The sequence below is a fragment of the Cyrtonyx montezumae genome, unplaced genomic scaffold (genome assembly GCF_038088225.1).
Source record: "Cyrtonyx montezumae isolate F1298 unplaced genomic scaffold, pur_monq_1.0 scaffold_3, whole genome shotgun sequence".
NCBI lineage: Eukaryota > Metazoa > Chordata > Aves > Galliformes > Odontophoridae > Cyrtonyx > Cyrtonyx montezumae.
In genome coordinates, this window is record NW_027072034.1 from 85,820,208 (window position 1) to 85,890,662 (window position 70,455).

Sequence of the window (70,455 nt, forward strand, 5' to 3'; positions counted from 1 at the left end):
TTCTCAGACAGCCAAACTCAGAAACGTACACATTGCATGCGGCATGGCCAGCCGCCTTCTTTATTGCTAAATTATTTGATAAGATCCATTAAAAGATTGGCTTTTCAGTTATTTATAATTTTGTCAAAATATTTGAGCTAAAATTTCCTCTGCTGGAGGTGGTATATTTATAAAATGTTCCAGGTAAAAATAGTTCAGCTATTTTCAGAATGAAGCTACAAGAGAAGATGATGTTTTCCTGTGTTCTTTCTGTGTCTGGGGGCACGCTTTAGCTTCAGCAGGTGAGCAGCCTCCTTCAGAGGAGAGCATTGGCCACCTGATAGTTTACTCATACATGGTAAACTCGAAGGTTCTGAGCGATCTCTGTTCAGCCTAGCTCTGGGGAGCACAGTGCCTCTGTAAGGAGGCCAGCTGCAGAAGGATGCCAGGAGGTGCTGCACAAGAATGGCCTTATCACTGTGGGCTTGCCTTGCACTCACTGGCCTGAGGCTGACCCTGGTGACTGCTCCAGGCCTGATGCCAGTGCTGACTCACTGACTTCTCAGGATGACCTTGGATCTGCCTTGTCACCAGGGCAGGTCTGCAATCTGTATCCTTTGCTGAGCACAGCTGCTGTCACCATACCCACCCCGATTGCCCTGTTTGGGTGCAGTGTGCTCCTGTGCCTGGTTCTTGGCTGCCCTTCGCTAGGGAGCAGCTAGCCCTTGCTGTCCCATCTCCTGCTGGGTGGGCGAGAGGAAGGGGGACATATACTGCTCTAGCACAAATGAATCAGATTAGGTCTGCCAGAGTATGAGCGCACAGATGTGCATCCTCTCCATTTTCACTGTGGCACGTGTGATTCATATTTGCACGACAAACCCTTGATTTTCAAACCAAAAGTACCTGCTGCCCCCGTAGCCCTCCTCCACTGCACCTCTCAGACTCCATTAAACGTCCTTCACCTGTAGGTGTATTTCAGGGCTGGTGATGCATATGCTGAGAGGAGATGTGTAGCCAACTGGCCCATTTTACGTTGCTCCCAGCTCAGTCTGTAGAACAAGTATCCCTTGGAGAGGGTCAGCATCTATATCTGCTGCTACAGGATCAGTTGCAACAGGGTAGGTGGGTCTTCAAGGGAGACTGGCAAGGTCTCTGTGCATTCTAAAGTGTAGTGTAATTCAAAATCATGATGCATGTCAATACCTTTTTATCCTCCAGGAGTCACAAGCCAGGGACTTGAAACGTGGTTCAGATAGCTAATTCAGAAGGTGGCCTAAGAATATGGACTTAACTGTGAACAACACTTCTCACCAGCCTCCCCAATAATTCCTTTAACTCTTTAAAACAACAGCAACAACAACAAAACCCTAACTCCATATATACAGCAACAAACCAGCTCTGGGATGATCTGAGCTCTGCTGGAAGCCAAAGAGAGGCTCAGCTGCAGTGCAGGTGGGAAGGCACTTCAGAAATGCCAGCAGTATTGGTATTTTCCTTTTTTTGGAGCCATTGTGAATGCTGACTGTATTCTCAAGTGTGCTAGTGTTCCCCAAGCTCTTTTGCTTGAGATAAATTTGTAGCCACTGTGCTGCATCTGTGTGCACAAAGCTACACAATCACATTTGATGAACCTACTAAACATTGCTTTGCTAAGGTCTGTGACTTACTGTGCAGTTAGGGATCTACTTTCTGCAAGAGCAGTAAATACTCAGCTATTCTCCTTGACCTCAAGAGTTAATAAAATCTTCAAGTCTGTTGGAATATTTGACACTTATTTAGGTGCCCTAAACTAGACTTAAGACTTAAATTGAGGCATCAAGTTAAACAACAAGAGTAACAAAAACCCACCAGAGTTTCTCTCAGTCTTTACTATTAAATTAACTCTGTTAGCAAAGGGTATCATACCTGTGTTCTGAGTATTCCTCAAACCTTTTTATATTGAAGTGCACCAAGGAAGATCAAAGATCAAGTAAAGATCAACTTGCCATAGGAGCCTATGCTGACCAGACCTAGACACAATATGCTTGTTTCAAGCACTTGTTCCCCACCATGTTTCCTGTATTGAAAGAGTCAAGCTGGGGCCATGTCATCAGTGTACCTGTGTTTATTGAAAACAACTTTTCATCCTTCAGCTTTGTATCATCACATTCACCCACGTACAGCCTGCCATGCTTGCTCAGTTTGCTAAGTAACCCTGAGCTGTTTTTCACAGCCTTGATGTAATTATTGAATGGGCCACTCTGAAACTCAGCAATGCTGGGAGCTTTCTGTGGTTAAATTTCTGAGTCCTCAATAGGACCATTCAAAAATATTGCAGTAGGAAGTGCTGGCACAGATTCACTGGGACAGGGAAAGTTTTCAGATGGTAACTGCTTTGCTGCTGAAGCAGCACGATTTCGGGTTGACTTTTGTTCCGCAACCTGACTCCTAATCATCCCTGTATCTGAGTGCCAGGTTTGTCCACGCCGCATTTTCTTAAAGGTGTTACGGAAACCTTCAGTGCTGAAGTAGTAGATCAGGGGGTCCAGTGTGCAGTTCATACTGGCCAACATCATTGTCACAATTAGCACCTCACGCACGGAGGCCTGCATTTGCTTCTCAACATCAATCACCCTGGCCTTTATCAAACCATATACAGCCAGGGTAGTGTTGTAGGGCACAAAGAATATGACAAAGATGACCAGATTGACCGAGAGGAGACGAACTGTCTTCTGCTGCCGTAGTGTCTTTGGCTGTCTGGCCTTACAGAGCTCCCGAAAGATCTGAATGGAGCAGTATGTCACAGAGCTCAGAGGTAGGAGAAAACCCAGGATTTCAGCCAGGACAACTAGAGGGAAGAGGTTTTTCTGCCACATGTCATCACTAAAGCTTTCAAAGCACAGATAAGTAGTCTGGTTCTGTGACTCACAGTGGTTTTGTTTGTGGACTATAGCTGTGGGGATGGAGCCCATGAGGATTGCAACCCAGACCACCAGGCAAAGGAGCCTGGCCACCTTGGGACGCCGCAGGTGTCGCCAGCGAAGTGGGTGCACAATGGCAATGTAGCGATCCAGGTTGATGCACATGAGAAAGATGCAGCTACCATACATGTTGATCTGAAAGACAGAGCCAGAGACCTGGCACAGGGTGTTGCCAAAGGGCCACTCATGGTTGAAGTAGTAGTAGAGTCGCAGTGGCAGAGGGAGAGTGAAGGTGAGGTCACTCACAGCCAGATTGAACATGTAGATCATTACCACTGATTTCAGGCGCAGGTAGCGAATAAATATCCACAGGGCCATCACATTCAGCATCAAGCCTGTGATGAATATCAGAACGTAGCCAGGCAGGAGAAGTTTGTGGTAGAAGCTGTAATCCTTGCATGGCTGAGACACATTGGCAGTTGACATACCCAACAGGGATGAAGAGAGATCTCAGTGGGATGGCTGAGGCAGCTGGAGAGCTAAGGAGGCCCAAAGAAAGGCATTGAGAGAAGTCATTCCTCTCAAGGAGGCTACAGACAGGTTGCTCTCTTCATCTGCAGAAAGAAAAGTTTAAGTTGGAAGGAGAAATCTTCTTTAAGATCAAAATCTAACCACGTTGTCTTCTGTTGCAATAACTCATAAAGAAACAAAAAGACTAAGAAAATGAACAGTAGAAAAGCAAGTGATTAAATGGTAGAATACAGAAAACAGACAACAGATTCTGTTGTACAGAATCATGCACATGCCTCAGAAAATGCACATTGATTTGATTACTGATGTGAGGGGGAAGGGAAGGGGGAAGGGGGAGGGTAAGGGGGAAGGGGGAGGGTAAGAGGGAGGGTAAGAGGGAGGGTAAGGGGGAAGGGAAGGGAAGGGAAGGGAAGGGAAGGGAAGGGAAGGGAAGGGAAGGGAAGGGAAGGGAAGGGAAGGGAAGGGAAGGGAAGGGAAGGGAAGGGAAGGGAAGGGAAGGGAAGGGAAGGGAAGGGAAGGGAAGGGAAGGGAAGGGAAGGGAAGGGAAGGGAAGGGAAGGGAAGGGAAGGGAAGGGAAGGGAAGGGAAGGGAAGGGAAGGGAAGGGAAGGGAAGGGAAGGGAAGGGAAGGGAAGGAAAGGAAAGGAAAGGAAAGGAAAGGAAAGGAAAGGAAAGGAAAGGAAAGGAAAGGAAAGGAAAGGAAAGGAAAGGAAAGGAAAGGAAAGGAAAGGAAAGGAAAGGAAAGGAAAGGAAAGGAAAGGAAAGGAAAGGAAAGGAAAGGAAAGGAAAGGAAAGGAAAGGAAAAGAAAGGAAAAGAAAGGAAAAGAAAGGAAAAGAAAGGAAAAGAAAGGAAAGGAAAGGAAGAGAGCAAACACTGAGGGAAAAATGCTGGTGATCTGGAACTTAGAAGGTAATAAAAACTTCACAGTAATTTTGCATCAGAAAAACAGGACTTTGTACATCCATTGCAGATAAAAAGAATGACACTGCTATTAGACTTGACTCCACCCTAGTTCGCTTATGTGAAATAACCCATGTAAATCTGAATCCCAGCTAAGGGCTTGACCAAAATGAATGTACAGTAATGGATAGATGCAGAGGGCCAGGAAAATCTAGAAATACAACTCATTTTTTCTAGGAACATGAGTGCAAATGGAACTAGGACATTCATCTCAGTTCCTTCCTCAGAGTTGTCATCACAGAATAACACAACATTGGCAACAGTTCTTAAAGATCTCTGCAGCTCCTTTGGTGTGCTCTCCTGCATGGTACCAGCAGTGTCTACTACAAGAGCTAATGTAGAGAGTATTTTATCTCAAAAGGAAATGTAGAATTTATTTGATCTAGAGGAAAAATTTGCATAAGTATTACTGTGAGACGAAGCTACTCAGAACCTTGACAGTCATGTCAGATATTCTGAATGGCATAGTGAGATTATGCTAGAGGGAGGATCTATTAAAAATAGAAGAAGCATGTGCAGGTCTCATAGGCAGGAACTTAATTGCCAGACTCATTCTGGTGCCTATATGTTAGACAATTGAAACACTAACATGAATGAGCACAAGAATAGTTATCAATTTGCTTGACATCCTTTTGTGTCATTGCACAGGTCCACCACCAAGCCAGATTTCTTAGAGGAACTTCTACTGGATTGTTAAGATACACTGAATGGCTTTCACCTTTCTTTAAAAATGATTGAGAGTTTTATGTGAAGACTTGCTGAAGTTTGGAGTATAAAATGATCCAACAAGAAAAGGCAAATACGCTAGAATTATTGGTTTTCAGTAAAATTATTAGATGCCTCAAAAACTCAAACTTGAGGAAGACATGCCAGCTTTTGCTAGAGCGAAACCTATGATGATTGCAGACTGAATAGGTTGGAGAGTGTCTTTGTCCTGATTGAGACAGACCGAGTGAGACTGAGGCTCTTTGAGAAAACATACCCTGCTCCAGTACCTGTGCCCAGACCAGCCAGCCATATGAAGGCAACTTGTCTGCATAGACAAACCATTTTTGTCAGCTGTTCTTCAAGAAACACCTCTAGACAATGCAATATATGAGTATAGTCCACAGTATGTGAGATCAGAGGCCTATCTACAATGACTATTCTGTCTCAAATAATGGATGATGGAGTAATGTAAGAATGGTGCAGTCACATAGTGATACTCCCTCAAAGTTTTCTTCTTGTTTCCAACAAACTTTAGCCCAGTGATTTCCTGAGCCAGAGGTGAAATGTTTGTATTCTATAGCTCATATTCATTATTTTCTCCAGTTGTTTTTTGAAACCATATACAATTTATAATCAACAACATCTAGTGACAGGAGTGCCAAGGATTTCCACAGCTTAATTACATCGCATATGGAGAACCACCTTCTTGTACCGATTTTGAATCCCACCAGTTAGATTCTGTTCCTAGTTTAAGTACTAGAAGAAGTGAAAAAATATATCCTCAGTCACTTCCACCTTATCACTGATGATTTTGTAAACCACCATACTTCCTCTCAGTGACCTTTTCTTGAGATTAAAAGGTCCTAGCTTTCTTAGTTGTTCCTCACAGACAAGTCATTCTGTACATTTTAATGTCCTTCTTTCCCTACTCAGAGCCTTTCCTCTTCTGTTACAGACCTCATAAGGCTTGCGGTGAGTAGCTCAAACTGTGCTCACATAAAGTTCAAGATGTCCATGACCTGAGCTGGGTAAGAACAGACCTCACACACAAGGAACAATGGTCAGTTTAGATAGCTTTTTCTCATCACTCAGCTAGATGAAATTTCACCTGTTAAAAATTTTAGGCCAGTCACTCTTTTTCTAATCTCTGCAGTTCCTCTCAGCCACACTCATGTTTTCTAACTGTATAATTTTACGCCTTCAACAGATTTGTTATTTCATTATTTACCTTTCATGAATAAATCAAACAGCCCAAGCCCCATCACAGGTGTTTTAAAACTCCACTGCAAAAACTGATCATCTACCCTCATTTTCCATTCTGTGTTTTCAGCAAATTTCGTCTACCTTGAAACATTTTCTCAAGCACCATTCATGAGATTCATTCATCCTTTTGGATATCCACTGTCCCTGTTCTTGCCATCTCAAACTACTCCATTAGGACCACGAGGCACAGCATCTCCTTACAAAAGTGTTGACTCATCCTCCATAATTAGTTATAACTGAATGCCTATTAATATTTTGCCCCCTTTGTTACAACTTCTACTAATTTTGTTCAGTTCAGATATCAGACTGCCTGGTCTAAAGTGCCTCAAAAGCCTTTTCTCAAGTTGTGTCTGCTAGTGACTCTCTAAAAGCAATTTTAACCAGGAGTTTCTGCACCACAGTTAGTCAGCTCTTTTACCCTTCAGTTGTTTTTGGACCACTAGGGTAAGAGGCATATGGTTTCAGAGATTTAATAAATGCTTATTTCATTTTACTGCATTATAATCCTTAACAGCATTTTGCTCACAGACAGTCCTTTGATAGATTTCACCTCAAGGAACATTTCAGCCATGGAAATCTCCCAGATTTTCCTGTCATGAACACTAGTGCAATAAATCTGTTTGGTTTTCTACTTGCCATCACCTTTTCCTTTTTCTGAGTGGTCTTTCTTTATGTATTAGCCCTTAAGCCTTTGAAATACCAGATAGCAGAGTTCTGAACCAGTAGCATGAAAAACAGATTTCTTTTAGTTTTTTTTCCTTTTCTTTCCTGTGGGTGGGTGGAAGCACAGCAGCAAGAATCCATGAACTGAGCTTTACTAGAGACTAATGCTGATGTTATTAAAGATAAGGTGATAGTCTCAAATTTGACGTAATAGATACTGTAATCAGTGTCAGAGCCCCAACACAAGATGCAATTTCCCTTTGGAAAAGAGGAAGCTGTGGGAGCAGTTTCTCTGCACCCAGAGCTCTGGAGGTATTGTTTTGACTGCTCATCACTGAAGAGGAAATCTCCTGATATAGGATGCTGGTGGTAGGGAGGCAGAAGCACTGGAACTGGTTCAATTGTTGGTTAAAGTTTCAAAAGCCACATTAACTGTGGATATCTCTAAAAGAGCCTCAGGTACTCATTGCAATACATAAAAGTTGCTGAGTGGACTCAAGTCATCAGCTGTGCATTGAGGCAATGGTTTCACAACATAAACAAGCAATAGAAGAAAAGCAACCAAAGAGATCCTTTGGCTCCGGTGTTCTGCTACAGAAATCATCCACGTGATAAGATGCTCAAAATCCTGAAGGAATTTCCTACTTGGCATCTGACCTTAGGTGTCCTTTGAGATGGAGGAAGCATCTTTTTACCTCACAGTGCAAATTGGTGTGGACCCTGAAGGCCGCCGACAGCCTTTCACCCAGTAGAAACAGAAAAGAGTGATTCAAACTGCAGAGACACCTCTTCCTGTCACACTCAGGCAGAAACTGAATTAATTGCTCATGTTCTTGCTCTAGTAGGGGGCAGGGGAAATGACGTGGACATGCAAGCAAGCATGCACATGCAGTAAGAAAATTCTGCAAGGGAGGAGGAGCTGAAGAAGCTAGTAGGAAAGAAGAACACTGGTGAGGGAGGATGAGCTGCAGGTAGAGGTGTGAGATAAGGGCAATGCTGTGTGAAGGGAGGGGAGAACATGATGATGAAGGGCTGTTAAACAAGCTGGAAACCAGTTAAAGGGAATGTGTTGCAACCCCCTTCCATATACACCTTCCTGTGAACACCCCACAGGGACCACAGTCAGCCATGTGCCTCCTCTGAGTGTTCAGGAGCTGCTCAGGGCCCTGGTTGGTGTCAGGTGCTCCCAATGGCTTTGGGACAGGCTGCTCTGTGTTGTCTGCTGGGCACCAGCAGAAGATGAGCCACAAGTCAGTCCCAAGGCAGGCACCTCTTGTCAGAGTCTATTCCTATCACTAGCTATGTAAGAGAAGAGGCTGTCCTCCACCTCACCACAGTATTCTTTCATGCAGTTGTAGAGAGCGGTAAGGCCAACCCTGAAACTCCTCTTCTCCAGAATGAACAGTCTCAGCTCTCTCAGCCACTCCCCATTAGACTCTGCGCCATCTTCATTGCCCTTCTCTAGACACACACCATGGCTTCAATGTCTTGTGGTGAGGGGCCCAAATCTGAACACAGTCCTCAAGGTGAGGCCTCACTAGAGCTCAGTACAGAGGTATGATCACTTCCGCAGTCCTTCTGGCTACATTGCTTCTGGTACCAGCCAGGATGTGGTTTGCCTTCTTAGCCTCCTTGGCACACTGCTAGCTCATGTTCAGCCAGCTGTCAACTAGCACTTGCAAGTTCTATTCCTCTACACTGGTCTTCCAGCCATTCTGCCTCAAGCCTGTAGTGTTTCCTGGGGTTGTTGTGGCCAAAGTACAGGACCCAGTACTTGGTCTTGTTGAACTTCATCCCTTTGGCCTCAGCCTATCGATCCAGCCTGTCCAGATCCCTCTGTAGGGCTTTCCTACCCCCAGGCAGATTGGCATGTCCTTCCAACTTGGTATCATCTGCAAACTTACTGAGGGTACACTCAGTCCCCTCATCCAAATCATCAATAAAGGTGTTAAACAGGTTGGGTCCCAGTACCAACACCCAAGGAACACTACTCATGACCAGTTACCAGCTGGATTTAACTCATTTCACCACTATTCTTTGGGCCCAGCCATCCAATCAGTTCTTTACCTTTTCCGTACCTGTCCAAACCACAGGCTATGAGCTTTGCCAATAACTTTTACCCCAGCCTTTCTTCACAGAAGAGGCACTCCAGCCCTTTGGTCATCTTTGTGGCCCTCTTCTGGACCTGGCTCAACAGCTCTGCATCTTTATTGTCCTGAGGGACCAAGGTTGGATGAAGTAATCCATAGTCATGAGAGCAGAATAGAGTTATGTGTGGGGCAGGAAGATGAGGTGAAAGAAGAGAAGTAGAAAAGTCTCACCAGGCATGCCACAAGGTTAAAGTTTATGGGAGTGATTTGTCATGTAATCCCTCGGGCACCCTGGAGTTGCCTGTGGATACAGGCAAAGAACACAACATTGAGTGGCAAAAGAGTAGAGTGGTGCAGATGAGAACACAAATTACACAAGCTGGTTTTGTAGATCTGCTGCCAAGAGGAAATAAAAAGGAATGTGCTTGACTTCAAAAAATAACCCACATAATTTTGCATTAGAAATTGAAGTATGCTTTTTGTAAATGATTATGAATATTTATGAATGATTTTGACTTGCTCTGGGTGCTATCTAAGCCTTAATTTTCACCTTTTTTTTTTTTCTAAATATGAAATTAGATTATTGTGGTGATTAGTCATGGAGGCTAGGATTCAAGATTGAACTCACACCTATGTATACAACCCATGAGATTGGGTCGTGCTGGCACTGCAGCTCTCCAGAGGTATCATCCATCCTCTCCTCCTAAGGGTCTGTGGAAGAGGACTTCCAATGCAGGCAACATGACAAGCAAGCTCTGTAGACTCCCCACACTCTTTGCATTGCAAGACCCCAAGGAAGCCTGTGTTTCAATGAACGCTGGGATTTGCCTCTTGATTCACCATGTGACTGTAGAGGTGTAGAGGACTCCCTGATGCCCTGTGGTCACCTGTGTCAGCATTATCTCATGTCCCGAGATCTGTTCCATCCAGCTCACAAGATGCCTCTGTCCCACTTACCTCTCTGTAGAAGAAAAGCCGAGGGTGTGTGTGGGCTTGGTGTCTGATCATTTCTGCCACAGCAAAGGTTTTTGGTTCATTTGGGCATCAGGAAAGCAGCTTGAATCACAATAGGAGCGGGCAGGCTCTTGAGGCACTTGCTTATCCAAATCACGACTGTCCCTGCTGCACCACAGCTGGCTCTACGTCTGCAAGCTGCAGCTCATCTCTCTCACTTCCTGACACACTTCATTCCGGCCACAAAGCGTGAACTTTGAAGCATGGTCCTATGACAGCAAACGCAATTGTGAAAGAGCAACACCCAGGTGCACTCACAGCTGAGGAGGCATGTGCTTGCTCAGAATGCCAGATGCTTGTTCTTCTTTGCTCTTATGCTAACACGGCCACATCCACAACTGACAGGGAAAAAGCAAAACATCCCCTTCCCTACAGTATTGCTGGACGGAAGTTTGAAGTGAAATATGAGAAGTGAGAGCCTGAGCATTCATACAAAGCTGTGAGTGGCAGGGACCCAAAATAACCCAGCTCTGCAGGGGTGTCAGCATCTGCAGAAGGCAGACTATGAGCATCCCTGTCCTCAGAAGGTGCAGGAGGCACGGTGCTAGCAGAGCATGAAGATTGGAGTAGCAGGACACTGGGAACTCTGTACTGCCCAGCACAGCTGCTTCCTGGTGACCTGCTTTTGCTTTGCAAGTCCTAGCACACCTGGAAGAGAATGGAAGTGGTGGGACACTCCCCACCCACCACGTCCCTCCCCAGGACAGCTGCTGCCTGCTATCCCGAGACAAGGAGCCGTGCCCATGGGCTCACAGCTCATCCGCCTGTGGGCTGTCACAGCCTGTGTTTGACTTTCTCATACCCTGTGCCCCTTGTTCTGCCCCATTTAGGGAGCGGCGCAATGAGGGACATATATCTTTCTGCTGCTTGTAAACTCTCAGAGGGTACACTGGCACCCAAAATGCTGATCTCACCCTGCTTTAGCGACTCTCTCTTTCAAGCAGACCCCTTTCTCACTTTCTTGTTGCTGGGATTTTTGTTCTCATGGCTGTTTGCTCTTTGCAGTTCCTGCCAAGGCTCTGGTACCAAGAAAGGCTTGCAAATAACTGGGGTGAGGGCTTCCCCCTTTTAAAAAGTCCCTACTGCTGTCTGCAGGGCCTATCCCCTCCCTTATTCCCCTCACTGCTTGCACATGCACGTCTGAGCTTGATAGCCCAGGCTTTACCACGTGTGTCAGAAGAGGCCTCACCCTGTGGGCCTGTGCACCCCCACAGCATCCCCCACCCCACAGGGACCACTCACCTCAGTGGCTCTCACATGCTGTGAACACCTTGCTTCTGTGCCCAGCTGCCTCTTGGGGGCTCGGCTTACAGGGGAAAGAGGGTACCCCGTCTTTCCCCATTGCAGCCCAGCTGACAGCAGGTAGGACCAGATTTCCGGGACATGCGTTGGGAGGCTACACCCTGGTGCTGCAGATCCCAACATGCCTGACACTCTGCCACACTGGCTCCAGAAGGCAGGTGCAGGGACCAAAGTGAAGCTGGAAGGACAAGCAGAGAAATGGAAAGCTTCATTGCAGCTGCTTGGTTTTGAGGGGATGGCAGAGCACAAATGCTCTTCAGACCTCACTGTGCCAACCACATACTAGGTGGTATCAGAAGTAGTGCACTCAGCAGGAACAGGGAGGTGATTGCTCCCCTGTACTGAGCTCTGGTGAGGCCTCACCTTGAGGACTGTGTTCAGTTTTGGGCCCCTCACTAGAAGGAAAATATTGAGGGCATGGAGTGTGTCCAGTGAAGGGCAATGAAGCTGGTGAGGGGTCTGGAGCACAAGTCTTATTGGGAATGGCTGAGGGAGCTGGGATTGTTCAGACTGGAGAAGAGGATGCTCAGGGGTGACCTTATTGCTCTCTACAACTGCATGAAAGCACATTGTGGTGAGGTGGAGGATAGCTTCTTCTCCTACCTAACTAGTGATAGGAATAGAGGGAATGGCCCCAAGTTGTGCCAGGAGAAGTTCAGCTTGGATATTAGGAAAATTTCTTCTCTGAAAGGGTTGTCAGGCATTGGAACAGGCTTCCCAGGGACTCAACCATCCCTTGGGGCTTTCAGAGAAAGGGACAATGTTGCACTGGGTGATATAGTTTAGTGTATGGTGGTGGTGGGTGGATGGTTGGAATAGATGATCATAGTGGTCTTTCCAACCTTTATGGTTCTATGTGGGCACAGAGAGGAGGTGGAAGAAGCAAAAAAAGGCCAGATCCACAGTCTCACTTTCTGAATGATTCTGAGAGGAAAAGCAGAAATCTGGGCATGCGTGATAATTTTTACATTCCTGAGCCACCAGCACAGCTGGAACTGGCCTGGTGAGGTAACAGCAGTCTTTGCCCCATGGTAGCACAACCCACACATCCTACTGAAAAGAGGAGCAGCCATCACACTATGCCTCGCTGGGAGAAGGGCAGAGAACCTGTCTTGCTGCTGTGAGGGGCTTGAAGGGAGACCTGTCAGAGTTAAGAAAGCAAATGGGCTGAGTATGTTTGCTATGAGGGCTGCAGGATACAGAAGAGTGTCCGGCCTGGAGGAGTCAGATGAGGGAGTGTCAGCAAGGACAGCAGTGGTGCTGAGGGCGGCAGTAGGTCTTCCTGATTCTGCCCCCAGGGAATGACACAGCTGGGAGACGGTGGCTACCAGGAGGCTGGGTGAAAACGTTTCAATGAGCTGGTGTCTTTAGCATCAGCTGCCTGATGCTGCCTGGTTTCTCTTGTATGTAAATCTTCTTCTGCTTGCTGCCGCCAAAGTGACTTGTCTACAGAGAAAGATGACCAGATCACCTGCCTGTAGAATATTAGAGACTAGAACTCAGGCACTGACACCACCCCAGCCATGTGAGCTCCTCAGGAAGGATACTCACTCCAGAGCCCCAGCTCAGAGCTCTCCCATAGCTCTACCATTACTGTAGGGGACAGTACTGTGTCAGCACACTCAATCCAGCAGCTTTCTGTGGGCCACTTGGTCTCTGATGCTGGTAGGCACAGCAGGGCAAGCTACAGTCATCACCTGGGACAGGGGCTACCCAGTCTGTGCAGTGCTGTGAAGGATGAGATTCAGGCTGCTTCTTGGTGGCCGAAGGCAGAGTTTGGCCAGGGCCAGGATGGAGTTGGTTTGGCTATGTGTGATGCTGATTCCAGTGAAACATGTCCTTGCTGTGACCTGGTTGTAAGTACACTTTGCACTCATACTATCTGGATTGAAAAGTCACCTGGGGAGGTGCTGTCTGCAAAGAAACAGGCAGATATGTAAAAAAAGGGTGGGAGAAGAAACCTAGGCAACACAAATGCAATGTGTGACAGGGAGAATCTCTGGGAGGATGAAGGGAGAGGGGCAGTGACACCAAAGAGTTACAGATAGGGGAGCAGGAATATCCAGTTTGGCACAGAGGAGGGTGCACATCCCCCTTCTGCTCATTTTTGTTCTGAAGTAAGGCTGTAGAAGACTAATCCTCTGCCATCCTGCCCCACAAGTACCACACCAAGCAGATGTCCCTGCAGGGGTCCCTCTGGGACCGTGGTGACTCCACAGCTTTGGCAGTGTGGATGGAGAAGCAGGTCTGAGTCTGCTGGCAGCAGGTGGAATCCATGGAGGTGGTGAAGTGAGGAACTAAGCTGGCTGCTGAGGAATGTCAGCATCAGTTTCACCAGTGGAACTGTTCCATTCTGCAGGGGCTGCAAGCCTTTGACAACACTGCTATCCAAGCTCAGCAGGACTGACCAGTGGGTACCAGTGGGGCTGTCATGAGATCCATTAAAAGAACAAGCATGTCTCATTGATGCACATGGAGTGCCTTTTTCCACATGATAACAGAGTTGCTAACACAGCAAACATTAAACGGTAAGCATGTGCTACTACAAGTATATATATATATATATATATATATTTTTTTTTTTTTCTAAACTTCATCAATTGCCCAGGCTTGGATCTTAGGTTCTGTCTGGACTACTCTGATGTCAGCTCTGCATACTGGCAGAGCTTGCCTCCACCCCTGCCACCAGCCCAGCCCAGCCCCGCCCCCCAAGCTCCACTGTCAGATACTTAACTTCTCAATAGCATATGGGTCCCAGGAGCTGAGGGTGCCACAGGCTGAGCCAAAAACACATGGAGAGCAGTCTTTTTTTCTGGCTCTAGACCTTGAGGACCATGGCACTGGGTGAACACCCTGATGCCGATTTCTCCTGAGCAGACTCCATCTGAATGCATCCATCATGCATGTAGTAACAGTCTCTCCTGCTGCATCCCACCAATGCCTTCCCCCTCTCCACAACCAAGTGCAGAGCTCAGCAGCTTGGTGTCTTTACTCACTTTGTTTCAGGCAGGTGGGAGGCTGCCTTCATTCATGTCATCTCCTCAGTGGGCGTTGCCTTTGCTGTGACTCATGCCTGCTGCCATGGGGAGCTGGAGAAATTGTGGCTGCGACCACAAGATCCAAGGACTCAATCCTGAATGTGATGGAGGAGTCCAGAGGCAGAGAGTGGGTGGGAGAGGACAAGGTCCATGGGAGAGGATCGCCAGGGGAAGAGAGGCAACATTTTGCTTCTGGCATTCCTCCCAGGGCTTTTCACCCTTCCTCTTATGGCTACTTGCTCCCAGCAGGTTCCCAGTAGCTAGGCTGCTCTGATCACTTCTCTTATGGGATTGCTTTTTCCCTTTGTGGACAACCCTGAGAGGAGACATGGTGTCTCCTCGAGTCATGCCCTCATGAATCTGGACAATTTACCTTCCTCCCTACCTCATTAGGCAGGGAGGAAGGTAAAGGCAGGAACAAGAGCTTGGAAGCAAGCCCAGCTTCTGGAGCTTCAATTTGGCTGGGCAGAGCTTTGTCAGTCCCTTATCCAGAGTAGCAATCTGGGGAATCCATGAGCTCACAGAGCAGGTTTGTGTCCCTTCCCTTCCCTTCCCTTCCCTTCCCTTCCCTTCCCTTCCCTCTCCTCTCCTCCCTTTTTCCCATCCCCTCCCCTTTTGTTTAGTCTCACTCTCCAGCTCCTGATGTCCCCATTCTGGCCTCGTGGGAAGGCCGTAGGGGAGCAGCTGTTGCTTGGAGCCCACAGTAACAGGTGCCCCACAGGTTGTCCCAGGCAGCTGGCTTCTGCTCCCCAGTCCTCCTGGTCCACATGAAGGTGGAGTGCAAGTGCTGTGGCATGTCCTGCAGGTATGCACTTGCTGAAAGGTCATACTCCCTTCAGCAAGGTGGGCAGTGTCCTGAACAGGAGAAGTTTGAGGGGGCAGTAGAGGTTCACCCCCCAATGAGTCCATTCCTGCAAGCTGCTGGTGCCCAAGAGCAATCATTTCAAGCCCTACACAGCTCATGAGCTGGTTTACCTGTTGGTCAGCCCATACTTTTGCAACTGGGAGCTCTGCTGTGGGGTCTTTGCACTTCTGGCCACCAGTGCAAATGGACATCTGCAGCCATGGATGACTGAGAGCTTCTGTGCTGTGGCAGGGGATTCCACACTGCCCAGGCTGAGGTGGTGGAGCAGTGCAGCTGCAAGTTTTGCCGGTGCCGCTCAGCCAAGTGCAAGCAGTGCTGGCACCTGGTGGAGGTGCACAGCTGCTGCAGGTGGGGTGGTGATGCTGGATGGAGTCCATGAAGACGACAGCCCAGAGAGACCCACTGGGTGCGGGGAAACAGGGAAAGGTGTAGGGGAAGCCTGCTCCCTGTTTGACACTCTGTCTCTGGCCTCCTTGGGCTTCTTGTGGTTTTGTTTTCCATACAGAGAGTTGGAGGACATGGGCCCCAGAAACCTTTAAACCTTTGAAATAAAGCAGCTGAGAAAGAAAGCAAAGTGTCTACATGAACCCCTTCCTCACAAACTGTGTTCAGGACCTGCAGGGCACCTGGCTTTTTTCCTTCTGGAGTTGGCAAGGTGTGAGGAGGCCTCATCCTCAGAATCTCATCACCCACGCCATGTGTGCTGCAGTGAGAGCCACGAGTGATGTGCATGGGCAGGTGGAGAGCCACCTCGGACATGAGGGGTCGCTGTGGATGCAACAGTGACAGAAGCAGAGAGAAAGGAGCAAATTAGGTTTGTGGGCTTTTTATAAAATATGATTCAGCATTAGTGATTGATATGAGCCTGCAGGGCCAGGAAGGCTAAGTGTTGCTGGGGATTTCATGCAGGTGGCTATAAGTCCATCTCCTGGGGCCAACACCTTCCCCAGGTTCCTTCATCTGTAGAAAACTTTTTTCAAGAGGAGTTTCTGTGGGCAGCAGAGTGAAATGCTGTTGGATGCAGCTCCCCTCCTGATGTGCGGCTGTCAAGTAGGTGCTCAGGTGATGAGATCTGGCTATGGGGAGCTGACTGGCCAGCATGGAGCCTGAGAAGAGCTGTACGGGTTCTCTGTGCTGCCGCAGTTCCACACAGCCTGCTCTAAGTCTGTAAGAGCCCTTACCCCTTGTATATTGCCCACCACTGCACCTCACCCTTCAGTGAGGCTGAAGAACCTCTGTTGCCAGCGTCTTACTTCCTCCTTTCCCTCCTCTTCACTCAGAATGTGGTAGGTCTGGTTTTTGAAGCAGCTGTTGCGAATCACCTGAAAGAAGAGCTTGAGTTTCATAGAGTTGGTACTTTCTAAGAGATGGGATAGTCCTCTGTCTGGCTCTGGGTTTCTGGGCTTTGTACCAGCTAGGAATTTGGTGTATGATGGCAATCCTCCTTTGCAATAGGATATACAAGGACAACCTAATGGACAGAAGGCTTCCCAAGGCACACCGTCTTGACACTCTGTAGTCATGTACTAATGCTACTGCAAATCCCACTTCTCAGTGGGATGACAGCAGGCCTTCTGTGCTGTTGGCACCCAATTCTGCACACCCAATTCTGTCCTACTGCAAGGAAAAGCACTGACAGGTGAAGCCCTGCAGGGACTTGGGTCTGCTGGGCCCAGTGAGGTTGTGGACACCCTGTTGTTTAAGATGTTTAAGGCCAGGCTGGATGGGGCTTTGAGCAACCTGGTTTACAGATAGGTGTCACTGCCTATAGTGGGGGGTTGGAACTAGGTGATCTTAAAGGTCCCTTCCAATCTAGGCCATTCTATGATTTTATGCCAAGCCATGGAGAAGAAGGTAAGGGCTAAGTTAGGGAAGGCACAGGCTGCTTCTTACCTTCTGGTTGTAGAGGCTGTGCTGCAAGCATTGGTGGCTTTTGAAGGCGCAGTAAGTGGGGTACTGAACTCCATCTGAGTCACAGATCTGGGGAGATGGGAATGAAAACCAGAGACGAGAGAGGAGAAGGAGAGGTGGGGTACCCTCCCAGCACCCACCTGACTTGGGGCATCCCCCGCTAGGAAGGTTGCATGTTCTGCCTGCAGCCAGAGCATCACACGAGGGTCATCACAGCCCTGGATGGCTATCAGGCTGCACCAGTACTCTGGTCGCATGCCTCCAGAAACCTGTATGCCTAAGAACTCCGAGGTCTTTGAGAAGCTGGTCTGCAAAGGGGTGGGGCAAAGAGAACTGTGAATTTCTCCCTCCTTCCCCACCACTGCAACCATCACCCTCTTCCCAGGCCAGAAGGAGATGCAGCATGCTCAGTACCTTGTTGCCTGCAGACTGGTGCTGGGTTGAGATCTGGGGGTTGATGTATGCAGTGAAGTTGCCTGTCTCACAGTGAACACGCCTCAGGTTGTAGATGTTCTGGCACTGCTCCATTTTCAGTGAGCAGAAAGCACAGGCAGGGCATAGGTCAATGTGCTGCCGCCCAAGGCTGTCACAAACCTAGGGAGATGCGATGGTGTGGTCAGGGGGAGAGATGGGGAGCCCTGGATCCCTGGTGTGAGTTTGCCTTGCTGGCTCAGCCAGGTTGGCTTCTCCCAGGGGTGGCACCTGTAATGACAGTGGCTACAAGCACTGCAGTCAGTACTACAGGGAGCCCTGCACACAGTGGGGTCGACGGTGGATGTCAGCATCTTTACCGAATCTCCGAAACCAAGGATTTTTGACTCCAGCTCCTTCCATGCCTGGGTGAGAACTGAAGAGATACAGATTCCTTCCAGCACTGCATAGCACAGGATCATCACTGCTTCCTTACTCTTCAGGGCAAGAAGACTGGCAGAGAAATGAACAAAGAAAGTCAGGTCTCTTCCTTTGTCATGAGCTAGGACAGACCCTTAGATAAAAACAGAAGGGAAGGAAAACAGACCCAACACCAAATGAAAAAGCTTTCCCCCAGGAGTCTTGGTCAACCTGCACAATGGGTGTGCCAGCACAATTTGCCTGTGCCTGTGTAACATGGAGGGGGTGCTTTCAGGAACCTGGCAGAGGGACTGGAGGAGGAGCACAGCTTCAGGGATTTTCCCAGTATCACCAAAGCATCTGCTGCGCAGTTTTATCTGTCCAATGGCACAGCAAGATCTCTGTTAGAGTCTGCTGAGGTATGATTATGAGACAGTCCTGCTGGGGTCTGGGAAGTACTATGTCTCTCTTCTGCCCGAGCCAACATTTTTGATGGAAAGAGGAATAAATTGGTAATGATAGTGGTGAATTAGCTGTTCATCTAAACTCATGTGGGAAGTCACAGGTAGAAAACAGGACAGTAGTATAACAACAGTTTTGTGTCTTACAAACAGCAGAAATTGTAGATTATTTTACAGAAATCATGTGAATTATCAGCAATGATGCAGAAGATATAAAAACACTCATTAAATATTTATTTCCTGTGTCCAGGGAAAAATCCCAGTTAAAATGTTCTTGAAATCCATTTATACTAATGTGTATGGAGGAGTTTCCCTGAGACTGGCTGAGACCTCAGAAAAGAGATAGATGGAGAAACTGGAGGGAGGTGATGAGATGAGATTTCCCAACTCCTGGAAAACATTTACAGAGAGAGTGAAACTCAAGGAGCTGGATGTAGCTGAGTGAAGGCACTGCTGAGTGGGCAGTTGATCAGTCTGCACTTCTACCTGTTCCTGAAATGAAGGGAGCAGCTCACGGGATGGTTTCTCCATGTCTTGGAGGTTTGATTAAGATAGTCCAAATTTCAATTAGGAGTGGGGCTATAGGTCAGAAGCAATTATCCAGCACCCCAACAGCTCACAGTGAGCATCACCAAGCAAGCATGTAAAGATCTCTGAAGTGCCTCTGAACTGCACTCACTTAGATATTACAAGAGAACCTGGAAAATATTGGTCACAAAAAATATCACGAATGTCTCTATGGTATATTTTTTTAAAGATTTTATGGTCAGAATTATTTTACCAGAGTTCTGTGTGAGTCTGCATCAAGACACGAGAAGGTGTTCCTTCAACACACAGTGCTGTGCTGAACTCTAGACAGGCTGCAAATAGGGTTCTAGGGATATAGACACATGAACAAATTATAGTGGTGCCAACCTACTGCACATCAACAACATCTACTGAAAAAATGAGGGCAAATCAAAAGCTAGAAATTGATATATTGCAAGACTGTGCATCTCTTTCTCCAATACACCACAGTACAACCAACCTTGATGGATGTTTGAGGTGGGAAGATCAGAGCTCAGAAGGAACAAATTGGCAGTCACATGAAGTCCATGTGACTGGAAAAAAGTCAACATCACACCCATTTTAAAAAAGGGTAGAAAGGATGACCCAGAGAACTACCAACCTGTCAGCCTCATCTGTGCCAGGGTATGTCATGGAGCAGATCCTCCTGAAAGCTACACTAAGGCACGTGGAAGAGAGGAAGGTGATACAGGATAACCAGCATGGCTTAACAAAGGGTAGGTCCTGTCTGACCAACCTTCTTGTTTTTTATTATGGCATAACTGCGTCAGTGGACAAGGAAAAAAACTCTGATGTCATCGATCTGGACTTCAGTGAGGCCTTTGATATCCTCCCTCATAACATCCTTCTCTTCAGATTGGAAAGTGGTGGGTGGACTGTTCAATGGATGAGTAACTGATATGAGATCTTATCCAGTAGTGGTCAGTGGCTCAATGTTTGGATGGAGATCAGTGGCAGGTGATGTCTCTCAGGGGTCAGTACAGAGACCAATGCCCTTTAATACCTTCATCAGTGACACTGACTGTGGAATCAAGTGCACCCACTGCAAGTTTGCAGATGATGCCAAGCTGTGTGGTGCGGTCAACATGGCCAATAGACAGAATGACATCCAGAGAGACTAAGACAGGTTTGAGCAGTGGGCCCAGGTGAACATCATGAGGTTCAATAAATCTAAATGCAAGATCTTGCACTCAGTTTGTGGCAAACCCTGCTATCAGTACAAACTGGGGGATGTAAGGATGGAGTACAGTCCTGACAAAAAGGACTTGGGGGTACTGGTGGATGGCAAGCTGGACATGAGCCAACCATGTGCCCTCACAGCCCAGAAAGCCAACCATATCCTGGGCTGCATCAGAAGAAGCGTGGACAGCAGATTGAGGGAGGTGATTCTGCCCCTCTATTCTGCGTTGGTGAGGCCACACCTAGAGTGCTGTGTCCAGATGTGGAGTCCTCAGCACAGGAGAGACATGGACCTCTTGAAGCACATCCAGTGGAGGGCCACAAAAACAATCCAAGGGATGGGACACCTCTCCTACGAGGACAGGCTGAGAGAGCTGGGGCTGCTCAGCACAGAGGAAGCATGGCTCAGGGGAGACCTGAGGGTGGCCTTTCAGTATCTAAAAAGGGACTATAAGGAAGAAGGGGTGAGGATCTTTAGAAGGGTCTGCTGTGATGGGATATGGGGAAATGGTTTCAAACTAACAGAGGAGAGATTTAGATTGGACATAAGGAAGATGTTTGTAAGATAAGAGTAATGAGGCACTGAAACATGTTGCCCAGAGCTGTGGTGGAAGCCCTGTCCTTGGAGATATTCAAGGTCAGCTTGACAGGGCTCTGAGCAACCTGATCTAGCTGTAGATGTCTCTGTTCATTGCAGGTGAGTTGGACTAGATGACCTGTAGTGGTCCCTTCCAACTCAAAAATTCAACGATTCTATTAAAAGAATGCAAACTGAGGAGAGCGGTGACAGGTACCAGTTCAGACAAAACTGGAAAGAAGGAAAATGTGCCAGCACAAAGAGAAACAAAGTCCATTTACTCTGGAGAGAGCAGTTCCAAAACCCGTAAGATCCTTTCTGTCTATTCCAAAATCCACGAGTCCTTATAATCTTTTTTGTTCTTTTTTAAATGCTCACAGGAAAGCTTTTGAAATTTAAGCAAAGAGTCCCTCTGGTCTGTGCTGATCCCAGATGAGGATGCTGCCTGTGGCTGTTTAATACAGCCTCTTCAGCATTTCACTGACTGAGTGCTGGGTTTCCCTGGGAGAGGAATCAGGGGCAGCCCCTGGGTGCAAATAGTACTACTCATCTGCAGAGAAGTGCTCTTTGAGTGGGAATTACGTAACACGGTTTTTCTCTAGAGCAATTGCTGCAGAGCAGCCCAGGAGAGCTAGATTTCTGTGATTTCTGCCCATGACAGCTGAGGTGGTCTCTGCCAGCATTCAGAGCCTGACTGCTCTGCTACAGCTGGATCTTTGGCTTTAAACACTGTCAAGCTACCTGGGTTAGCTTGGTGGGACTCATACTCTTTGATTAATGATTCTGACATTATTCTCCAAAATTACCTGAAACAATTTACCCACCCATATATCACTGTTGTTTTGCTACTCGTTTGCTATTCTAGTGGCATGTTTTGATTTTATTACTTCTTTATCATAATGACCATGACCAAACCATTAAAGCGAGAGGGACATTAACAGTCATTAAACATGATATGAATAGCTCTAATGTTTGCATCATCAAGGTAGAAAAATAGTCTTGCTTGCTATGCTTTAAAAAAGAAGAAAAAAAAAGACCTGAAGCTTAGAATGTGTTTGCTACTAAATAGTTTTAATAGCCTTTGCTTTCTCCTGCATAGCACTAGTGCAACAAGTGCTGCTCAAGGCAGATGCAAACAGAGAACTACAGGGAGAAGGGTAGTGAAAGAGAACTCAGCTGCCACCTTCTCTAAAAAAGAATGCTTCCATAAGCAGCTCATAAGCAGTAATAGAATCATAGAATCATAGAATCATAGGGGTTGGAAGGGACCTCTAGAGATCATCGAGTCCAGCCCCCCTGCCAAAGCAGTTCCCTATACCAGGTCACACAGGTAGGCATCCAGGTGAGTCTTGAATAATATCTCCAGAGAAGGAGACTCCACAACCCCCCTGTGCAGCCTGTGCCAGTGCTCCGTCACCCTCACCATAAAGAAGTTCTTGTGCACATTCGTGTGGAGCCTCCTGTGCTGCAGTTTCTGTCCATTCCCCCTTGTCCTGTCTCCACACACTCTGAAGAGAGTCTGGCCTCTGCTGAATGTAGATGACCTACTTGCTCAGAGCAGATTCAAAGTCAGGAGTGGGCATGAGCCTGTGCTGCATGACGAACTTCAGATTCATAGATTGTACTCGGTATGATGTACCTATGCAGATCAGAAAGCCTACTGACCACTACTCATTGATGCTTTGCTGTTGACCATATATGTAGAAGCACAAAACTGTGCTATAGTATCCTCTCAGCCTCCAGGAAATAGAGTCATGCCATCAGCCTGAGGCTAACAGGAAATTCTGTTGCTCTTGCTTTCACATCTATTTTCAGCTCTATCTCTGTTCTACATCTGTGCTCTGATGCTGGCTGGCCTCATGGTTTCAAGTTGGGTTGGTTTACCAGCCCTGTTTTACCAGTGCTGGGTGCATCTGTGCCACTGCTGTTTTCCTTCCCAGTTGGTAATGGGAAGACCACAGTTGGTAATGCAATGATCAGAGATGTTCCCTGCCACTACTCATAGCAACACTGAGTCTCTTGGTCTGGTCACAGAGATACTGCAGCAATGGTGAAGACCCAGTTCAGCCTAACAGCACTGCTGCCTGAGTGTTCAGTGTACTGCTGAGCATGGAGAAGGCTGATGACAGGTGTGCAGAATATTCAAGGATCAGGAAACCTTGAAGACCTGTCATGGGAATAATATCCCAGTTTAGCACCTCAGCACCATAACGTCGTAACTGCTGTCCTGGAAAAAGCTTAACAGATATTTACAGGCGATGTTTCAAAGGGGAGGTGAAAAAAACACAATTGAGAAGATTCTGTCATCCAAGATCAGTAATTCCTCTGTGACAAAAAGAGAAAACTCTGGGTAAAAGCCCATCTTGCTTTAGTGACTCAAGACATGGAGCAACACATCTCAGCCTACTTCACTTCCTTGGTGTCTGTGAGGAGGGCTGGTTGACAACATCCACCTCTTCCTCAATGTAATGAGAAGGATTTGGGCCATTACCATGTGGCTGCTGAACCTCCCTGATATCAACATGAGACAAACAGAAGAGAAGATAAGGAGCAAACAGCGGCTTTGTGACTTCTGACTTGTGGGGATTGCTATGGGAAACCAAAACCTTTAAGGGAAAGTAACAGATTCAGAAAGAAAAGGAGATCTTTTTTTTTTCCTCTTAAAGCATATCCCAAGTAAGACATGGCATAGTTATAAAGTGTTGAAGGGTTTGTTGACATGTCACGTCACTCAGAATAATAAATATCTTCCAGACCATTCATAACAGGAGATGTTTAACAATATATATTAGGAATAAATCTTTTTGGGTCAGTGAGAGTGAGAAACCTCTCTCAAATTCTTAGCACACTAGCTGAGGGGATCTCCTGCCACCTGACATCACCTCCGAGTGTCAGAGATGTCTCAGCAGCCTGTGTGTGCCCTGAGGCCAGTGAGGGGCCAACTGGCAAGTACTGGGTGCAGGAGTCACTGGGAGCATGGGGCATTACGCCACGTTGGTCCATGCACCAGGGGTCTGGCTCGAGTCTTGGGATGCTGGATGAGATGCAGGGGTCATACAGGACAAACACTGCAACAGGAAGCTCTGGGAAAAAGGGCAGGGACATTTCCTGTGCTGACATCCTCGAGTGTACTGAACTGCTGAAATCCATTGCTGAGTGGTGTGCATAGGCCTGGTGCGTGTGGTTGTCTGAAAGGGATGCTGAAATTTGCTACAGAAATGAGAGCTGCAAGGCTGTATCATGTGAACTACAGAGCTCTGCTTAGATTATTCCAGGATTGAAGCAGGGCATATAGGCAACTTTGAGGAGAAGAAATACAAGAAGGTAAGAAGGTCTTTATAATCATGGGGCAGGAAGCACAATAAGGACCAAAAAATGAAAACAGATACAATAAGATGCATCTTTTTTTTTTTTCTCCATAATGAATCACTGCTAACAGAAACAGTATGTAAGTGTGCTTTGAGTTCTCAGCCTTGTTATTTTGCTGTCATTGCCTTCTGTCCCTCAAGGACACCACCAGCCTCATTGAGTAGCACAGAGCAGCTGCCACAGGCAGGGCCGAGTGAGGAAGGATGGGAGTCCCTCTGGACACAAGCTTGCAGGGCAGATGTGCAGACTGGGTCCATCATCCAGGTCACAGCTACACATACCCAGTGTTAAACCCAGTGCTGAGCAGCACCCTGCGTACCAGTCAGTTCTACCCATTACTGCAGGAATGGAAATACCTCAAAGCACTTTGTCCCTGTTTCAGGTCATGCTTTGAAGTCCCTTGGAGGAGCAGGCAAGATGTGGCGAGTGGTAAAGCTGACAGGCGCAGCCTAGCTCGCCTTTTTATCTCGCTCGAGTTTAAGCTTTGCTTAGCATGATTGATGGCACTCGGCTGTCAGGTTGCAGACACAGTCAGCATTAGCGTCTTTGAGGAACTCTGCAACAGAATAACGAGTGTCATCTGCAATCACAGCAGTCCTTCTGTAATCCCAATATAACTAAATCAGAGCAAGGCTCAATTTCAGAGGCAGGGAAAACAAATGTATCTTCAGTGAAGCATAATTTCACCTTAGACTACATATACCAGGAAATGTTTGCTGGGCAGTAAAAGCCTCCTGCAGTGTTAGGAAGGAGGATGACATAAGTTACAACCTTGTAAGAGAGCAGTTACAGTTTTAAGAATTTGATGCAATTATGTGGAATGGGATCTCAGGCTCAACTCTGGCAGCATGTGGTTTTCAGAAGACACCACATGTGCAGTCATGCATAAACCAGTGCACTTACAGGAAAGTCACTGCCCCAAGACAAAGAGAAGCTGAAATGACGTGTCCATGAAAATCACATCCTCTGTAGCAAAGTATGAAAGCAAATATGAAGGTAAGCAAATGATGCTTTGCAGAACGTTTCTGTTTGGGTTCAGCAGCCCCACCTGCCTGAACAGTGACGTGAATGGATCCTGTCAGATCATAACTAGGACAGAGGAACTGAGAAAATGAAATGATTGCAGCAAGCTGGACAGACACAGGACCAGTGTAGGCTTGGTGTGGGAGCAGCCTTTCTCTTTGAAGTGTTAAAATGCAGATGCTCTCAAAGCCAGAACTACAAATAACCTAGGGAGAGCAGTGACCAAATCCAGAGTGCAAAGACATGCATGTGTTTGAAGAGCAGCAGTACAGGTCCGGCCAAGGCAGGAGCAAGGCTCTGTGCTCCCTGGCCCTGGGCTGAGTGAGAACAGAGCAACCCTCAGAACTCTTCTCAAACCAGGCTGCATGAAGAAATGCCTGCTTAATACTGCAGGGTAGCTCAGGGAGACAGTGGTGTCTTCCAGAAACCCAAGGCACTGTGAGCGCAAGGAAGCACCTCCTGCAGGTCACCCAGTCTGCCAATAACTGGGAGTTGGGAGGAGGGTGAGCACAGTGTGGGGATGTGTACAGGGCAAAGCCCTTCCTGCATACAGCTCAGGCCCAGACAATATGTGATTTTACTGTCACCAGAACAGTAACACTTTCACTTGTTAGCAATGCTCACTCTGTGCTCAAGCAAGGGACTGCCCATGTGTACACCTGCTCTGGATGAGGCTAGTTCCTGAGTGCTCACTCCCGCAGTGGCCACGCTGCTACCAACCACCGCACATGAGGAACAAGCTGTGTGCATGGCATGTGGCACTCAGCACTGCACCAAGTGTGGAGCTGGGTCTGCCTCACCTGCCAAGGGGGGCCTTTTCCTGAATCCTGTCCTCTGCACTGCTGGTCGTGCTCCCCAGTTCTGAAGTGGTGGCAGAGACCTCTGTGCCAGACAGGGTCTCCAGGGAGAGGGCCGTACTGATGAGCTGCCAGACACCATGATGCAGGCGGTGCTCCCAAGTGTGCTCTGCCCGGGCGTGGGATGATGAGGAGGAAGGGGTGGGTGGGACTGGCTGGGTAGATGGTGGCACAGGCAGGCCCCTGTCCTGCAGTGGTCTGGGTGCCTCTGGCATGGCTGCTGTGATCTTCTGCACCAGTGGCTCCTGACTTGAATGTGCGTAGGAGTCCTTCAGGGGCATGTCCACGTTGGAGTGCAGGTCGGCAGGAGAAGGAGATGGCTTCTCGGATACTGGGAAGAGAGCAGGACAGGAGGGTTGTGGCTAGAGCCACTCCAGCAGTTGCTCTCCAGGAGCATGGAGGGCACCTTTCTGAGGTCAGCCAGTTAGCTGCCTCCCCTCTTAGCAGAGCTGGGACCATTCTGCACAGGTGCTTCCTGCTGGACTGGGACTGGAGATGTTTTTGCCAGTCTCACAATCCTTCACAAAACCACAGCGTGGCTGAGGCTGGCAGGGCCCTCTGGGTCCATCTGGCCCAAACCCTGCTCCAGCAGGGACACCCACAGCAGGGTGCCCAGGCCCACATCCAGGTGACTTCTGGAGATCTCCAAGGAGGAGACCCCATGGCTCCATCACCCACACAGCACAGAGGTGCTTCCTGATGTTCAGAGGGAACATCCTGTGCTCCAGTTTGTGCTCATTGTCTATTGCTCTTTCACAGTCACAATGTCATTCTGGAGGCCAGGAAGAGAAAAAGGGGATTCCCTAAGCAGTGTGCTGACGTGTCAACACCTGCATGTCTACCACAGCATAGACCCAAATTTCACACCCAGTTTTTCTGGAGGGAAGGGTGGCTATGGGTGATCATCAGGCAAGCAGAGGCACCCAGAGCCATTCAGTGCATCTGTACCTGCTTCTGTAGGAGAGCTTTCATCTTTTGCCCAGAAGTCCACATCATAAGGTTGCTTCTCTGGTTGAATGAGGCCTTTTGGAGGAAAACTTGGACATGGGATTCGCTGAGTAGAAAAGAAAGAAACAAGAGTCCCACTGAATCTTTTTCCCTTCCTTTCCCTTTCCCTTTCCCTTTCCCTTTCCCTTTCCCTTTCCCTTTCCCTTTCCCTTTCCCTTTCCCTTTCCCTTTCCCTTTCCCTTTCCTTTTCCCTTTCCCTTCCCTTTCCACTTCCCCTTTCCACTTCCCCTTTTACACTTCCCACTTCCCCTACCCTCTTCCCTCTTCCTTCCCCCTTCCTTTCCCCTTCCCCCTTTCCTCCTCCCCCTTTCCCTTTCCCCTTTCCCCCTTCCCCTTTCCTCCTCACCCCGACAGGGATTCTTTTTCTAAATCTGGCCACTTCCCAGGTGACACTTCTCCCTCATGGCCCCAGTCCCACTGCTCACCTTGACGTAGAATTTGCGTTTGGAGCAGCGATACTGGGCGAACTGGCAGAAGGTCTGAAACCATGGTGCCTCAGGGAAGTCAGAGCAGACAGGTCCTAGGGATGGGTGAGAGAGAGACGGGAAGCAAGGGCAGGGTGCAGTCTCAGCCAGAGTGTGACTGGAGACCAGCACCTCTCTGCTGATTTTTCAGAGCATGCTTGTGACGAATGGAGAGTTAAAGAGGTCTGCCCCCAGGTGGAGATCACAGCTTAGTACTGCGAAAACTCGAGGCATTTGGTGCTGCATGTTTCCCTATACACTCCCCAGTGGTTCATTTCACCCATCTGCCCTTACTTCCTCCCTCTTTACAGAAAACCAAACCTCCTGTTTGCAGGACATAATAAGGATTCTTATTGTTCACTAAATCACAGAATTGTTTAGATTGAAAAGGATATCTGGATGTCACCTAGTCCAATGCCTTGCTCAAACAAGGCCACCTAGAACACCGTCCCTGAAGGGTGAAAACAAAAAAGGCAAGTAGCTGTGTGGTGGGTTAAGAGATGACGTCCAGATCTGGGGTCACCAGGGGAGATAAACTCTATGGAATAAAATACATAGGTCACTCTGAAAGTAATGCTCCCTATTTATTTCTACGGAAACTATGTTATTAACAGACACAAAGAGCACAATATCACTATTTGATAAACTCTTCTACAAAACACTGTTTTTTCAACATAGACACTGCCATTAGCTAAGCATTTTCATCAGCAATGGACAAGAGCCTGCATGCCATGCTTGAAAATGTCTGCACCAGCAGAGATGACCTTCTGTTCCACAGCTGCTATGACAGCATCATTGCTAGGAAAATATTGCTTATGCAGATCACCTTTCAGCAGCTCAAACAGATGGAAGTCAGAAATCACCAAATCTGAACTATCAAAAGTCACCAAATCTGATCTGTGTGTGTGGTAGGACAGTCCAGCCAAGACTGACAACATGCTCCAAGGTCTTCCAACTGGTGTGGGGCCTGGTATTATTGTGTTGTAAGAGAAAAGTTATCTTCTTCTCTAAGTTCAAGCAATGTAGTGTCAATGGCAATGTAGTGTCAGAGTTGATGTTTTGTCTGAGTTCCAGAAAATGCAGAAGGCTCACCCCTTTCCTATCTTAAAAGGAAGTGCATATCACTCACTGAAGAATGTGTTTTAAACTTCTTCTTTGAGCAGGAATTCACTATGGATTGCTGTTTTGATTCCAGCTCATAGTGATGGCTCAACTGGTCCTGATGAACTTGCATACGATGTTCTTTCCACTCCCGTGTGAGCATTCAGGGGACCCACCTGGCAAAAACTTTGCGATATTCCAATGCTGTCACCATCATTTCCAATGCATCGGAGCTGATATTCAGCTTTGTACACAGTTCCCTGATTGTGATCCACTGATTCACATGGATGAGCTGATTGAGATGCTCTTCATTTCATGATGTGACAGCTGAGCACAGATGTATGGAATGTGCATTGTCTTTTACATTACTGTCAGCTCTGCTGAAATGCACTACCCACTGCCTCACTGTGCTCACATCCGCTGTTTGGTCTCCATGAATGTTTGGCAAGCATTAGTGCTCACCATTTTGGTCCATCTCCTGCCTCCAGATCTGTACCAAAGCTACTCCAGCCATACTGCTCACTCCTGCAGCATGTTATGAGCCCACAGAGAGTTGAGGAGCAGCTCGTTGGCCACCTGGCTCCTCTGGAGCCTGAAGAACCCTTTGTGGTCCCAGCAAAGTGCAATGGCTTCATCCCAGCTACATGTAAACAAGCAGGGAAAATTTTAGAGAGAAGGGTGCCTTAGGGAACCCTCAAAAAGTAACACAGTGATTGCAGGACTGAGCACTGCTGGCCTACTAGGGAGAATCAAACACTGATGGAGGTGGTGGAGATGGTTTTTTTTTCAGCATTCACTGTGCAGAGACTGGAGCATCCCATTCTGCTACATTATTAGCTTGGAGTTGAATTTGGCTGTTAATTTTGGCAAAAGCAATGGGCAAACCAAGAGCTACAAACACGAAAATGGTCAGAAGTCAGTGAGGACAAACTGTTACACCGTACAGGGGCAGTTATAGGCAAAATGCTGAGCGAGTCAGCAGTTGTCAGAGGAAGTGAGGAAGGTGTAAGGTTCTACATGTAAAAAACATGCAGAAAACACTACAGGTGTTACCTGCACCTGGGGCTGATTATTTGAGAAATCATGCTGTGCTGTGCAGTAAGCAGGAGGCCATACCCCTGTATAACTGGTACTCTTCCTTGTGCTTAGCATACAGATTCACCAGCAAAAATAGAATTTCAGCTGTCCATCAGGATCCCAGCCCAGAAAAACTCCCAACTTGATAGGAATGAGCCAGACATCTCCCTGCCCTTTGCCTTTTCTCTGAATCCTCTGATGTTCCTGCCAAGAGGAGCCCTTCCAGCACTGTTAATTTAATCCATAAAATCTTTTACTTAGTTCCTGTGCTCATCCTGCCCATTTGCTTGCTGAAAACAGCGACAGCTTCTGTTGGCTGTCAGGAGGCCATCTCTCTGGGTTTTGTGGACAACTCCATGTGCAGGAGCTCCAAGCACTGGAGGGTTTCCAAGTTCTGAGTAATTATTTTACAATTACATCTTCACTGAAAGATGGAGCCAGCTGAGATACTTTCACACCTTTGTTAGGAAAAGTTCATCCTGACTCAGTTCATCTACATAAAAGAGTGCTAGGAGGTTACGTATACTCCATAGAATCACAGAACAGCTTAGGCAGGAAGGGACCTCAAGGTTACATCCCTGCCACAGGAAAGAGCTGCCACCCTGGGCCCTGTTGCCCAGGGCCCATACAACCTGGTCTTGAACATCTCCAGGGATGGGGCACCTGCAACCTCTCTGAGAAGCCTGTGCCAGTGCCTCACCTCCCTCTGAGCAAATAATTTCTTCCTAATATCCCACCTAAATTTCTTCTCTTAGTTTAAATCCATTCCCCCTTGTCCTATCACTATCTGTCCACGTAAAAAGCTGGTCTTCCTCCTGCGTATGAAGGCCTTTCAAGTACTGGAAGGCCACAGCATGGTCTCCCCAGAGCCTTCTCTTCTCCAGGCTGGACAAGTGCAGCTCCCCCAGCCTTTCTTCATAGAAGTGGTGCTCCAGACCTCTGATCACCTCCACGGCACAACATAACTGCTTTTCTGAGCACCACATGTGGAGGAGCATGGTCAACACACATGTATGCCACGACTGCACAAGTCTCTGCAGGCAATGGCTAAACTGCCTGCGTGGCTTCAGTGGTGGGTTCCTGCTGTGAGGGAGATGCAGAAGGCTTCAGAGTGAGATAGATGGGGACCAAAGAGATTCATCTATAGACACCAACCCCTGCAGCCATCAGGGTACTGGGAAGTGAGGGGCCCAGAGCAGAGCATCAGTGGGAGTGTCTCCAACCACTGCCATGGTGGCTTGGTGGCCCACAGTGCTGGGCAGTCTGTATGGGAACAAGCAGCAGCCATGGCTGCACCTAGCTTCTCAGTGTCATGGGCTGCAGGTGCTAGCAAGTGAGGCACGGAGCCCAGGACCTCTCCCTGGGTCTGTTGCTGCAGGATGGAAACCATTGCCCTGGCACAGCTGCAGAAACAAGCAAGAAATAGTTGCCCTCAAGCTGCAGTCCAAATAAGCACAGACATTTGGATAATCATTCATTTCATTGACGTTCACAGCTAAATATAAAGACATATTTTTTATGAGAAAATTGCTCCTATTTTTTTTTCTCAGAAGAAAAATACAACAGAAGTAGTCCCAAGTTTTTCAGCTGCAGAGATATAATTATGCCACTTAAATTCTCTGATGCAGGGGTGCAGGGAAAGTGTGATTGCAGAGATTTAAAGGGTGCTGTTGCTATGGCACTTTCTGAACTGGGATGTTTCTTGGCTGCAGAAACGTTAAACACTTTAAAAAGCAGCTTATCAGCTCAAGGTTTCTTAAAGGCCTATGAGAGCCTTCTATATTAAACCCTAGATCAAGCTGGAAAGAGCTGTTCATTTCAGCAAGGGTGACCTGGGAGGAATACAGAGACACTGCAGAAGCATCCAAGGATGAAGTTAGGAAAGCCTGGATAGAACTGAATCAAGCCAGAGATGTCAAGGACAATGAGAAGGGCTTCTATAAGTAAATAGGTAACAACAAAAAAAAAAGATCAGGGATAATGTGGGCCCATTCCTGAAGAAGACAGGGGACCTAGTTATGCAGAACATGGAAGGAGCTGAGGTACTGGATGCCTTCTTTGCCCCAGTCTTTACTAGCAAGAATAACCTTCAGGAATCTGTGGTCCCAGAAAACAAAGGAAAAACTGAGGTTGTATTCTTGGTGGAAGACGATAAGATCATGGAATACTAAAGTGAACTGGATCTATGCTTCTCAATGGGATGAACCCTCAAGATGGCAGATGGTATCGCTAGACTACTTTTGTGAATTCCTGATCAGTCATGCAAACTAGGAGAAGTACCCAGAGACTAGAGGAGAACCAAATGTCACTGCCGTTCTCAAGAAGGGGGTGAACCTTGGCTAGTCAGGCTCAACTTGATCCTTGGGGAAGTGCTGGAGGTACAATGCAGGAAACTATTTCCAGACATGTGAACAAAATCATCAGGAGTCATGCTACATCAACAAGTTAAGGCTCTACAATGAAATGGCTGCCCTGGTAGATGAGGGGAGTGTGGTGGATATTGTCTACCTGTACTTCAGTTAGGCCTTTGAGGCTTTGAATCTGATTTGGGACTACAGACACACAAAAGACCCATTCCACCATCATTACCACAGTCAAGAGGCTTAAAATGCCTTACTAGCTGCTTCCTCTGGAGGTGAGGTGATCATAGCTGCGGTATTAACAATGTCCTACCTTCAGGGACATGGCCATGGTTCTCCTGCTGGTCCAGGCGCAGGACTTCAGGGCTGAGGCAGCCGAGGGTCTGTCGTAGGAGGCAGGATGCGTGGGCCTTCCAGGTGGGCTTCAGGCTGGAGAAGAAGAACTGGTACTCACTTTCGGACAGGGGGCTGCCCATAGGAGGCACTGGTGGTGCAGCAGAGAATGTTAGCATCATCAGCAGTCCTGGGGAGACAGCAGGATGTACTTACTCTTTTGCCTTCGGCTGGGGCACCTCTACTCTCCTGCATCCCCTGTGCCACCTTCCATTCCACATCCTATCTTACGGCCCCCAGATCCCCCCTTGGTTGAGCAGAACTGAGAGGACAGAAGCAGGGACTTCTACACCCCCCTCCTTCCCCCCCCCCCGACAGCCTAGTCACGGTGTCCCAAGGCCCTGCTGTGTCCCCTGGCATGCTGTAAAGCAGCTCAGGGAGTCACTCACCAAACAGGGGGAGCAACCTCAACATTTCTACCCTTTACCCTGGCACTCCCATCCTGCCTGTTTGATGGCCATGGCAGCAGTGAACTACTGTTTGGTGGCCATGGCAGCAGTGGAATGAGAAGGGGATGACATCACAGCTGGGAGCTGGAGGGACACAAGACCCGCTAGTACCAGTGAGGTGGGAAAGGCTGATGGGAGGACACAGGGACATGAAGTGGGAAGGGCTGGCAGGCAGACACAGGAATACCAACACCGCTGGTACTGACTGGATGAGAAGGGCTGGTGGGTACTGGGGTGACCAGTGTAGGAGGAACAGGCTAATGATGTGGGGCTGTGAAGGGGCTTTGGCATGGCCATACCACAAGGGATGAAGGAGCTGAGGCAGAGAGCAGCTTGCTGGGGACAAGGCGCCAAGGAAAGAACAAGGATCAGGAGCCAGATGTGTTCCTTATACCTTTAAATCATGCTGTGCTCTTCTGCTGAAGCAAGGATACAAAAACGATTCATTTTCCACTTGCAGAGACTGAAGCCCACCTTATGCCTCCACAGGGAGTGTCCTAGCAGCAGCTTGCCTCAAAAATCATTAGGAAATCAGTGCCATCTCTCCTGGGTGGCTGTGCCGCTTTCTGGATGTTTGGAGTCAATGGAGCATCCTCCAGAGGGAGTGCCCCAGGAAGCAGGGAACAGAGCTGTGCTCTGGACATCAGCACCTCTCTAAGAAAAGGAGGGAATTTGTCTGTGGAGTTGGCAGAGCAGTGCTGGTACAGCCTCCAAGCATGGAGAGGCCTAAGGGCACACAGTTACCAAGGCTGAACCCCAGGGAGCAGACACAGTGACCCATGAGCACACTGAGTGGTTGAAGGCCATAAGCACTTGGAAGAGCCTCCTCTGGCTGGGTGCCTTCTGATGTGACAGGGAATAACCACAGTCATCATGGGCAAGGATCTCTATGTGTGGCTGCAAAGCAGTGGGTGGCACAGCAGCACCAGGAACTGCATCCATAAGCAAAAACCAGGGTGGCATAGCAGCTTTCGGTACCCACTGCGGTGCCACACAGCCTAATGTGATCTGAGAGCTGCAGGCAAAACAGTGTTGGACAGCTCAAACAGCAGGAAACCCTGAAGAAGTGGCTTCCAATGCAGATAGCAGGAGATACAAGCAGCTCTGCTTTGTGCAGCAGCTACAGAAAGAACTGCAGCTGTGCCAGCTGCCCTTGCAGGGCATCAGCTGCCAGTGAACAAAGTGGTCACACAAGCTGCCAGGGAGAAAACTCAAACCACTGCAGCCAGGCACTACAAAGGCATCTGGCAGCAGCACAGAGCTCTGTGTCTCCCTGCAGGAGACAAGCTACAGTTTGCTCCAAGAGGTCTGGTTTACAGGCAACACTTCCAAGAAGCTTGAAGGTCAACCATTCAACAGCACTGAGTTTTACGATGCTTTTATGGCATCTTTCAAACACGGTGAGCAAGAGACTTTTTCTAGCTGTTCCTTGCCACTCCAATTAAAACTGGCAATATAGCTGCATCTCTCAGGGTTTTTCTATTTATTTCTTTGTTTTGTTTTGTTTTGTTTTGTTTTTTCCCATTGCAGAGTTTGAGATGCATTTTAGACATCTTTAGGGTCTTCAGCTCCCCAGCCTCATGAATCACTTCTGCTCTGCAGTGACAGCAGAGCCCAGGCTGGGCTCTGCCATCACTGTGCATCTCCCTGGTGGAATGTAATGCTGACCTCAGTGGCTGATGTGAATTCATGAGTGAGGAAAGTACACAGGGTTATCACAAGAGCTCCTATTTGGAGCTCCTGTCTGTGGCATGTGGAAGAAGGAAACAAGAATGAGTGGGCCAAAATCCTTGAATGTACACTGGGAACTCAAACATGAGGAATATGATGAAGGAGCTGACAAATCATCTTTGGCTGATGTTCTAGTAGTAGATCCTAGGGAGAGCTTCTGTGTATTTAGAAAAATTATGCTTAGTGATGTGAGGACAGGTCGGCTGTTTTGTGCTTCCCACATACCTAGAGGCTTGCTGAGGCTGAGTCTATCCTGCCTCTGTGAGCCACCCTGGGTTTGGTTCAGCTTGTCAGAAATCCTTCAGGGAACTCCTACGGTCCACAAGTGCACAAAAAAGTGTTGTGGAGCATATACCAGGCAGGGAGATGGTGAGCACAGGGGAAATTATTTGGCTATGGCTGTGCCAGCTGGCTCTGTGACACTTATATTGTATATTTCTGCAAATAACGTTTCATCTTCAGGGCAAAGATGAGGACAGGATAAACACTTTGGACAGGAGTGTGACAGCACAGTGAACTGTGGGGACTGCTCCCTGTGGTGGGTTCAGGAACCGCAGCGGCCTGCAAAGTACAGCACAAGACTGAGGTTAATACCAGCATTTCCTGATATCTGAGGGCTATCTTGGCACCAGTAAAGTTGCACCTCTGATGCACACTACAAGCTCTATCATTCACACCCTGAAGCATATTTGCAGACCTGTTTTCAGAAGTCTGTGTTTCCTGCTGGTATGTTCCTGCACTCATTTGAGCAGAGCAGGCTGTAACCCCCAGGTCTACAGTATATCCTGCAGCCAGTACCAATAGCAGGACAACACCACACTGCTGATGATGGGAAAAGATCTCTTCTTTTCCATGTCACTGTCTGGTTGCTGTATCCTAGTCACTGCTGACAGCAGCAATGCCTGAAACCAAGGAGCAGAGCTCACAGGCCCTTCCTTCTCTGCTACCAGGGAACAGTGCCCCTTCCTTGACCACGCTGATGGAAAACATCACAGGATGGAGGTGAACACATAGAAATGTGGTGGACAAGATGTGCTGATGAAGCCTGAGCAACCTCTGCTGTCCTGTGATGGTTCTGTGAGGTGCTGATGGTGTGGTGCCAAACTAGGCTCTATCTCTGCTGGGCAAAGGAGACCCGAGGGGAAAAGGGGAGCACAGAGCCAGGTCAGAAGTGGGGATGTTGGCATCAGCCCACTGTGAGCAGGGCTGGCATCTCCAGCAACAACAGCATGAGGTAGTGTGGTGAATTAAACCGCAGTGATACAAACTGATGAGCTTAATAACAGGTTACCTAATCTTTGCTCTGAGTCGCACTTTGTTTTTGTAGGTTTACTGTCTCTGACTGAGAGCTATTTGAATGTGTTGGTAAATGTAGCCTTTACATTAAGATTAGCACTCATTTTAACTTGGTGGATGCGTTAATCTATTCACACTTATGTGAGCACTGTACAGTTATAATGTGCACTAATTCTGATACCTAATTTACATTTTATTTTGTTAGGAAATAATGGAGTATTTTTTTACTCAGTGTTTAGAAAATTGAATATTTAATTGATTTTAAAAGCAGCATTTAAAAATGGTTTCTTGAATTAATAAAATCACCTAAAATGAGGTGGATCCTTGCAAGCATGCTTGAATGAACTGCTCCAGCCTTTTAGGCAGGCTGGCTTAGGTCAGAACAGCCTGAGGACAACAGCCCAATGTGAGCAGGGGGCTGGGCAACTGAGCTCCAGAGGTCCTTCCCCACCTAAACCTTTCTGTGGCATCTAAACAGCATCATTCAGGCTTTCAGAGCAAGGAAATCTCACGGTCTCACACTTTTTCTGAATGCTTGTCATCGATGTGTAAAAACTAATTCCAGCCTTTTCTCCTCCCAGCCTTATTTTCTGCTTTGAACAAGTTATCCCCTCAATGGCAGTGACCCAATGCACTGAAATTAAATTGTACAGAAACCAAATTGTGCAGAAAGCAGATCTGCAAAACCGTCTGAAGTGGACAATGTACAGAACATTTTCAAACTTGGCTGTGGCGGCTTAGTGTTTATCACAGGTTTGCCTGTCCTTAAGACACAGGCAAAAACACCCTTTTTAAACTAACTTTTTTTTTTTTAATGCATTCAGAGGAACAAACATAAATTAACATATATTAATCAAAATGATTGACTATTTTTATAAATGAAATTTTATTTGATAAAAACAGTAGTACATCTCCCGATACTGCAACTACTAGGCAACAGAGTTGGAGGAACTTCCTCAGTTGTATTTGGAAAGAAAGGCACTACACTGTTTTCTGTCTCAGTTTTGTTAGACTTTAACTATGTTAATGCATTACTCAAGAAAAGTTAAGCACTACAGCTCATTTTGCAGGAGTATGTTACCTCCCCATTGGAAATCCACCATGGGAAAGGTAAGAAACTCAAATCACTCAGCCAAAAGGAGTGTGTGTGCTCACTGCTTATCAATGGACTTGGAAATCAGCCCTACTGGTTCCTTCCAACCTGGAGCTCTGTCCTTTTTGTGCATAGCAGGTCCACATGTAGCCACAGAGCCACTTGGAAAATTGTCTTCTGGAGATAACAGAGCCCTTTGATTTCTCAGAGGTGGAAGTAATGTGGGAGACCTTGGTCCTGGACTTTTGGAGGGAGAGGAAAAATACGTATAATTAACAGTGTTATTAACCTCAGAAACACAAGATCCACTTTCTGCCTGGGCATTATAGTAAAACCCTTTGCACACATTTTATGCAAGCTAGGCCTTCTGCAAGATCCTTAACAAGAAATCTAAACTATCACTGACAAGACTAAGGACTTATTTAAAGCATTGCAGAAATGAGATTGGTGCAGAGTACTGGGAGTCAATAAGGAAGCAATCTGAATCAGCTGACTAATCATACCCAGATCTGGTACACTGGAAATTAGGACAGGACAGAATCCAACAAAGCCTGTTTGGCACAAAGCTTGCACCGAAGCATCACACTACTTCACATCAGAATTCTGTGCTTCAATGTTTGCTTGTCCCTTGTGACCATCCGTAGCACTTCTGAAAGCACCAAGTTCAACACCAGATCAAGGTGGTCCTTCTCAGTGGTGCCCAGTGCCAGGACATGAGGCAGTGAGCACAATCTGGGGCACAGGAGGTTCCCTCTGCACACCAGGGAACACCTCTGTGCTGTGTGGGTGATGGAGCACTGGCACAAATTGCCCAGAGAAGCCATGGGGTCTCCTCCTCAGAGATCTCCAGAAGTCACCTGGATGTGGGCCTGAACACCCTGCTGTGGGTGTCCCTGCTGGAGCAGAGCTTGGGCCAGTTGGACCCAGAGGATCCTGCCAGCCTCAGCCATGCTGTAACCCTGATACAGCATTAAAACATACAAACACCTCTGAAATTTTGCAATTCATCCCAGGGCCTAATCCTTCTTGTGCCGTTGCTACAAGGTGGGGATCTCCCTATCAGAGTTCTGCCTCAACTTCATTAGAAAACGGCATCTCCACTGAGGCAAGCTTTTAGCCATACACTTGTAGTGTTCCTAGAAGGCACACAGCCCTTTGCAGCGTTTTCTGCTGGAGACACTCATTGCTCTTCCTTAGCTCTGACCCCAACAACTCTTCTGGCCAGATGAATTACCTTTAGACTCTTTTCTTGGAGCTACCTGTCCACTTGAGAAGGAAAGAAATCCGGACCAAGTTATCCAGAGAAGCAGGAGGCTTTTCTTGGAGAGCTCCTCATACTGCCCCTTGAGAAGCCCTTCTTGTTCACTCCTGCTTCTTTGGAGCAGTCAGAGACTGCATGTCACCATTCGCTCTGTCAGTTCCTCTTGGTTCACGTGGCTGGGAGAAAGTACACCCGCAGTCATTCATACAGGATAACTGCTCAGGGACTGCTGAACCTGACAGGTCTACTCTGTGCAGGGCCCTGGTTCCGAGCTCACTTGGAAGTTTGGGTTACCACCTTAGACAATCCATCAACACGCGCATGGGACATGAGCAATGTGTCTTGCCCTGCTCCAGCAGAAATGAAACATCAGTGATCCCATTGCCACTTTGCACGATGACTCTCTGTGGCTGTGCTGTAGTGCTCACTCACCTCAGCACCCTTTCAGTGAAGCTTCACTGAGGTGAGAGAATGATGATACCCTTCAAGTCCCCTTCTGAAACTTGGAGAGAGCATCACTCAATTCTCTGCAGATGCTGGATGGGAGCAATGCCATTGTCATCTGCAACAGTCAATCTGCCTCCTGATAAGGTGCATCTGTGCATCTGCAGTGAGAAACGTCCTGGGAGAAGCTGGTCTTATTTTCAGCCATTAGAAGCAAGCTATCTCTCAGGTAAATATGTTTTTCATCTCTGCTGTCAGCTTGAGATCTCCTGACTGTTTTGATAGGCATTTGACTCAAGCTCTAAGCTCATAAGCAACACCGCATTTCCCTTGGAACCACGCAGCTGCCACTTGCTATGTAGCTTGCCTTGCTACAGCCCTGTGCTACCCACACAGCTGACCTCCTTGAGGACTGGCAGCAGCACGGCTTTGAAGGGGTAGCAGAACCAGGTGACCTCCAGGAGTCCCTTCTAATCAGCGTTTGCAACTCTAAGATATGTATACTTACACAGTCATTTTCTCATGGGAGTCCCTCCCCAACTATCTCAGTGAATGCCACCAAAGTCTGCACCCACTCTGCTGCCTGGGAATGATGCCCCACTGTTAAGAAAATCGCATCGCAAGAAGATAAACAGGTCGTTTGTGTGCATGGCCAATTTTTTTATTAGTAAATGTGCTTACAGAAGCCAGCAAAAGTCCTACCTCTTGTAGTGCTGCATGGCTCCAGATACTGAATCTCAGATTTGACTTTAGCCATCAACTATGTCATTACCAATTGCTCCAAGAGGCAATTTCTCCAGCTCCATTTGAGAAGGTGGTTATGTTGTACTTACTGCTATTGCAATGAATCTGCCAGCGACCCAGCTCTCTTTAATGGAGTTTGTGATGACTCTTCTAAAGCATTATAATCAACATTTTGGATGAAGTAGACTTTTGGACCTTTTTATTGACCTGGAATTCCTGCTTGTTTTAAAGAGGAAGCAGTTTACTTATGAGTTCTGTCCCTGATTCAAACTAGGCTGGTAACAGCCAACTGCCCCGTGGCAGTTCTCTTGACATCCCAGAAGTCCAGCACAGAGCTGCTGTATTTTCCAGCACTTTGAACCTTTTCTAGCATTCCAAACCCTGACGAAGTGCAGGCCACAGGCACCTTGGGCAGTTTGCACAGAATGCTATTTACTGAAGATTACCCATCAACATTGTTCTTCTCAATAGACGCCGTTTAAAATCCTCCTTACTGTTTGCCTGGAAAATATATCATTCCAATATGACACCAGCACCAACACATAATAAATATTTTCAGAACACTTCCCCCTCCTCTCATTACAAACAATTCTGCTATCTGCAGTTGGTAATGGACATGTGCCATGTTCAATTACACCAGAAACAAAAGGCATCCTAAAAAAAGCTGCATGTGTTTCCAGCTCTGTCACTTGCAGGCTTTGTTTCCAATGGCTTCAATTTTGTACTTGGTCATTTCTAGCTTCTACTGATTCCACTATTTTCTCTCTTTTGGTGATTACATTTTGCAGTTACTGCCTTCATTCCTTCTCTTTCGACATTAGTTTTTAACGTCCTTTCATTGCTATCTGTCATCGTAAGCCATTTGAAAATTCTTGTGTTTTACACTCACTTTGGCTTAAATCCCCACTTTAAATACCTTCTAGCCTCTGCTTCCCAGAGGGCTTCCACCTAATGCTGGGCACCACAACCCAGAGGCCTACCTCACCAAACACACAACATTTAAAACAGCTTGTGCATCCTTTGTCATTCTTGCACTTGGCCCAGATGCAGTTATCGACTACAGATCCCATCTTCCCTTTGCTCTGTCAGTTCAGCACTCATTTGGTCTGTGGACAATGGAAGAGCCATTGATGTCATCCATTAGGACTTTGGTGAGTGAGACCTCTGACACACCCCCCTATAACATCCTTCTCTGCAAATAGTTATGTGATGGATTTTAAGGGTGGACTGTTCAATGGATGAGGACCTGGCTGTGAGATCGTACCCAGGAGCAGTCAACAGCTCGATGCCCCCGTGGAGATCAATGACAAGTGGCACTTTTCAGAGGTGAGTGCTGGGACCAGTGCTCTTTAACATCTTCATGGAGTACAGCCCTCCCATAAAGAACTTGGGGGTACAGACAGCCAGCAACGTACACTTGCAGCCCAGAAAGCCATTGGTATCCTGGGCTGCATCCAAAAGAAGTGTGGCCAGTAGGGAAAGGGAGGGGATCCTGCCTCTCTACTCTGAGCTGGTGAGACCTCATCTAGAGTACTGCATCCAGATGCAGAATACATGTTTCAATACAGAAACAATGTGGACTTGTTAGATTGCATCCAGAGGAGGGCCACAGAAATGATACAATGGATAGAACAACTCCCCTACAAAGACAGGCAGAGAGAGCTGGGGCTGTTCAGCACAAAAAAGAGACGGCTCCAGGGAAAACTGATAACAGCTTTTCAACATACAAAGCGGGGCTATAAGAAGGGAACGACCTGTTAGCAGGGTCTGCTGTGACAGGACTAGAAGTGGTTTCAAATTAAGAGTAGAGATTTAGATTGGACATAAAGAAATTATGTACAATAAGAGTAGCTATAATGCACTGGAACAAGTTCCCCAGAGAAGTGGTAGACAGAGCTGACCTTGCTCAAGGTCAGGCTGGATCAGGCTTTGAGCAACCTCATCTGGCTGTAATGTCCCTGTTAACTGCAGGAGAGTTGGACTAGATGGGCTTTAATGGACCCTTCCCTCAAAAGATTCGGATTCTAGGAACTGATAAAGGCCAGCTTCAGCAAGGAGTATCTCCTCACCTGAAGACAAAACACTATTTCATTAGCAGTATCTGGAGTTTCTGGCAACAAAGTGGTCCAAGGTGAAGGTGACTCGCTGGGGAACAAGTTAGCAGGGTATCTCAAAAAGCTGTCTACATCTTGGATGCAAAAACATTGTCCTGATGACTTACTTCCTTAGCTGTACTGCCCAACAGCCAGAGTGAGGGCGGGTCATCTATGCTCCTCCTCACTCATTTCAGAGAGGACTGCTGACGAAAAAACAACCCAACAATAATAAGAATAAGCATCTTTTCATTTGCAGGGATGTGACTAAAGAGGCAGATGTTTTCCACAAACACTAGAAAGCTTAGTAATCCTTTCCCAGGTGTATTAAGTGTATTTTAAAGGACAACCTTGGCAGAATGTTCAGGATTATTACATGAAAAAGCTGTGCTGCATTCATGAGCGGAAAAGCTGAGCTGAGAAAGAACTATGAAAGAGACCAATTACTTACTTCAGAGGTGACAGCAAGACAAACTAAACATTTGTTTGAATGAACTTTATTTAATTCTGTATTATACAAATGGGATTTGGATCCCCAAACTTTCCATCCTCAACATAATGGAGAAGCCCAACTGTACTAAAGGGAAGAAGAATTCTGGAGCCAGAAGACAGGCTAGATCAAACCGTTTCTCAGCACGTGGCCAGAAATTCTTCTTCCTTCATACAACGTGCTTTCCAGGCCAGCAGGTTTACCCCAGGAGTAAGAGAGAAAGCTAGCTCTAAACACTCCTTCCTCCTTGCCCCAACAAAAGAGGCTGCTCAATGCCAGACAGAGTAGTGGAATGATTAAAGATAGGGAGTACACTAGGTTTTCAGTCTCTCAACCAAGCTTCTAGATTAAGCAGTGGCCTGGTTACTCCCTCTCTCCTGAAAAAGATCCAGGAAAACAGAAGACCTAAAATGCTGAAGACTTACCTCCTTTCCTTCCTCCATCCCATAGCCTTATTCTCTAAGCAGAGAGTAGGCAATGAACTCTGAGGAGGCTGAAGGAAAGCCAAGGAAAATCAGGGGCTACCTGAGTCCCTGGGAATCTGGTGGCTACCCTGGTGCCCTCATTCACTCCCTTTGAGGTTCAGAGACCTGTTTGGAATAGTACACAGAGAGGGCGCCCCTTAGGGATTCGGAAGCAACCAGGGATACAGAACACACTGGAACTGCCGTGAGGGTACACACCATTCCAGGGATGGCCCAAACCACAAACAGGGCAAGACTCCCCCTAGCCAAGGTCCCAAGGGCTGGGGGAGCTGGGACGAGGCCCTGGCAGGGGGAAGAGAGCTCCTGCAGCAGTATTCAAGGCTTATGGGATCTTATTTCTTCTTCCTCTCCTGGGAACAGCGAGGGCAGAACCTGGTAGAAAGGAAAGCAAAAAGCCAGCATTTATGAACTGATATGAATCCTGAACTTATAGTATCAAAGGATCTTTTCCAAGATAACAAAACCTTAATTCAAATATTAGCGTTCTAAGTGTGTGTGTATATACATACATACACACACACACACTTATTTTCTTTTCTGTCACCCAGGACCTCCTCTTTCCAGCGACCAATGGGCCCTCCAGCACATTTATTTTAATCACTCACTCACCATTTTCCTCTTGGTTTTGTTGTCAGACCCACACAGGCAAAATGAAACCATTCGATGGAGCACTGTTGAGGTGGAGAACAGTCAGTTAAAAAAAGCAGTTTTCTCTTGAATTCATTGTTTCTGGTCTTCTGAAACTTCCCAATGTTTAATCATAAATTCTGAAACCACTAGTAGCAATCCTGACAGGATCTGTCAGGAAACGGGGAGTCTCATACCCAACCTATACATTGTCAGTAAGCAGAATTGTCCCTTGCTGAGTATGGGGCCAAGAAAACATCTGTCTTATTGGGGAAAACCCCAAAGAAAGCTGCACTTAACAGGCCAGTCCACTGCTCTTCCTAGCTGAAATGAACCCTGCCACTGACACTGATTCTACATCAGGCCCCACCCAAGCAGGACAAGACTTTTTGTAGGAGACTCTCTACCCGCTTCTCCCCCACTTCCATCAAGTGCAGGCTCTTACATCTGGGTTGTCGCAGCCAATCATCTCCCCGTAGGAGACCTGGTGGCAGAGGCAGTAAGTAGGCTCATTGGGGTCCACAGGCATATCCAATACATCTGAAGGGTGCACATTTCCAAATGTGACTGAAGGCATCCCATATTCTGTGCTACTGCAGGAAGGAGAAATAGATCAGGTCAGTATCAACTAGCACTAGTTCCCTTCATGTCTCCCATCACAATGCCCTTGCTTGCCAGAGACAGACACTCCTCTTTTCTATGCACATACATCCACCTCCACTGGAGTGATCTGTCCTCCCCTTCATTCCACACTCCCTTGAAACAACTAAAAGGTCTCCTTCCTTTCTTCCCAAGTTAAAACACAGGCTCTGGTCTGGGTGGGCATCAAATTCTTCATAGGGAAGTCTGGCTAGGTCTCTCTTGGTCTGATCGGTAGTGCTGCTCCTCATTCCCCCAAGTGCCTTAAATGCTTACGTGCGAACAAGCTTTAATTTCTTTTGGGCAGTCTTTGGTGCTTCCTCATCAGAATTCTTCCCCTTAGAGCGTGCACGTGCAGCTTTCTTCTCTTTTTGGGCTCGACCCTCTGGTAACAAGAGAAAAAGTTATTGCATATCCCATTCTGCCAACACAGACACCTGATAGTAACAACCTTTTCAACACTAAAATGCACTCCTACTTCGGAACATAACTTGGCTTTAAGCCATGCATCTCATCTTAATTTTATCAAGTGGCCTTGAATATGCTCACACAAGAAGAGCCCAGGTCACCATCTTTTTACCTGTCCTTCAGATTCCAGCGTAACAGTCTGTACCACTTCAGTGCCTGCCTTCATCCCCACCACTTCCACAGTCACTTGGCTGCCTCCTGTATCAATCTGCAGCCCAGTGGTGGTACTCACTCTTCTTGCCCTTGCTGGAAGAACTGTCATAGTCACTCGATTCTATCTGCTTCTCCTTCAGGTCTGCTTCAAAGCGAGCAAGATCTGTGTCCAGCCGCCGGATGTGCTTATCGACCTGCAAAGACAGCGACCAGAAGTCACCACAGAACAGAGCCCAAGACAGCAAAGAGGACAGAGTACAGGGCTTGCAATAAGAGCAGAAAAGCAAGAGTAGGTGAGGCTTGAAAGAGAGAGATCATGGTCTTCAGCACAGCCTTTCATAAAACAACCACTAGACACTTCCCTTCATACCATCTCATAGGTCTGCATAGCCAGCTGAACCTTGTCATCCCCAAACTCTTTGCATTTCCCGTAGGCCTCCTGGATTTGCTTGAGAAGCCCCAGTTTTTCCTCCGATGACAAAGTCCGTGCATTGCTGATATACTCCGTGGCCAACTTATCGATCTCCGACTTGAGGTCTGAAACAAGTTGACCATTGAACACATAAATACGTGTACATACATACGCACTACAGTGTCCTCTGTTAAGAAAGCTGCAGGTTTCCTTCTTTTCCCTGAGGTCCCAGTGATGAAGGCAAAGGAAAAAAAGCCAGCCAGGCTGCACGATTCCTGTCTCATCACAGAAACCATCTCTAATCCTCACCTTCTGTTCTCTGATCCAGATCTCTCATGAGCTGGAAGTTTCTCTGCAGTTCAAAAGGCAGGTTCTCAATACCTGCAGAGAAAGGAGAAGACGTGGAGAAGTCAAGTGCACAATGTCAAAACAAAGCTAACTTAAGCAGCACTAACACGTACACAGTCCGGTGATTCCCAGAACCCTCTCCTAGCTCACACTAGCATGCCTCCAGTTGCTGTCAACCATAAAGGAGACAGAATATAAAAACGTGATGAGTTTAACCCAGGAGCACAATTCTATAGCACCATGTTGGTTAACAGAAAACTGACACACAAAAAGGCACGGATTAAAATAAGCACAAAAGCAAAACTCGCAATGCAGTCAGTCATTCTAATGCATCGTGTCCACCCGAGAACTCTCTTCACTACGAACAAAAACAAAAAAACACATCAGTTGGTAAATAACGCCATTTAGCTATTTCTGCACAAAGATGTCAAAACTAAAGCTGATCAAATGCTAATTCAATAAAAGGTGAGTCAGATTTGTTATTTATTTTAACAGACAGAGATAGGAGACGTTGCAAAACCAAAGAGCAACTCTGAGACAGAATGGAACAGTAAACAGCAGTCTTAACCCCTTGCTCCTCGTTGTGCCTTCCACACCAAAACCTCAGTACGGTCCGTCTGCACCTGGAAGGATGCTATACATTGTGAATAACAAAACGTTTGTTGCTCTGAACAAGCAATGTGAAGTTGATAGCCAATTAATTTCCAACGCACAGTGCTACTCAGCCCCTAGTCATCACCAGATGCTCAGCTGACAAAGCTGATAAAAACAATTCTTATTTTGCCATGCCTGTCTAATCGAACTGAGATCTACTGTCACTGTGTCAATCTGAAGTCCAAGCTCGATTGTTGTCACCTTTACACCTAATAAATAATAATAATAAAAATCTCTTGCAAATTGTTGCTGTTGTTATTAAAACAAAACAAAAAACAAAAACAAAAAATAAAAAACCCAGCAAAGGTGGGGAAGAGCACAGGGTTGTAGAAGAAAAGCTCTTCAGAAGCACAACATAAGCATTTCTGCTTCCTGAACCCACTCTGCAACACACACTGTGTAAATGAAGGCATCCCTACCCCTAATCAAGGCTGTCTAACACATCAGCCCCAGCAGTGGTCTCTATTTTTCACACGTTTCTAGAGCAGAGACATTTCCATGAAAAGCAATCACCCAGCAGGGAAGGTCTGCATGCAAAGGACTTCAATTAGTTAGTTATTTTTAAGCAAGTACCATATACATGCCACAGAATAAATCTCTACAAAGGATAAAAACAACTGTGGGTCTTGCTGGGCTTAAAAGCCGTTTCTTTAAGGAGTAAGTTAACAAGTAAGTTGCCACACAACCAGAATTATTTATAATTATAATATGTAATTATATAATTTATAATTACATTGTATGTAACATACTCAACTATTGCTTCAATCCATTTTTTTGTTGCTATTTCTATTTGAAATATCTAAGAAATGCTCAGATAGTAGGGATCCTTAAATACACAGATAGATGAGCACACAGTACGCAGGCATCACTTCCCTGCATTCAAGGCTAACAGTGCAAGGCCAAGTTCTCCAAGAATTAGGAAGCAGCAAAACTAAGGTTGTCTGCATGTTCCTAAATCTCACACTACTTCGATGGCCTTCATGCGAGGCTCAAGCAGCCCACTACCAGATCACATCCCTACAGCAAAAAACAACAGGCACAAGATACTGAACATCACCATTGCCTACAAAGGGAATTTTGTGACAGGGATGAAATTCAGGTTGAGATCTTAATATCAATCCTTTTTCTCCTGTAATCCCCAGCCTCACCGACTGCAAACCTTTCAATCTGTACAGAAGACGGAACACAGTCATGCAGCAGCACGCTATTTTTCACTCCACTCCTCCAGGAGAGGTACTGCCTAGAGAAAAACAGCATTTGTTCTCGTATTGTGCACAGTATGTCAAATATACACAAACCCTAGATGATCTGAATTCTTGGTAGGTTTTTTTTTTTTTTTTTTTTTTAAGATTAATGTAATTTCCTTTTTCTCCTCTAAAAAAGAGCTCATAAAAGCACATGTTCCATCAAGTACAGTTTTCCCTCAGCAGGGCGGATACAGAGAACACCTCAGCTAGCACAAAAATCGGTGGGATGCTATTCTCTGGGCAGAACAACCCTAAATGAGGCTACAGCTCCATTTCACACTGATGTGCTAACTGCAGGAGAAACTCGGACAGGACTTGGATGCTGTTCCAGAACCTGAAAAGAATCATGCCCTGGTTTTTACAGGTATTGCTAAAAAAAAAAAAAAACAACAAAAAAAAAAAAACAACCCACACACACAAAAAAAGTGCATCCAGCTGTCACCCAAAAAATAAAACAGTACATGCTCTCACCTGGAAAGTGTCCGTTCTGCTCTCACCTCCACAGGTTGATGTTGCAGCTAAACATGTTTTAACTGAGCAGTTTCTATGGTAGGTAGTTTACTATGCATGGAAAAGCTTTCTGTCCTCTGCAGCTTAACCCAGAAGCTCTTATCCATCCTTAAAAACAAAAATACTAGTAATAAATAAAAAAATGCTCTTCATTGCAGTATTTACCAGTGGTCTGATCACCTTCTGAAATTGCTTGCTACCAAAGACAACACTGTAACACTCCCATTAAAAACAGGTGTCTTGGTGGCCTTTCACAATGGAGTTACAGCATCAGTGGATAAAGGAAGAGCAACTGACATCATTTAGCTGGACTTGTGCACCGTCCTGCATGGCATCCTGGTCATTAAATTAGAGAAAAATGGATTTGATGGATGGACCACTCGCTGGATATAGCACTGGCTGGATGACTGCACTCAGAGAGTCATGGTCAATGGGCTCTATGTCCAAGAGGAGACCGGTGACGAGTGGCATTCCTCAGGGATCAGTGCTGGGTCTAGTTAACATCTTTGTAGGCAACACGGACAGCGGGAACTGAGTGCACCCTCAGCAGTTTGCAGATGACTCCAAGCTGAGTGGTGCAGTTGACACGGTAGAGGGAAGGGATGCCATACAGAGGCACCTGGGCAGGCTTGAAATACGGGCCCATGCCAACCTCATGAAGTTCAACAAGGTCAAGTGCAATGTTCTGCACTTGGGTCAGGGCAATCCCAAGCAGATACAGGTTGGGTAGAGAATGGCTTGAGAGCAGCCTTGAGGGGAGGGATCTGGGAGTGTCGGTTGTTGAAAGACTCAACGTGAGCTGGCAATGTGTGCTTGCTGCCCAGAAGTCCAACCACATCCTAGGCTGCATCAAGCGAATCGTGACCAGCGGCTTGGGAGAGGCAGTTCTGCCTCTCTGCTCTCATGAGACCCCACCTGGAGTACTATGTCCAGTTCTGGGGCCCCCAACACAAGAAGGACATTGAGCAGGTCCACTGTAGGACCACAGAGATGATCAGAGGGCTGCAGCATCCCTCTTACAGTATGAGTATGGGAGCTCTCCAGCCTGGAAAAGAGAAGGCTTGAGGGGGACCTTATATGCATGTTCCAGTACCTGAAGGGAGACTATAGGAGAGCATGGACTCACTTTATTGCAACTGCACTCATTTGCACAGATCACAGAGAGCAACGCCCAGCCCCCCCGTGCCCACTACATTCCTGCAACAGCAAGATTATCCTATGCATCAGCACACCTCTGAGTTTTTGCCCTCCCAGCCCTTTTCTTACCTTATCATTCTTTATTACAAATTAAAATTTCCTGTTTTCCCAGATTCTTATCCCTTCATCATCTCCATTCTTCTCTCATTCTTCATCCTCTTCCCTTGCCATTCCTTCCACCAATCCCGTTCTCTCACTACACACAGGCAACTACACTGTCTTTTCCCAAAAGAACCACACAGACCCTTAACTTTCACTCTCCAAGAATTAGAATCCATCACCACCCTCCTTCCTCCAATATAAAACAAAACAAAACCAAAATCAATAAAAGTGACACGTGAAGAGTTGGCAGTGCAGGCAACTGACATTTAAACTTCAGCTACTGAACTGAGATGTTAATTCACAGACACAATAAGCAAGCCCGTGAGCCCGTGGAATTATATAACCTGCTAACTTTCACTGTCCTTCATCCTCTCACCACACATCTTTCAGCAATAAGAAACAATGGGTTTGTTCTGCAAGTACACAAATTCCTAAAGAGATCCATGGCACCAAAGTACTGTACAAATATATGGCACCTTTCCCAGGGCATCCGCTCACCTACCTTGGCCAGATAGATGCTTATATTTATTAAAAAATGTCAAAATGCATTTTAAAACACAACCACAATGCTTTATTCACTTCAACAATCAGCTTACACACTACACTGCGGACAGCAATTAAGAAATCCTGCTTGTGACAGACTGGCAAAGAAATAGGATAAGTTCTTTGCCCTCTGGGATGAAAAACTGGCTGAGATCACAAGAGGGAAACACGCAGGACTTTTCAGTGCTAGGAGATTTCAGAATTTTGTAGCATTTGAAATATAGTGCAGATCAACTGGCTTATGGTAATCTTCAGCAACTTCCTTCCTTCCTTATTAAGTGGAATGACACATCCTTCCAGCCCTCTCTTTAAACAACATAGTTCTTCTAAAGTGCTGCTTCTACTTTCTTCAGTGTTCTCCATTTATTACCTTCCTACACAGTTCATTAAAATCTGAGTGTGAGCATCATGTACCTTTCTCTCCATTCACACAGTGCTCAGCACTACAGCAGCATGTGCAGCCAGACCTGTAATGTTATCACCACCTCCTCTGTAAGGGATAGCACTACAACATTTTTATCTAGGGAGTGCTCAGGTGCCCAGCAGATTGAACCATCCAAAGCCACCCAGGAATTCTGCAACATTATATATCCCAAGTACTGATTGCAGAAGTTTGCAGGATATGGAAGACTTGCACACCAAATGAGACTTGCAACACTCTGGGCATTCCCAGTCTGCCCCAGATCTCCAAGGGCACAGACCACCACCGAGGAGATCACATGGCTGCTGGACAAAATGGTTGCCATCAGATTTGCTTTTGGTAAAGAAACGCAGAGAAATACAGAATGTTTTGTCTTTTAAAACCATTTTGCATAAGCTCTGAAAAAAATTACCAGTCAACAACAAAATCTATTTTAAACAAACTGGCCATTAACAGTAATCAAAGTATTAGCTTAGTGTGGGCTGTGCCAGTAGCTTTCACACAGAAATAAGTGATGCCTATGAATCACCAAATCCTCTCCCTTTCATGAGATCTTTTGTAATTTTCCATAGACCATATGTGGTGCATGACAGATGCAACTAATCCAAAGTCTCATAAAGGTGAAAGGCATCTTTCAGTATGCTACATTAAACAATGTTTAACACAGAAACTGTTATATTAAGAGATGTGTGTATCTGAAGCACAACGCTCTAGGCAAGAACTGAAGGGTACGGCCACATGCTACATTGAGAAGGGGGTAAGAGACATTCCCATGCCAGCTGTGGGGGAAGGAAGATGACTTTCAGGAAGGTGTATGCCACTACTGTTGCTCTGTGCTTATGTGGGAATAAGTTTTCTAATACTGACCGCCCTTGAACCAATACATCTCCACACACCAGCAGAATAAAAAGAACAAAGGAAACTCGATGCCTCCCTAGCAAGGACAAATAATAAGAAATAAATAAAAATCAAAAGGAAACCCTCCCCAAAAATGACTACACAGTACCATGTTAACTTACCAGCTGAGTACTCCATCTAAGTGTGTAGTCTCCACCATCCTCTTCAATGAGGCAGCAATGTCCCAGTGTCTACTCCTGGAACAGGTCCTAACTGGTGGCCTCCAAGACAACGGGATGAATGTCAAGAAGCCATCAGAGCAGACAGACCAGCAACATCCTTCTGCTTCTTGAGCTCACCAAGGCTGCTAGCTCTCAGCTGCTGACTCTCCCAAGCACTTAAATCTAATATCTAACTTAGATCAAATGTCGGCAGAATCTAGACACTCGAAGGTCTGGGGTGGAAAAAGCTGGAAACCTTTTTATTTTATTCTATTTTTTAAGAAAAAAAACATGTCCCTTAACATCATATTACAGTGACATTTATTCACTAACTCAACCATAACGAAAATCTGAATTTCCTTCCATTCTGATGCACACTTCCTCAACTATAACGAAAATCTGAATTTCCTTCCATTCTGATGCACACTTCCAAATGGAATGATAAAAGTTTGCATTCAGCAAGGCAAATAAACCAACAGTCTCATTTGTCCAGATGGGAAAATAAGTGGTGGGCAGCAATGGTTGGAACCAGCAGAGAAGGTGCCATTTGATTTGCTAAGGAACACACCCATAGAGGTGACCCTTGCACTCACCTTAGCTATCTGAGCAAGTGGGCAGACATATCCTTAGCAGATCACTGGGGAATGAGCAGAGCCCAGTTCATAGTCAATTCAGGCACTGGGCAGTTGGACAGAGGTATGTTCTTCAGTTCTGTTGCCACATAAGATAGATTTTTGCGATATCACTATCTATAACTTACTTTATTCTGATGTCCTCTAAGTAAATAGAGATGCACTGACATTACTATAAAGATAATCCCTACAATCACAACACTTTCACAGAGACTCACAAAATACAAACAGAAAACTGTGACTTTCCTCTAAACATCTATTTCATTGATGCCTACTAAAAGCTCTACAGTAATCTTGAAACATCTAAACATGAAGAAAAATGTGGTGGTTGCATCTTGTCTTCTAGAAAATCTGTATTAGTCACCCTTCCTTTCTCTCCCTACATATTTTTAACTCTGTAAGAGAGCAAATACTGAGCCAAACGCAGTAACTCAAGTCTGATCAAGTGCAAACTCAACAGAAGAGCTTTCATGCACATGCAATCACAAAATACCACTGTCTTCTTCCTTCTTATTCTTCCTCCACCCCTTTCCACATTTCTAATTCTATTGCATCCATAGTTTCCCCAATCTAAAGTTGTGTTCCTTTCTTGGCATGGAGGAAAACACCTCAGTATCTAGCTCTCTCTCCTCAGAAGCAAGAAAAATTAGAGACCATTAAATGCTTTAGAGGAGGAGGACAATATTTGAAGAGATGGAAAACTTTTTATGCTTAACTTCAGTCACTAAAGGAAATTGAAGAAAGAACCACACAAATAATCAAAAAGAACGGAACTGGAACAAGAAACATTCCTTCTTTCCCTTCAATCTTTTAGCTCAGTATTGTCATTGAAGGGACAGCTTCAGTTCAATGAAGGAAGGAGACAAGAGTAGACCAGATACAGTTTCTCTGTGAGGAAGTTCAGCACAAAAAGAACACGGATATTTTTCCTGCTGCAGGAACACCTGCCGGGAGCATAACATACTTCAGACAATTGAGCTTTACAATTAACACCTTAAAGCAAAGGCATGGAAGGGCGTGTCTAATACTAAATCTAAAACCAGTTTTAAATTACAGCAAGGACTTGAAAGCCACTAAAATAACAGTGCTAGCAAGCTGCCAGTCAATTTTACTGAGAACTCTGTTGGTAACTTGGCTAGACCACAAAAATGTCCAGGAAAAAAAAAATCTTAAGAGGTCTCAAAAAGTTACAGGTTGAAATAACTAAGCCTGTACACACAGATTTGTCAGATCTTTTGTGCAATTTAACATTCAGGCTTTAGTTACCACATGGAACTGTCCTACAAGCTGTTTCTCATAGCAAACAGCTGACTAGAGACTGAAAGCTTTATTTTATCCTTTTTGCTCAGTAAGATACACATACACTACCTGAAACCCTATCTGGAACCCAACCTGGCAATCAGCTTTCCAAGGTGCTCGTTATTATGACATGAGAATGTTTTCTCACAACACTGCTACGGAATAGCCTGCTTCTCTCACCAATGAAATGAAAAGCTAACATAAAGAGATTAAGGTCATCTAAATGCAAATAGTCTTCTTGGGATGTCTAAAAATGCTACAGATTCTCACAAGTCAGAACTACCTGCTCAAAGCAGATTTCAGTTGCATCTATGTCGATTCTTCAAGCCTACTTCTCTAACTACAAATGATCACCCAATTTAAGGGCAGAATAATCTGTTTGAAAAGAATTTGTAAAAAGCACATCCTAAAAACAAACACCGACATCGCTTTGTCAGGATGGTATTCAACTGCCTCAAACATGAGGCCACTTTTTCTCCTCCTACAATCTTCATCTAATTCATCATACACCTTCCTTTCTTCAAGGATTTGAAGAGGTACTACAAACTACATGCTCTCCTTCATCACACACTCCTCATACATCCCCAGAGCAGATCCACTCAGTGAACTACATGAAAGAAATGCTGCAGGAGGAGAAAAGGTGCTAAAAGAACACACAAAGAATCTCACTCAAAGAAGTAAGTGCTAATATTAGGCATTTTTAGAAGACTTGGCCAAACATTCTGGATGATTTATTTGTATCAGTTTTCAGAATATCCTGGAACACTACTGCTTTTTATAAACTGCTGATACTGAAGTAATAATTTTTGAAAAAAAGGAGGGAGGGAGAACACAATGTGTCCTCATGTAGGTGTGGAACCCCAAAAAGAAATGGAATAGCTGATCTGGGATCGCCTCAAAGAACTCAGTTAAGGGTGCCAAAATAGACTGAGGGGAGAAAACTCCACAACTTTTCTCATGAGCTTGTTTTTTGATAAGAATCACACATCATTGGAGAAAAGATTTTTATAAATGATTAAGCTACAGTTTGCATCAAATACTTGATGTGGTATCAGAAAGCATCTTGCATCTATAATAACAAGAACAAAGCATAAGATATATTAAAACAAGTTTAAAAGGCTACATAAGGCTTTTGAATGCATTACAGAGAACCAAACAAGCACCACTCATGCAAATCACATGTGAAGCAACAGTGTAATTCCTCATATCTATCTAATCTTAGGTAGGGTAATACATTAAGGGAGGAACAATGTAAGTGATGGATAAACCACACAAAACTATTAAAGAAACAGAAAGGCTTGACTATCATGGCAGATAACTGCCAAATATGAACTTCCAGCAGAAACACAGGGCATACTCAACAAGTGGAGTAATAACTTGACTTCTTTAGTCAGTGCCACAAAGAAGACCGGTACTAAAGGACTGCATGCATTTTCAGATAGTCGGAAGTTCAAGTACGTTGACAAAAGATTAAAGTAGTTTTTCTTTCTTTTGTTTTTTTTTTGGCTAAGTTACCAGAAAGAAAATTAATTTAAATCTATGCAAGAAAGAAAAAAAATCAAGGAACACAAAGCCACTGTAGTGAACACTTTGTTCCTCCTAACATCTCTATAGCCAGATAAGTACTACTAGATTGCATGTATTACTTTATAATTTGTTTTAAAGCAAGACACATTAAAAATACAAAACAATCCTGAAGCTCTTGGCATTGCTGGGAGCACTCTAGCCACCAAGCTCATCTAAAGCTTTTTTCATCTCCGACTTAGTGCCTGCCATACATCACTACACTCAGTACCGAATCTTTCTCGCCCGTCTACTGGTTGTAAAACTCAGTCTTCTACTACTTTATCTTTGCAGCTTTTAATATACACTTGTGCTCCCCACAGTAAGGAAACTGCATCCCCCACACACTTACTCTTCATCTGTCTCCCTTCCTCTCTTGGCCAGCCCCCATCCTCCCATTTACTAGCTATCTTTGTCTCCTTGTCCAACTTTTCTTCCTGCTTTTTGCATTCTCCTTCTTCACAGCCCCTAGATCAATACTGTCACCTGTTCACTATTAATACCTCTTCAGCGTTCCTAACAAAGCATCGTTTACTGTGCTTCTTGATCTTCCTTATCTCACAATAGGTTCCTGCTCATCATAACGCAGTGAACTCTGCAAACACAAGGAAACCAAATCAACACTCCCACACAGCAGCTCTATGCTGGAGGAAACCTAGTGTGGTGCATTTCCTGAAGAACCATGCTCCAGTGCTTCCAAGCATACACCAACAGATGGCAAAAGATGTAACTTAGCCAAGTAGACTGAAATAAAGATACATCTGTAATAATGTGCTGTAACACACCAAACTTTTCCATCTCTAGTGCTGACATCAAATCAGAAAACGTGAAAACTGCATTCATCAAGGAAGTGACCTAATCCTAACCCGTGAGTGCATTTCTTTAAGAACAACTCCTCCAATCAGTTTACTTGTAAGAATACATGGGAGGGGAAAATATATTTATATTCTAAATCTCATCCCCCAGGGGACAGAACTTGGTAAAGTTATATGGAACTTAAAAGAGTGCAATATCGTGGAACGGCTCTATCAGCGTTCCAGACACCATCAATATTTTACAGAGCTCGTTCATCACCAAAATAAGGCTGCTTTTTTTAAAACTCCAGCAAAACAAACTGCAGGAACTATCTCGCTGCAGACACAGAGGTTGCCCTCGGCTTCATTCCACCAACACTGCGGCACCACCGAACCCAGGAAGGCTCCCGAAGCCAAGCAGCGCGTCCCCACGGCCGCAGCAGGGCTGAGCTCCCGCGAAAGCCACGCTGGGCTCTGCCCCGGCGGGAAGCTCCGAGCGAGTGGCCACAGTTTCTAAGCAGCTCCAGCACGCCTCTCCGCGGCGACGAGGGAAGAGAGAAATGTGGGAGGGAGGGAGGGAAGGAAGGAAGGAAGGAATGAAAGAAGGAAGGAAAAGAGGGAGGGAGCCCTCACAGCTCTGGGAAGCCTCACAGCCAGCCGCTGGCAATCGGGCAGCGCTGCCGCCCGTGGAGCTCGGGGCAGCCGCGGTTCGCTCGGCGCCTAAGCAGGGCTCAGTCCCCGCCCCGAGGCACGGTCTGCCTGTCCGTCCTCAGCCGCGGCCCTCGGCCCCGCCCCGGGAGCTCTTACTGTCCAGGTAGTGCTCCAGGTACATCCCCGCCGCCATCTTGGGCCCCGGCACACCGCCGCTTCCGGCAGCAACCGGACACCGGCGCACCCTTCCCCACCTCCTCCCCACCCGGAAATAGATCTTGCCCGGCTGGCGAAGCCATTTCCGCCCTTCTTCCCATTCGCTTCCGCTTTGCTGCTGTGGCCATTTGGGGCTCCGTGGGGCTGCACCAGGGGGTAGGGCTGCCTTCAGGGCCATCGCACGGGGCTGTGGAGAAGGGAACGGTCCCGTGTGACCTGTCGCCGCTAAAAGAATCAACCCTCGTCGCTCGGTAGCTTCCCGGAGCTCTCACCTGGCTTTGCGGAACTTCGACAAGCTGCCTAGGCACTCCTGGCGGGTTATCTGGGTGAGGGAGCGCTGGGTTTTGTGACCCGCTGCATTACCTGCCAGCTGTGACCAACTGCTGCTCTATTACAGAGTACAGCGACGGCACTACAGACTTTAGGTCCCTAGCACACCGCCAGAACGACTGCGCCAAGCTAAACCCATGAGCACGCTTTTTTTTTCCACCTCGACAAAGCCACTTCTAAGCTCCACCACGTTTCTTCCACCTTACAAACCCTTCTGCTACAGATTACTGGACTCCTTCCCTAAAGAGCCCTTTGCCAGTGGCTGCACAATGCAGTGTGCAAAGGTGAGGACACGAGTCTGATTGTGAAGGAAGTGAGACAAAATTACCTTACTTCTTTTGGTCTTCAAGATTTATAACATCCAGGATTGCCTTTTTATGAGATTGAGGTTCATTTTCTATGATGCTTTGTTGAGGAGACAATGAATTTCTTCTGCAAATGTTAAATTTCATTTGCCTTTTTGATGCTTTTTTTTTTTCCTTTTTTTTCCCCCTTCTTATTCTCCTGATAGACAATAAACAGTCGTTATTCAGGGTGCCTTATTGCTAGATACCATCCATGAGGAAAACTGATCAGACTTGTTTCTTGTCGTTCCTCCTAAAAATCTTCCAAGGTGCCATACCTTTATTTATACGGACCTGCTGAAGTATTTTAGCAGTCTGCAATACAAATCTGAGATCTTGTGACAAGAATGAATTGCAGCTGTTCACATTATTGACCGCTTTGCTGATAACACTGTTTGGTTAATTCAGAGATCCATGATGTTCTGAAGATACAAATAGTCCTGTTCCTGCATTCATTAAAGTTACTCAATATTTTTAATCAAAACCTTTTCTTACTCTTTTCAATTCTCTTGTGAAACAGCTGTTTTCAGTTATGCTGAACAGTACTGTTAAACTTCACTTTGTTTTAAAATACTTCAAAATTATTATATAAATTGCCTTGTGCTCTTTAATTAAAGAGAAGGATGTGACTGTTACATAAAATTTGTACTTCCTATATTCTTTCACAACACTAAGCCAGAAACCCCTAAAAGCATTATGTTTGTAGCTACCACGCTGGATGGAGCTGATGTTAAGAAACAGGCATTCTTCAATATTACCAATTTGGTTAAGAGACTACCTGGGAATCCCATATGTCAAAACCCTAGTCCACTGAAGGAAAAACCCTCTGGCTTTGTTGTCACCGCTGATACGAAGGACAGAACAGTACACCTTTGCCTAAAGTCTAAATAGTAAACCTTAGCAAAGTGTACAAACAAATCTTTAACCTCATTGACTACCATTGTGAAATTGAAAAACAGAAAGGAGAGGGAATTTTGTATACGCACATGGAACCATGGCCAGTAGATGTAAAAACTTTTCAATTCAGGAAAAAAAAATCCTGAATGGAGAAGTTCTGAATTGAGAAGTTTACTTTCTTCCTGTTTAAGCTTTCTTAAGAAGTCATGGTGCTGACATTAATGGAGAAGTACGCCCCTCAGGGTTCCAGAAGCATCCTGATCTGCAGTGTGGTTACCACTGTTGTTACTGCTGAGGTGTGATATGTTTTAGAGTAAACACTTCTATGAGTGAAATGAGCTGTAAGCTAACAAACCTCACTGTAAGGCTTCCTCAAGGTTCTGACACCCTGAGTTGTGCTGGGACAGGAGTCCAGTGACTGAACTGGAGCTAGTCCTCTGGCCAGGGAGGAAGAGGGGCGGAGTATGATCTGAATCTGTGCTTCTCCATTACATTTCCTGTGCGTTGTTTCAAGCGTCCATCACATTTATTCTCACTGATCCTCACAAGGAAGGTGACTGCCTGCCCTGCTTTGTGAGGCCTCATCTGGAATACTGCATCCAGGCCTGGGGCCCTCAGCACAAGATCATGAGCTGTTGGATCAGGTCCCAAGGAGGCCTTGAAGATGCTCAGACCTCTCCCTCCTATGAAGAAAGGTCGAGGGAACTGGACTTGTTTTGTTTGGAGATAAGAATGCTCAAAGGGAGCAAGTACTCAAAGGGAGCTTATAAACACAAGGGAGAGCAACTTCTTATGTGTTCTAACAGCGATAGGACAAGGGGAATGGCTTTAAAATAAAATAGGAGAATTAGGTTAGATGTTAGGAAGAAATTCTTTACTCAGAGGGTGGTGAGGCACTGGCACAGGCTGACACAGAGAAGTTGTGAGTGCCCTGGAGGTGTTCAAGGCCAGGTTGAATGGCGGGCCCTGGGCAGCCTGAGCTGGTGGGTGGCAGCCCTACCTGTGGGAGGAGGGTTGGAGTTCAGTGATCCTTAAGGTCCCTGCCAACCTAAGCCATTCAATGACTGACATTGGTAATTTTACATGAAGACGCTTCCCTGACCAGAATAGGTTTGAGGCACAAGATCATCCACTGCTAACTCCCACCCAGCCTCATATATTGAGTAACACATGCTTAGCCCCAAGGGTTATTACCACATTCCTCGCAGGACTTAACCATTTCAATTACATCCTATTGCTCATGTGGTAAATACCACCTAATTTGATGCAGGATCTGACTGTACTCCACAGCTCAGAGGGAAACTAAACAGCCTGCTGAAGACTAGTGGTTCTCAGCTTTTATTGATCTACAGATGCCTGCATCTTTTCCCTTGGAAATGTAAACACCTCCATAAAATGTAAGCCTCGTTTTCCAGTTACCTTACAGACCTCTTAAATGTTCTCCAGGGACCACAAGGTGAAGGTCAGTACTTGATAGTGATCATTATGCATACCCAGCAGGTAGCATACAATTTCAAAGTCTCTCAGCTTAGTTCCCTTTTTTGCTGTAAAGGAACACATTCAACTCTTCTTGGAGGTCTCTGCTCTGCATGTCCTCTGCAGGAAAGACTAGATATACCCATCCTTCATTCTCACAAACATGAGTTGATCTGGAGCACTTCCCCACGTGTGGTTAATCAGCTTTGCATATTAAAAAAGATGATGAATGCGCCAAACTACAGCTGTGTCCACAATCCAAAAACATATCCTAATTCAGCAGCAAAACTAGGCATAGACTCTAGTTCTTTGGTGTCATGATTTCTTGCAGGTTTTTTTTTTTTCCATTCATTACATAGATACTACATGAATTCGAAATGTTTGTTGGACCAAGTCACTACATCTCTTGAGTACTTTGGTGTTCTACTATACAGAAACGAGAAACCATGCACACAAATTTAATCAGTTGTACCTGAAATGATGATAGGACAGGTACCTATTATGTAGTTAACGAAACGTACAAAAAAAAATTCCATTCTATGTTCAGAACTGTACTAGTAAACTTGGGCAGCTTTTGGGTACATTACCTGCAAAATCCTAGACAAGATATATAACCTTTTGTTGATATAAAGATGATAAAATAATTGATAAAAATATAGAAGACAGGCAGAATCTCCTAATTATATTCTATATTATGAAGAAAATTGGATGATGTAGACAAATCTATGAAGTAATGAATTATTACCTATTGCCAATGATATTTATGAAGATGTTTAGTTCTACCCATAGAACATCCTAGAAGTTGCATAGCTAGAAACTCACAATCAAGAATTTTGAAAGAATTATCTGGCAAGCAAATGGAAACAGTGGGCTTTCCTTTCAAAACAACTTTGGAGTTTGAGGTGTTCCAGAAGACCAGCAAATTCATTTTAGAAGTATTAGAAAAATAAGAGGGATCATCCAGGTTGCTTAGAAGCTACTTGACCTAATGGTGATTTGGCAAAATTGGAGTGTAATCTATTTGGGTTACACTCAGCTAAGAAAGGAAGCATAATGGTATTTGATTTAACTGAATGAAAAAGATCTCATAAAAAGAATTACACATCCTTTTATGGCAATGTGCATTTGGTACTTCGAGATAACTCTCCAGGACTAACGTAGCGAGACTTGTATCTAAGTACCACACAACCTGGTCCTTTTGTAAAGCAAAAGGAAGGCATAAGTAAGTGCTACATGACGGAGCCAAGCCTTACTGGGAAACACCTAAACCAGCTCAATTTAATTTAGCTGTTTGGAAAGATGAATACAGCAGCTTGATCATGGTCAGTAACGCATTACAAAAGAAAAATATTTTTGATAGCAGAAGACTTTAATGTGCTGAACAAAGGCCCTATGAGAGAGAGAAAAAAAGTAAAGGTAAAATAGGCAGTTTCAATGGTAGTGAAAACCAGCAAAATAAGGGATGTGGTTGATCAACCATAGGGCTTTAAATTGTGCCAAGTCTTAAATCTTTCTTGAAGATTTATCTGAATTACAGACCAGCAATACTATCATTAGTCACGACTGAGATTCCATTACCATGTTGTGAGTGACTTTTTCTAAACGACTTCCAGCCTACATGATGTTTCCTTTTAAAGCAATGAGAATTTGCAAAATCCAGCTAAGAAGTGACAACTGATTCAGTAAAGGACAAGGAATGCTACCACATTCCAGCAAAGACTCAAGATGCAAACTAACGCAGAATTCCAGAATCAATATAAAGTCGTCTTGGGTATAGACATATGGGAACAAATGATTTGGTATCACAAAGAAAATACAAAACTAAGGATTTCAGGAAGTTGAAGAGGAAGGACCGCAGGCCCTTGTTAGAGAATATCCCATTCCTGCAAGTGCAAATTAAATAACTGAACTGTTGTCAGCTTGAGAATACAAAGCTAAAAGAGCTGTGCTCTGAAACTTGAGGCTTCCCCTCTATAGAGTGTAGCTTTGTATGGATGTTAGGTTTTGCATCCTACATGTAGCAACTATAACTTTTAAACTACCTTGAGGCACTCTGAACGTGTTAGCCTCAGGAATTCAAAGAGGAAGACCTGATAAAAACTCAGCTAGTTGACAATGAGAGTAAAGTGGTTTCCATTACTTCTATCCAGACTCCTGTTGCTGGTGTAAACAGAAATAAGAGATTCGACTGATGGGTGGGGTGGGGGGAAGAAGTCCTGGCACTTTGAAACTCGATGGGAATGCACCTTAATAAAAGCCAGTTTCTTTCTGTGTGATAGTAAAAGTTACAAAAACAGCAGCAAACTGCACAAACACAAGTAGTACCTTTGAAATAATTGGTAACAAAAGAATCACACAGCCTTAAATACACAGAAATCCCCGTGCTTGGTAATAGATGCCAAGAAGAGGAAGGGTAGAAGACATAAGCAAACAATGAATCAAGCCAGGGAAGGTGATCTCAAGCACCTTTAACACAAGACAAACAAACAAAAACAACAACAAAAAAAACCCTTACAACAACACTGCAAGAAATTTTAACTTGCAAGAGATTCCCCAAGGAATTCAAGCACTCAGCAGAATATCCTTCTCATTTTCAAAGTTAATTTTCTTAATACTAGACAATGCACCCAAAACACATCTATTTTTCAGACTTCAACACGATGCATACAAGACATAATGAGTGCAAACTGGCAATTCTGTCCTGTTCATTTTGCATATGGGCACTGGAGGAGAGCTACAAGCAGTAATAAACCTACAGAGTCTGTGCTCCAAAAAGCAAATTTCCAAGGTGAGGAAAATTGTGAACTGAGTTGTCTGTAATAAAAAAGTGTAAGGCAGGAAAATGTGAACAAAAACTGTTCTTCAATAAAAAATTAGTATATGGCCAAAAAAGTCCCAATTCCACAAAGCTTTGGGTAAAAGCTTGTTCTGGGCTCAGTAAGAAAGTCTGTGAGCAAGAAAAAACAATTTAAACAAGGGGGAAATAAAGATAAAAGGTCAAAATATAATGCGTGGAAAAGGGGCAGGCCAAACAGCAAATGAGATAAAATAGATATTAAATAGGAAAAAAAACCCCAAACCAACCAACCCAAAACACAGTAAAAAACTAGTAATGAAAGATTTGTGGCAAGCAAAACTACCAATGATAGGAAAGGGATTTTGGATCTTTCATTTGTTTTCGTTGTGTTTTTGTTGTTTTTGGTTGTTGTTTTTTTATTTTTAAATAAAAAGCAAACAAAGAAATATTACTAATTGCACTGATTCATGCTAAATAAAAATGATTAAACTGCTAGTGACAGAGAATAAGGAAAATCAGTCAACAAATACTTCTAATCCTATACTCAAAAAGAAACAGAACGTGGCAGTAGTATGAAAATAGCAACTTTTCTTCAGTACCGTAGTAGCCAGAAATCAGACAATGTCTACTGGGGACATATGTTTTTAAGTCAGTGAAGAAACTGTCCTAGAAGAGTTGACTAACAAGCTCTCTAGCCCAACAATTCCAATTTAAATTAAACGTGGGACATTAGAGAAATACCATAAGACATTCATGACAGTATTCCCAAAAGGCAAATGAAAGGACTCATTGTCAAAATTAGTCTGAGGCAAAATAATGGAAAAACTGTTGAGATGAAGAACGAGTGAAGAATAAAACCTATAATCCGAAGGTTTCTGAAATACAGATTTTGTAGGGAAAAAAAAAAAAGGAAGACTGAAACCTGGTTTCCTGGTTTCATTCTTTGATGACATCATTATACATTTGGTTAAACAAAGGGGACTGCATAGGTGCAACATACTTAAATTTTCATAAGGCATTGACCTAGCACCATAAGTCAAGAAGATTTACTGTACATAATCACATACTAAGAGGATTAAGAAATGCCTTCTAGCCTGCAAGTCTCAAAAAGAAGCTAATAAAGTCGCACTGAATGACGCTTTTCAAGTTAGTGTAGATCAGATGGATCTCAACATAGAAAGCAACAACTGATATACAGTTTGTGGGTGACAAAAAGTGGCTTGTGACCTGGACCACTCTAAGTCAGGTCAAACAAAATGGACTTTGAGACAGACACACATTAAACAACCAAGAAATAAGAACTTGGACCATGTTGATAGAAAGGGGAAAAGACTACCATGGAAAGCTGAGATTTCTGATGATCGAGGAGTCCCACCAGATAAGCAGCTAATGCGAGCTCCTGTATAATGCTGGAGAAAAGAGAAAAATGCAGTCCTCTGCAGACTTAAGGCAAAGGGAAGGGCAACCTTGTCCATCTGAAATGAATGCTTTTACAAGATACAGAACAATTTGACAAGATGTGGAAGTAAAAGACAAGAATAATTCACAGGCAGGAGGAAATCCCTTATAGTGGAAGACTGAAGGAGTTCCCTCTATTTAGCTTGTCAAAAAGAAGACTGAGAGATGTTAGTGTTTCAATAACAGGTCAGAGGAGAAAGCTCCACTGTGCTCTAATGTTCTCTAAATCAGTGGGATGGATCTGAAGCCAACCAAATCCAAAAGGGAAACCAGACTTCAATATTTAAAGAGCAAGAACACAAAGCCCTTGCAGCGGGTTACCAATGGAAGGGATTTGCTGTGTCCCCGTGCCTCAAAACCAAGCTGATACATTTTGTGAACATGCACTTAAAATACACCTGTTACCGAGGCTCAGTGCAGGATAAATAGATTGAAATGTCACCTGTAAAATATAGGAGTCAGGCAGTTTCTTCTAGCCTGATCTGTGAACCTACAAAAAACTTCAGCCACTTGCAGCCAACCCTGCTGACAAAGCACAGAGAAGCAACTCTCTGCCACAGGCTACACAGGAGCAGAGCTCCAACTTCCACTGTGCAAACCACGAGGCTGCCTGAAGACAGGGATGCACTACTCGGTGTGCAGCGCTTGCAGCAGCAAGATGCTCATGCTGCAGTCCGGTGCGTGGGGAAGGAACACACAGCACAGGGGCAGGGTGCTTGCAGCAGCACCTCTGAGGAGCCTTTTACACCAGTTTATTTCTACACAAGGCAATTTAAAAAAAAAAAAAAAAAAGCTCCTTCTGGTTGTTCATACAGAAATCTGAAACCATAGGCTTTGAGTGGGTATTTTAAATCCCAACAACACATGCTTTTTCCCTTGCCTTCTCATTCTCTTCCAAGTCAGCCTCCATGATCCAAAGAAACTAAGTGATACACAAGACCAATTGTCAAGTGGATCAAAAAAAATAAAATAATAAAATAATAATTAAAAAAAAAAGGGAAGGAGAAGCGAAGACGAAGAAAGAGGGAAAAACAAACAAAGATTGAAAATAAAAATTTGCCAGGATAATGCGTTTTATAAACACAGAGATAGAAACAGTTACAGCAAGGACAGAGCGGGCCGGGGGTGGGGAATAGATATTTATATATATATATATGTATATATATATAAATTCACGGGGCCTTCAGTTTATTCTTGTTGGCTCCCCGTTCTCTTTAGATTGGTCTCTTTGTGGGGATCTTCATCCCTTTCTCTCCACTGTCCACCTTTTGGGGATTCTCTCCCATGATCAGGGTCCAGAAGAGGCCACCACTGCCATGTGAGTCCAGCCCGTCTTGGCAACAGGAGCCTGAGAGAGCACTCTGGTGGGAACTGAGCAGAGAAGCTAGCCCTTCCCTACCACCTGCCGGCTCCTTGAAAAGACTGGTCTACTCCTCCTCCTCCTTCCCTTTAGGAAACGGGGCAGGACAGGGGTGTGAGTCAGAACTGGTGTTGTTTCACCTTTTGGGAAAGGGAGTAGAGAGAAGGGCAATGATTATTTTGGCAGTCTCTCACTCTCCCCTCCATTGCTTTTTGGTTTGTTGTTGATGCCTGCAGGATTTTCTGAGGAGATGGGGGAAGCAGGAGGGAGAGGAGGAGAAGTACAAGCTGCTAGGACATCATCCACAATGGGCAGGAAGAGCAACGAGCAGGAACCCAAATTCCTATGGGGCCTTGGCCATCACGCTGCTCAGACAGCTGGGAGAGGCAGCAGCCAGTTCTGACAGACTCCTCTCTATTGCTCTCCACTAGGGGAGAAAAAAGAGTGCAATACTCCATAGCCCCCAGGCAGTGTAGTCACCTGTCCAGCCCAGAGAACATGCCTCAACTCTCCCCCACACTGGTCTCACTTTCCACTGGGGAGGTTTCTCCCATCCAGTCCTGGGGCAGGACGATCGACCCCTCCTCCCTTTCACAAGCAAGAGTGACAGGAATGGATATTTCCCTCTTAGACACTCAATGAAATCCACAAAAAAAAAAAAAAGAAAAACCATCCAGCTGTGAACCCTGCCACATCCTTCTGTGGCTCACTGAAAGCGTGTCCAAGCCCCTGTACGTACTAGGACTTCATTCCATCCACCATGCATGTCTCAACACCTCCCCACCCCCTTCATACACATCCTACAGTGAGAGAAGGCAAAACAGAGGCCTTTCTTTGGGTTTAAAAGGAGGTGCTCTTGGACGAGGAAGTGATCCCAGCACAGGAAAGGGGCTCTTGCACAAGGAAGCATCCTCCTACCAGGCAGGCTGTTGCACAGAAGGAGCACCCCCTTGATAAAGGCTGTTATTCAAGGGGCTGCCATGAACAGGGTTACACAGCCAGAAGAGGCTGCTGCAGGAGGAGAGGCCGGAGACTGTTGCACGTGGAGGGCTACCACACAAGCGGTGCCCCTGGGCGCAGGCTATGCACAAGAGGCTTTCTGCTCCCTGGCTTGAGGTCTCTCTAGGAGCTGGAGAGGTGCTCCACTTGGATGGCGCTGGTGCTGACAGTGAGGCAGATGTCCTTGTGATGCTCTGAAGTCTTGTAAGGAGTCAGGTCAAAGGAGCACTGAGGGGGAGGGTTGGGTTGGTTAGTGTCTCCAGAAGGGCCCCCCGCTGCCCCACCTCCCTGTGGCTGGAAGTGCTGCTGCTGCTGAGAGGCCTGGGCTTGGGCCTGAACCACCTGCTGCTGTGGATCAGGGATGTTGTGTTTCCGCATGTGCTTCATCAGGTATGTCTCCTGCAACGGGAAGAACAGCATGAGAGGTGGGGACGACTCACAGGAAACAAAGGAACAGGGAGGGAGACAACAGCTCATGGCACCGCTTCCACAGGACCTACTCCCTGGGGAAATGTTTCCAATTGTGACAGTTCTCAAGGTGCCAGCACTCACCGAGGTGTAGGCCCGGCTGCAGATGGAGCAGGTATAGACCTTGGCATGTTTCACCGTGTGTGTAGCCAGGTGTACCTCCAGCGAGGCAGCATCTGTGTATGCACGGTGGCAGTTGTGGCACTTGAAAGGTTTGTCTTTGTTGTGCTGCCGTCTGTGGGACTGGGTGATGGCAGGAGGGCAGAGGAAAGAGAAAGCAAGTGCAGAGAAAGAAGTGAATATTAATACTGGAGATAGCTTTACCTCTAACACTCCCTTCCAACAGGCTTCAAGTCCCCCAGAACCCAGTATGCTAAGCGAGGTACACCTGGGCTCCTAGCACAGAGCACGGTGCTCTTCACTCCAGCCCACTGCATCTTCCCCACAGAAGCCTTATTTTCTCAGCCCTTCTACGCATTTGAAGGGCAGTCTCCTAACTCTCCACAACATCCATCTACTCAATCTCAGTGCAACTCTTCCAGTCCTTTCCTGCTGATTCTCTCCTGCCTCTCTTCAAATTGACTCCCCATGTCTATCAACTATCAAAGCAAGATCTTCCTTAACTGATCACAAACGCCATTTGGGATTTTCTACAATTCCCTTCCTCCACGATACCGCAACAGGACATATTACCTCTGCTTCCCTACATCTCTATACATACACTAATTCTATTGTAAAACAAACAACAACAAATATCCGATGCTGAGATTTTATCCCAGTCATAACATTTAGAAAATGTATTGCCTCAGCTATGTTAGAAAACTGTAGAACATATGGGAGGAATGTTACTAAGGTCTTACCATTTTAATGTCAAGCTCATAATTTTACAGTACGCAACCGTTTTTGTGACTTATTTGGGTCACTAGTGCCACGAGAGCCATGAATCTCTTCCCTGCCCAGCACTTCAATAGCATTTCTGTACTCTTTCTGTACTCTCCTCCCAGCTGCCCCTATTTGTCCACCTCCGCCCACTTGACAGCTGTATTTGCCACCCGCGCTGTTGAGCAGGGCATGCCCAACATCTTACCTGCAGGTTGGAAAGCTGCGTGAAAGCCTTTTCACAACCAGGGTGAGCGCATTTGTAGGGTCGGTCCCCAGTGTGGATACTGTCAAGGAGGAAGAGCACAAACGGGAAGCAGTGAACAGACAGGCAAGGCAGACTGCCAGGGCCTGATGCTGTGATCAAATCTCACAGCCACTCAGGAGAGCAAGGCTAGGGATGATGTTGCCTCCAGCTGCTGTTCTGTCTGGACAAAGAGAGCTCTGCCCAGCTCCTGTGTCCAGCTAGAAGCTAGAAAGCATACGCAGTCAAGCAGAGTTCAGAATGTGACTAGGACTGAGGAGTAAGATCTTACAAATGGGTGGCCAGTTTAGCACGTGGGCTACCTGAGAATGGGTGGTTAGGAGTCCAGGGGCCCAGGCTCCCTGCCTCAAGCTCAGGAGAACCAAGAGGAATCCATTCTCCTGCTTCCACGGTATCAAGAAAGCAGCTCTGCTCCTTCTCAGGATACACACTCCTAAAGTTCTCCCTTTATGTCATCAGGGAAATGCGTTCATGTCCCTGTCCCCCTGCAAGGCCAGGACAAGCTTCCACACACTCAGTCCAACCCCCAAAGAACCGGGCTGGGATCCCCTATGGCCAATGCCTCTCACTCTATTGCTCTCTCTCTGTACCCCCCGCGGTGCCAGACCAAGGATCCCCAGGAACAGCACATGCCCACTTCTGCCCTGCCGTGGTCAGTGTCTCCTGCGCAGTCTCCACTCCTCCGCTCTGCTGGGCCACCTCCTTCTGTGGGTGCAGCTGGCCGCATCCCCCGCCCGCCCCCCGCATGCTTGGCGCGCGTGTGCTCCACAGGTGCATGCCGGCAGCGCGGGGGGGCCAGGGCCAGGCCCCCAGCCTCCTCTGGCCCTTACCGTGTGTGCTGCTGCAGGTGGGAGAGCTGGCGGAAGGCCTTCTGGCAGTAGCGGCAGGTGTAGGGCTTGGCCCCCGAGTGGATGCGGAGGTGCTGGGCCAGGTAGGATGTGTTGGCGAAGCTCTTGGAGCAGTGAGGACACTTGTGCGGTTTGACAATCGCCGTGTGGAGCTTGGAGTGGATCCTGCCGAAGAGGAGGAGGAGCAGCAGCAGTTGGACACGACCGCCATCTGGCTAGTGCTGATGGAATGAGGGCACAAAGGGGGTGGGACAGCACCACTATCTGCTACACAGAGGAACTCCAAATACGGCATGAGCTCGCTCAGCCTCAAACCGTGCTCCCCTTGGATTCAAGAGACCATGGTCTGTCCGCACCGGGGGAGGATCCAGAGAGAGAAACTATAGAGTTTGGACTGAGGGGCATTGGCAGAGCTGTGTGTGGGAAGTCTATGGCTGAAATAACAGGGGGCTGCAAGCCTGGACTGAGTTGTTTGGCAGAACTATGCTGGGGTGACAGGGAACAGTCCTTCTATGTGTACGCTACTCTAGCACTGGCAAAACCAGCCCTACCTTTTGTCAGAAGATGTTGTTCCATTGCAGACACCCCTCAGAGTAAACAACGAATTTCTGTGCACACCCAGCCCCTCACAGCAAGCAACAGGTCTTAACGTGCCAGTACCACGACTGCTGGTTGGTTGTGTCTGAGACATGACCAGCCCACGGAAAATCAGCAAGGTCTCCCCACGCAGTCACCCACTGAGGGTGCTCACTCACAGCATGCTGGGATGACGGCAACATGCATTGCAGAAGGCCCCCAGCCTCCTCTGGCCCTTACCGTGTGTGCTGCTGCAGGTGGGAGAGCTGACGGAAGGCCTTCTGGCAGTAGCTGCACGTGTAGGGCTTGGCCCCTGAGTGGATGCGAATGTGCTGGGCCAGGTAGGAGCTGTTGGCGAAGCTCTTGGAGCAGTGAGGACACTTGTGAGGCTTTGTCTCCGTGTGGGACTTGGAGTGGATCTGCATCTCCGACTTGGAGTAGAAGGTCAGCGAACACATCCGGCACCTGGGACCGGGGTGAGGGGAAGAGACAGCGTCATACAGGGGCAAGCCCCAATATCTATCAACTCTAACTGAAAGGGCTGATCCACACTCAGTGAATAAGGGGTATATATATATTTTTTTTTTTATATGTGATTCTGGGGAGGTTTCACCTGGGACGTTGTGCTCAGCTGCAAGCGCTCCAGTCCCAGAGGAACAAACTTAAGCTAGGAACTGGCAAAAAACTATACTTTGCAGCCAGACAAGTGAAGGTCTTGGGAAAATCAAAGAGCTTAGCTCATTCCACTTACAAGGAAGACAGGGCAGCACTGTGGAAGTGTTTCCAACAGCAATCTGAAGGGGACAGGAACAACAACTCCCAGACAAAAATCATTTTGTTCATCTATGATTTATTTCAGTCAAAAAAAGCTGGAAAACCTGAAAATCCCAGGTTAAGGTTCATCTTCATTACGAAGGTTAATTCCACGTACTGCAAAGCATACAAAAGCAGTTACGACAAAACCATTTAATTCTGCTCCCATTTTTGGAAAAGACATTTTTGTGAAGACAATGCTGAAAGTAACAACAGTGCTGCCTTCCTAGTGAGTCTCAAAAGATACTCTGCATATCAAATCAGATATTTCACTGGCCTAATTGGCTTTCACCATTTCTATCTTACTGATGTTTTGAAATGTTTTGTCTGGGAGTTAGGACCCATCTGTTCCCACAATGATCAGAAGTGTGATAACATAAGACTCTCTGAACAGGGAGAAGCAGTGGGCATCCATGTCCAATGGATGCTAATGTTAAAAACTGATCCTCTATCATAACACCAGTCTAAGAGAAGACTGTGCTGTTATAAAATTAAAGATGGTAAAAGAGGTTGTGGTTGATAAAGTGACAGAGAGATAGAGACCGCATCCAAGTTAATGGACTTGTTCTCTTCCCTCAAAAGTGCATGCCAATAAGTGATAGAGTTCAGGTTTCTCTGAACTGAAGGCTTTCCACTCGCAGACTTTTCAATTAAACAAGACAAAACGGAACCTGTGCTTGGAACTTTCAGGATCACACCTGAGTGAAAAGTTCCACCTAGAAGACTTCTGTTCAACCTATGCTTTTGTCTGAGAATTTCCTTCAATTTTACAAGTGTTCAAGAAATTGCTTAGTGAGAAAAGTCTCTGCAGCTATTACATACAGAGAGCTTA

At 46.0% G+C, this 70,455-nt stretch overlaps 4 protein-coding genes and 1 pseudogene across 16 annotated transcripts in view; 1 reads left to right on the forward strand and 4 right to left on the reverse strand.

The window, feature by feature from the left end:
* Positions 1-2,030: 2,030 nt before the first annotated feature.
* On the reverse strand, positions 2,031-11,462 carry LPAR5 (lysophosphatidic acid receptor 5). Its single transcript, XM_065742222.1, has 3 exons — positions 11,353-11,462; positions 10,054-10,319; positions 2,031-3,496 (listed from the first exon to the last, which is right to left on the reverse strand). Exon 3 carries the CDS (start codon positions 3,366-3,368, stop codon positions 2,256-2,258), a length of 1,113 nt encoding a protein of 370 aa, XP_065598294.1. The 5' UTR covers positions 3,369-3,496; positions 10,054-10,319; positions 11,353-11,462; the 3' UTR covers positions 2,031-2,255.
* Positions 11,463-13,203: 1,741 nt separating this feature from the next.
* Positions 13,204-15,854, forward strand: LOC136051425 (protein Wnt-4-like; annotated as a pseudogene).
* Positions 15,855-16,501: 647 nt separating this feature from the next.
* On the reverse strand, positions 16,502-32,934 carry ACRBP (acrosin binding protein). Its single transcript, XM_065740868.1, is given in 11 exon segments — positions 16,502-16,637; positions 17,209-17,295; positions 17,367-17,534; positions 17,641-17,820; positions 18,018-18,150; positions 26,034-26,421; positions 27,039-27,144; positions 27,524-27,618; positions 32,414-32,646; positions 32,648-32,755; positions 32,921-32,934. Coding segments are annotated over 11 exon segments (1,626 nt in total). The 3' UTR covers positions 16,502-16,523.
* Positions 32,935-42,085: 9,151 nt separating this feature from the next.
* Positions 42,086-56,117, reverse strand: ING4 (inhibitor of growth family member 4). Of its 7 annotated transcripts, none has more exons than XR_010622528.1 (10): positions 56,054-56,117; positions 45,188-45,259; positions 44,837-45,003; positions 44,546-44,660; positions 44,122-44,230; positions 43,652-43,799; positions 43,189-43,250; positions 42,778-42,951; positions 42,620-42,684; positions 42,086-42,471 (listed from the first exon to the last, which is right to left on the reverse strand). XR_010622528.1 is itself a non-coding variant. In XM_065742235.1 (10 exons), exons 4-10 carry the CDS (start codon positions 45,213-45,215, stop codon positions 42,912-42,914), a joined length of 669 nt encoding a protein of 222 aa, XP_065598307.1. In that variant the 5' UTR covers positions 45,216-45,259; positions 50,677-50,834; positions 50,920-51,335; positions 51,384-51,965; the 3' UTR covers positions 42,086-42,911. The 7 variants fall into 7 exon arrangements, 4 of the variants coding, with proteins under 4 accessions (XP_065598307.1, XP_065598306.1, XP_065598305.1 ...); XM_065742235.1 differs by lacking the exon at positions 56,054-56,117 and adding exons at positions 50,677-50,834; positions 50,920-51,335; positions 51,384-51,965 and having other exon boundaries at positions 42,086-42,951; XR_010622526.1 differs by having other exon boundaries at positions 42,086-42,684.
* Positions 56,118-64,128: 8,011 nt separating this feature from the next.
* Positions 64,129-70,455, reverse strand: part of ZNF384 (zinc finger protein 384) — a 22,416-nt gene continuing 16,089 nt past the window's right edge. For 6 of the 7 annotated variants that reach the window (XM_065742206.1, XM_065742205.1, XM_065742211.1 and 3 more), the window contains 5 exons: positions 69,051-69,275; positions 68,217-68,399; positions 67,330-67,408; positions 66,327-66,485; positions 64,129-66,173 (listed from right to left, as the gene is read on the reverse strand). In XM_065742206.1, the coding sequence (XP_065598278.1) occupies positions 65,898-66,173; positions 66,327-66,485; positions 67,330-67,408; positions 68,217-68,399; positions 69,051-69,275 (922 nt within the window). In that variant the 3' untranslated portion in view covers positions 64,129-65,897. The remainder of the gene's footprint in view (positions 66,174-66,326; positions 66,486-67,329; positions 67,409-68,216; positions 68,400-69,050; positions 69,276-70,455) is intronic. The other variant, XM_065742210.1, reaches the window with a different exon arrangement.

Coding starts and splice junctions, on each gene's coding strand:
- LPAR5 (XM_065742222.1), bottom strand. CDS start 3,368: ATGTCAACTGCCAATGTGTCTCAGCCATGCAAGGATTACAGCTTCTAC.
- ING4 (XM_065742236.1), bottom strand. CDS start 55,295: ATGAATGCAGTTTTCACGTTTTCTGATTTGATGTCAGCACTAGAGATG. Junction 45,263..55,216: donor TGTGTTACAGCACATTATTA/CAGATGTATCTT, acceptor CTCCTTTCTCTG/CAGGTATTGAGAACCTGCCT. Junction 42,952..43,188: donor ACAAAACCAAGAGGAAAATG/GTGAGTGAGTGA, acceptor CCTTTCTACCAG/GTTCTGCCCTCGCTGTTCCC.